General features: G+C 47.4%; 5 protein-coding genes, 1 non-coding gene and 1 pseudogene across 14 annotated transcripts in view; 4 read left to right on the top strand and 3 right to left on the bottom strand.

Annotated features, from left to right (window-relative positions):
• Positions 1–16348: 16348 nt before the first annotated feature.
• Positions 16349–16459, top strand: LOC130890307 (U6 spliceosomal RNA). Its single transcript, XR_009058742.1, has one exon. It is a non-coding gene; the product is annotated as a U6 spliceosomal RNA (small nuclear RNA).
• An 8156-nt stretch (positions 16460–24615) lies between these two features.
• Positions 24616–25212, top strand: LOC130889887 (tubulin epsilon and delta complex protein 2-like; annotated as a pseudogene).
• A 5630-nt stretch (positions 25213–30842) lies between these two features.
• S100a16 (S100 calcium binding protein A16) lies at positions 30843–36511 on the bottom strand. Of its 3 annotated transcripts, none has more exons than XM_057793732.1 (3): positions 36355–36511; positions 31775–31943; positions 30843–31589 (listed from the first exon to the last, which is right to left on the bottom strand). In XM_057793732.1, exons 2-3 carry the CDS (start codon positions 31925–31927, stop codon positions 31413–31415), a joined length of 330 nt encoding a protein of 109 aa, XP_057649715.1. In that variant the 5' UTR covers positions 31928–31943; positions 36355–36511; the 3' UTR covers positions 30843–31412. The 3 variants fall into 3 exon arrangements, with proteins under 3 accessions (XP_057649715.1, XP_057649717.1, XP_057649716.1); XM_057793734.1 differs by lacking the exon at positions 36355–36511 and adding an exon at positions 36001–36036; XM_057793733.1 differs by lacking the exon at positions 36355–36511 and adding an exon at positions 32568–32692.
• A 5110-nt stretch (positions 36512–41621) lies between these two features.
• On the bottom strand, positions 41622–43253 carry S100a14 (S100 calcium binding protein A14). Its single transcript, XM_057793621.1, has 3 exons — positions 43143–43253; positions 42567–42713; positions 41622–42358 (listed from the first exon to the last, which is right to left on the bottom strand). The coding sequence occupies exons 1-3, from the start codon at positions 43170–43172 to the stop codon at positions 42221–42223; spliced, it is 315 nt and encodes a 104-aa protein (XP_057649604.1). The 5' UTR covers positions 43173–43253; the 3' UTR covers positions 41622–42220.
• Positions 43254–45727: 2474 nt separating this feature from the next.
• Positions 45728–54710, bottom strand: S100a13 (S100 calcium binding protein A13). 3 transcript variants are annotated; one of them, XM_057793623.1, is made up of 4 exons: positions 54184–54710; positions 53161–53353; positions 45958–46120; positions 45728–45858 (listed from the first exon to the last, which is right to left on the bottom strand). In XM_057793623.1, exons 2-3 carry the CDS (start codon positions 53311–53313, stop codon positions 45977–45979), a joined length of 297 nt encoding a protein of 98 aa, XP_057649606.1. In that variant the 5' UTR covers positions 53314–53353; positions 54184–54710; the 3' UTR covers positions 45728–45858; positions 45958–45976. The 3 variants fall into 3 exon arrangements, with proteins under 3 accessions (XP_057649606.1, XP_057649607.1, XP_057649605.1); XM_057793624.1 differs by having other exon boundaries at positions 45768–45877; XM_057793622.1 differs by lacking the exon at positions 45728–45858 and having other exon boundaries at positions 45884–46120.
• Positions 54711–54853: 143 nt separating this feature from the next.
• Positions 54854–58766, top strand: S100a1 (S100 calcium binding protein A1). The gene is made up of 3 exons (XM_057793625.1): positions 54854–54995; positions 57072–57225; positions 58444–58766. Exons 2-3 carry the CDS (start codon positions 57085–57087, stop codon positions 58585–58587), a joined length of 285 nt encoding a protein of 94 aa, XP_057649608.1. The 5' UTR covers positions 54854–54995; positions 57072–57084; the 3' UTR covers positions 58588–58766.
• Positions 58767–60344: 1578 nt separating this feature from the next.
• Chtop (chromatin target of PRMT1) overlaps positions 60345–68986 on the top strand; it is a 10662-nt gene continuing 2020 nt past the window's right edge. The window contains exons 1-5 of one of the 5 annotated variants that reach the window (XM_057793275.1): positions 60345–60623; positions 62310–62391; positions 63658–63811; positions 66820–67006; positions 67844–67981. In XM_057793275.1, coding sequence (XP_057649258.1) covers positions 62327–62391; positions 63658–63811; positions 66820–67006; positions 67844–67981 — 544 coding nt within the window. In that variant the 5' untranslated portion in view covers positions 60345–60623; positions 62310–62326. The other 4 variants (XM_057793274.1, XM_057793277.1, XM_057793276.1 and 1 more) reach the window with 4 other exon arrangements.

Raw genomic sequence — 68986 nt, 5'->3', positions numbered from 1 at the left:
AGAGAAAATAAAATAAAATTACAGTTGGCATAAAGAACACTACTGGGGTTAGGCAGTGGTGGCGCACGCCTTTAATCCCAGCACTCAGGAGGCAGAGGAAGACGAATCTCTGTCAGTTCAAGGTCAGCCTGGTCTACAAAGTGTGCTCCAGGATAGCCAGGGCTACACGGAGAAACCCTCCCTCAAAAAACAAACAAATAAAAAAGAACATAACTGGGAAGAACCTAAGGGGTTATACACAGAGAACACAAAAAGAAATTATAAAAAGGTTGATTATTTCTTTTCAAGATGGGATTCTCATGGTGCTCAGGCTGGCTTTGAACTTTCTGTGCAAAAAATGACTCTGAGCTCCTGAGAAGACTGGCATGGGATACGATGCCTGGCAGACTGAATTCATTTGTTTTGTTTTGTTTTCCAAGACAGGGTTTCTCTGTGTAGCCCTGGCTCTCCTGGAACTTACTCTGTAGATCTGGCTGGCCTTGAACTCACAGAGATCCACCTGTTGGGATTAAAGGCCTGTGCCCCCAACACCCAGCTAGACTCATTATACTCAAACTGAAGAACATAAAGACAGATCAAACTCTAAAGCAGCAAAGGTCCTACAAAGGAGCCCTAAAGCAGGCTCACTGCGCATCAGCTTGTCTGGGTGAGCTGGAGCACTCAAACACAGGCTACGTAAGTGTGCACGAGAGAGGCCAAGGAGGGCAAAGCCTGAGGTTCGTGATAAACCCATTCCCCACAGCTCCAGAGGCTGCGGGGGACACACGGAAACGGCTGAGGTTCGTGAGAAACCCATTCCCCCGCTCCAGAGGCTGCGGGGGACACACGGAAACGGCTGAGGTTCGTGAGAAACCCATTCCCCCGCTCCAGAGGCTGCGGGGGACACACGGAAACGGCTGGGGTTCGTGAGAAACCCATTCCCCACAGCTCCAGAGGCTGCGGGGGACACACGGAAACGGCTGGGGTTCGTGAGAAACCCATTCCCCCGCTCCAGAGGCTGCGGGGGACACACGGAAACGGCTGGGGTTCGTGAGAAACCCATTCCCCCGCTCCAGAGGCTGCGGGGGACACACGGAAACGGCTGAATTGAGCAACTCCAGCTGAGAAACCCCAGAAAGTATCCAGCCTTGGTTTTGCGCAACACCTTGGCACTTACAGAGTTTCCCTCTTGTAGGCACTGAGCCACAGGGAATTACAAGGCATGTGGAAGTTAAAGTCACACTTCCTGTAGCAGGGCTCCTCGCCGCTGCAGTTTGGTGGTCCATGCCTCTGTGAGAGCAAACAGATTGGGAGTGTAACCAGAAGTGGGGAAACATTACACCCTGAGAGGACCTAAGACAGGACAGACTTGCAAACGCATTTGTCTAATTGAGTTCAAGAGAAGTATGTAGAAAATGGGCTCTTGTGTTTCAATAATATTAACAAAAAATAATAGTGCTGCCGGGCGGTGGTGGCGCACGCCTTTAAGCCCAGCACTCGGGAGGCAAAGGCAGGCGGATCTCTGTGGGTTCGTGGCCAGCCTGGTCTACAAAGTGAGTTCCAGCATAGGCTCCAAAGCTACAAAAAAGCTTGTCTCAAAAAAGCCAGAAAAATAAATAAATAAATAGTGCAAGTATCGACTCTAAAGCCCCCTGCCAACCGTTGCCTTCTTGCTTCCCAGGAGCCGTGGGACAGGGTAGTCGTACCACACAGGAGTACATTGAGATGGTGTAAAACAACGTTTGTTTTGTAGCAGTCTCATCCCAGGCTATCCTTGAACTCACTGCTTAGCTAAGGATGGCCTTGAACTTCTGACCCCTGTCTCCACCTCTCAAGTGCTGGAGTTGTTAGCATGTACCACCACACTGATTTAATGATAGACCATTAGTGGAAAGTACAAAGAAATGCAATGTAAAATAATATGTTGCTTAGGAATACGTATGTGTGTGATCCAATCATCTTTTTAGACATAAAGCTGCCTTATATGTTCAAGTTCTAACCCCTGAATTACAATAATTTTTTTCAATAGTGGAAACAAGCATACATTCTAATTCAGGAGGATGGTCACAGATGTGGGGAGCGTAACTACAATATGTGGTTGTACACACAAAAGCTTTCAGCTGGACCTGTGAGCTTTAGCTATTTAGTTATCTACTTTAAAAGATTGGAGGTAAATACAGAAAAGCATTCAAATTCAACAAAACTTATTTGAATTTTTTTTTTTGCTTTTTGATACAATTAAAATATTTACTCACTAAAATAGTAGAAAAGGGGGGAGAATTTAAGAAAAGAGAGAGGATCAGTAGAAAGAAAGACAGCTGCTTACAGGAAAGGAAATGGGGTTAGAGGGAGCCTTTCCCAGGAACCGCCCGAGGGCCGCAGACAGTGCGGCTGTGTGTCCCAGGCAGAGAGAAGAATGAGTGAGCAAGAGCTGTATTCCCTGCCAAGCAGCAATGGCCTCAAGCTGAAAGAAGGCTGAACCGCATGAGCCAAGAGCCTTTGAAATCCAACCCACCAAATAATGGACCAAATAAAGGGTGCAGGGATGAAGAGGCCAAGCTAAGAGGTCTGCTTGTGAACCCCGAATTCAGAGAACCGAGGCTCAGCATGCATGCACATCACCATGGCAAACAGGATGCAACTGGTGTGTGCACCAGCGTTCTGACGTAAGGATGTGCAGGAGTGAGAGTCAATTGACTATTTTCTCAGCTTCCTAAATGAGTCCATAGGTACCTGCCGCTGAAGAGTTGTTCTCTCTGCTGGATTTTTGAGAAACTAATGTTTCTCGATCTCTGAAGTTCAGATATTTGTTCACTTTTCTCTCTGGGTAAAGTACAGGTAATATTTCAATGGAACGTTTAATAATGAATAGTGTGGACCACAATCGCATGTTTGTGTCTTCTGTTGTGTGGATGCATCTCAGAGCGTATTTAACTGGACTCTTGGCATTCTCTCAGTACCCTCAGATTCTTAGGCCTTGGCGAATACCAAAACCCACAGTCATCTAGTCCTTTATGTGAAATGAGGTAGTGCTTGCCTGTAACCCACATGCATGTTCACAGATGCTGTAGGTTAACACTAGAGTCTTTATCATACTTGGTACATATAAATTCTATGTGAATAGCCATTATACAGTATATTTGGGGAATAATAGTAAGGAAAATTTGATATTCAATACAGAAAAAACTGCTTAACATTTCAACCTACAGTTTGTTGAATCTGAGGATATGGAACTGTCTATTATAGAGAGTATGTCTACTCAGAGAGAAAACTCAAATGATGTCCATCAAATGATGTTTGTTTCTGGGGGCTGGGACAGTGAGTTAGGTGTCTTAGTCAGTGTTCAATTGCTTTGAAGAGACACCATGACCACAGCAACTCTTATAAAGGAAGGCATTTAATTGGAACTGGTTTACAGTTCAGAGGTTTAGTCCATTATCCTCAAGACAGGGAGCATCAGTCAGACATGGTCGGAAAGATATGGTGCTGGAGAAGGAGCCAAATGTTCTACACCCTGAGCAGCAGGCAGCAGGAAGAAACCTGTAACACCCCCAGTAACACCCACACAACAAGGATCTCTCTCCGAATAGTGCCACTCCCTGGTGACCAAGAATTCCAATCTATGAGCCTAGGGGGGATATTCTTATTCGAACCACCACATTCCACTTCCTGGCCCCCAGAGGCTTATAGCCATATCAGAATGCATCAATGTTGTATGGGGTATGGGTTCAAGTGGTCCTGTAGAAAAAAGACAGAGGGTTTGCAAAAGGTACTGGACCTAAAAGGTAGCGGACACAAAAGGTAGATCAAAGCTAGGTGCTAACTCTCGGGAATCAAACCAGCTGCAGCTCTCCCTACCGAAAACACACTCAGTCCAACTTCAAATGTCCCCATGATCTGCAAGTCTCAACATGGTTTCAAAGTCCTAAGCCTCTTCTGAGATGCATGGCAATCTCTTAACTGGAACCCCTGTAAAATCAAAATTAAAAAGCAGATCACATACTTCCAACATAACATGGCACAGAATACATAGTACCATTCCAAAGGGGAACAAAGGGGGCATAACACCAGACCAAAGCCAGACCAAAAACCACGTGGGTAAACCCCACACTCTGTATCTCCATGTCTGATGTCAAAATGCTTTTCAGCTCTCCAGCTCCTTTCAGCTTTGGTGACTGCAACACACTTCTCTCTCTCTCTCTTGGACTGGTTCCACTCCCTGTTAGCAGCTTTCCTTAGCAGGTATCCCATGGCTCTGGATCTCCAAAATCTTGGGGTCTCCAAGGCAATCCAGGTTTTACCTTCATGCAAAGGACTCTCTGGGCCTCCTTGCAGGGACACCCCACCACACACCTGGCCTCAGCAGCTTTCCTTACCCCCACAGAGCGAGATTTCACAACCCCTTTCTTGTATCCTTGACTCTAGAGCCGGAACGATGTGGCCGAAGTTGTCAAATTCTTCTGTTTGCTGGAGCTAGAACATGGCGTCCTCTTTCAATGATGTTTTCACCAGCTTTCTGTTTTCAATAATTCTTCACTGCCTAAGCTTAGGTGTCCTGGAACTCACTCTATAAACCAGGCTGGCCATGAACTCAGAGATCCTCCTGCCTCTGCCTCCCAAGTACTGGGATTAAAGTTGAGTGCCACCAGAACTCACCCTGGTGGAGAAGACAGGAGAGAGCTGGCCAGCTGACCAGCCATGCAACTACCCAGGCCCAGAACCAGGATTAAGTTGGCCCACCCCAACATATGCCCCATCAGTGATCTGCTGGAGCACTGGGGGAGGGGGTTCCTGTGGACCCAGGGTTACAGGATCTCCATTACCCAGGGCAGCAACGAGATGTCCAGGAAGAGTCCCAGTGAGGGCCTAGTGTCGACAGTGTAGCGGAGAACAGGGATTTTTGAACCAAACCTTTCAGTGAACACCTGCATGTAAAGATGTATGGATAAAGGGGTTTACTGTGTGACTCGCTGTGTCACACACCGCTTCTATGACGAGATTTTCCCTTCCTTCCTCCTTTTTTCCTTAATTTTTATTTTGTTTTATATTGGAGGGAGGTTGCAGAAGCAAAGGGTGGATGCAAGGAGACAGGAGATGGGTAGGATCAGGACATATGATGTGAAAGATTTATTAACTTATTATAAATAAAATAAAAAATAAATAAGGGTGTGTTCCACCACACCGGACCTTAAGCTTTTGTTTTGTTTTGGTTTGGTTTGGTTTGGTTTTGGTTTTGGTTTTTCCATACAAGATTTCTCTGTGTAGCTCTGACTGTCCTGGAATTTGCTCCGTAGACCAGGCTGGCCTCGAACTCAGACATCTGCCTGCCACTGCCTCCTAAGTGCTGAGATTAAAGACGTGTGTCACCACCACCCGGCTCCTGGAGCTTTCTTCACTTCCTTTTCACAGGTTGGAAGTCCTGCTCTGAGCCCACCAGTCCCCGTTTCTATTTAGTGTCAGGCTTTTCTTTAAACATTTTATCTCTGTGCACTGGACTCAGCTCCATAACACTTCTACGTGTCTCTTTTCTCCTCAAACTGTACATTTTGTATTTTTTTTTCTTGCTCAGCTTGCTCCTTTTCATTATAAAAACTGGCCCCGCGACCCAGTCAATCTAGACTGCTTTGAAATCTCTGCCAACACCATTAGTCCAAAATCCTTCAATTCTGCCTCGGGCAGACTTTTCAGACTAGGGCAAAAGACAGTCACATTCTTCATCAAAATAACGTGAAAATAATCTCTAGGCCACAACACATTCTCCCCTCTGACCCTGTGGAGCTGCGCCTTCACATCCACACCGCTCTCAGCACCACTGTCTCCCATGTTTCTACTGGGATGGCGCAGTAAACCCCAGTTAAAGTGTTCAGCCGCCTCCCTAATCCGAAGCACCAATGTTCGTATTCCAGCAACAAGAAGCATGGCCAAGCCTGTCACAGCTACCAACTTGTCTTAGCCTTCTATTGCTGTGCAGAGACACCACGACCATGGCAACTCTTATAAAGGAAAGCATTTAATTGGAGCTGGTTTATGGTATTTCAGAGATTTAGTCCACTATCCTCAAAGCAAGGAGCAGGGTGGCATAACTCCACCTCCTCCAAACTGACAAGCTTCCTCCAACAAGACCACACCTCCTAATAGGGTCCCTCCCTGGTGACCAAGTAATTCAAATCTATAAGCCTTAGCGGGGAGCATTCCTATTTAAACCACCATAGCAGGGTTCTTGGTGGGTTTTTTTGTTTTGTTTTGTTTCTTTTGGTGTTTTGTTTTTGTTCCTGCCTTTGCTTCTTCTTCTTCTGTTGCTGCTAAAGGCGTGGTCAGAGTTCTGAGTGTTGCACAAAAGAAGCAGAAAAGGTAGCACATGCCTTTAATCCCAGCATACTGCAAAGGCAAAATCTGGCAGATAACTGTAATTCAATTATCAGCCTATTCTACATTTGAGTTCCAGGACAGTGAGACCCACTCACTGTGTAGCTCAGGCTAGCCTTGATTTTCTCATCCTCCTGCCTCAGCCTCTCAAGTGCTGAGTTAACAGCATGCATCACACATTGAGCCTGTCAGCTACTTCTGCAAGAGTGCAGCAAGGCTGGAGAGATGTTTTGGTGGGTATGAGCACCTAGTGTTCTTGCAGAGAACCAGGGTTCAGTTTCCAGCACCCACGTGGTGGTTCACAGCAATCTATAACTCCAATACCAGAGCATTCGACTCTCTCCTCTGGTCTCCACAGGCACCAGGCATGTATATAGTGCACAGACATTTGTGCAAGCAAAACACTCGGGCGCATAAAATAAACCTAAAGAAAAACTTAAGAAATCAAAGTACATAATGTTGGCAGCACTATGGTGTCCTGGAGATAGTGGTTTAAGATAGAGTTGGGGGCAGTCAAGATGGGAAAATGCAGACATCTGTAGCCCAGGCTAGCCTCAACTCACAGCAATCCTCTTGCCCCACCTCCAAGTCCTTGAATTGTAAGCAGTGTCACCACGCCTGGTGGAGATTTGCTTTTCGTTGGGTCCCAGGGATGAGCAAGTAAGGGGAACAGACCACCAAAGTCTATCAACCAGAAGCAAACTTTAGTCCAGACACCGCGGGGCAAGAAGACCTTCAGCTCACTTGGTCACAGCGCTTCCGGCTTCTGACTCTGACAGTGGGAGGAGGCTTCGAGCTTCTTACAGTGAAAACCAGGCACGGGGGAGTGGGCCAAAAGACAGTTTACAATAGTGAGGTTAGGCTTGGGGAAATTAGAGGAATTTTTACAATCTTGAGTTTAAGACTAGGGTCACATTACATTTTAAGATTTACAGTTTTTGATATAGGGTGTTAGTGCAAGATATTAAAGATATAATAATAGATATTAATACTACATATATGCTTTATATATAAAGATATATACTTAATATGAAGCATATATATAGTATATATCTTTACATATATAGTAGATAGATAGATAGATAGATAGATAGATAGATAGATAGATAGATAGATAGATAGACTCTATGTGTGTGTGTCTATCTTAATAGCTGAGAAGAGCACAAGGCAGGGAGTCATGCAGAGGCAGCAGCTGAAGGAATGTAAGGCAAGGGTCATGTCGCGGCAGCTGTCAAAGGTTAACCTTTGTCAGCAGTGTCGGCTATAAGGCATGGAGCAATTGTTAAAAATTACCCTCTGTCCACAGTGGCTGCCAGCTCCAGTTCCCCCAGATTATGAGCATAGGCTTACAATGTTTATATTTCTGGGCTCTTCACTTTTGAGATAAAAGCATAGATCTTGTTGATCAGCTGGACATGAGAAGAAAGGGGTAAGGAAGAACCTGGGAAGACTCCTGGGACTTTGGAGGGGCTAGGTTTATGTCAACTTGACACAAACCAGAGTTATGTTGGAAGAGGGACCCCCCAACTGAGAAAATATCCCCACAAGACTGGTTTGTGTGCATTTTCTTGATTGAAGAGGCAAGGCCCAGCTTATTGTGGGCAGTGCCCCCCTGGGCTGGTAGTTCTGGAGTCTATAAAAAAAGCCGGCTAAGCAAGCCAGTAGACAGCACCCTACATGGCCTCTGCATCAGCTCCTGCCTCCAGGTTCCTCCAGCAGAGGACTAGGATGTGGAAGCATAAAAGAAATAACCCTTTCCTCCCCATGCTGCTCTTGTTCGTGGTGTTTCATCACAGCAATAGAAACCACAACACAGAGGGAAGGAAGGGAGCAATTGTTCAAAGTTAGCCTTTGTCCACAGTAAGACATCCAAGAACATGAAGGACAAAGTATGGATTTGAGGTAAAATTCAGATACTTCCATGTGGGAATCCATTTATCCTCCAAATATTAAGCACTGACTATACGCCAGGTACTGGGAACAACACAGTAAACAAGACAGGAGGAAATCTTCCCTGGTGGGAATTGCGCTGTAATACAGAAATCAATAAATAAGCAAAATATGTAACATTTTAAAGATTGATAAATGCCGTGTCAAAAAACAAAGCAGAATGATTGCAAGCGCTATCATGGAGGCTGAGGCTAGCCAGGCGGTGATGGCACACTCCTTTAATCCCAGCATTCGGGAGGCAGAGGCAGGCGGATCTCTGTGAGTTCAAGGCCAGCCTGGTCTAGTTCCAGCTAGTTCCAGGACAGGAATCAAAAGCTACGGAGAAACCCTGTCTCGAAAAAATCCAAAAAAAAAAAAAAAAAAAAAGGAGGCTGAGGCTGGAGCATCACGAGTTCAAGGCCGACCAGGGGAGCCTCAAAAGAGCCTGCCTCAAGTAAAACTGAAGATGAAGAGTCAGAATGCAGCTCAGTGGGAAGATATTTGCCGAGCGTTTGTAAGGCCCTGGGTTCAATAGCCAGGCATAGGGACACGTGCTCCAAGTGAGCAGAGCATGCATGATAAGACAAGTAGGGGCTTCTCAGGGGTGAGTCACCATTGTGTTCCTGTGCAGATGGTATTTATGGGATCTTGGTCGCCCTCGAGTACATCTCTAAAGGTTGCTAAGAAACCACTTCCTTTCTCTCCGACTTGAACTAAGGAGTATAATTTGTATGGAGGTTAAAAGTTAAAAGGTTTTCTCAGTAAACAGAGTGGTAAGGTGGATTGGAGGGCAGCAGCACATAGGTCTAAGAGGAAGAAGAGCCAGGACAAGAAGGTCATGCATCACTTTAGCCCTAAGTAAGCCTTGTACTAGTTACTGCCATTGCTATCTTTGATGGTGGGACCTTGACAAATGCATCATCTGGCCCTTTATGGAAGCAACTTATTTATTGCCTTCAAACAAATGTCTTTTGGAAAACACAGATTGTCTGTGGTCGTTAGGTCCTTCAGTGGAGTCTGAAGTCCCCGCCGTTCTCAGCATTAACACAGATGAGGAGCCTCCTTCCTCCCCCAGCCTGTTCTCCGTATGTCACCATCAATCCCTGCCTTTCTCTCCTGCCTCAGTTTCTCCCTAGGGAAACTGGGAAGCACTAAGGTTTTGAGTAGAGGAAGGACATGATCTATACTTGGGTCTGGGTGTGGAAGAGCATACCTGTGATCCCTGTGTTTGGGATTGCTGCAAATTCAAAGGCCAGGCCAGTGAGACCTGGAAGGCGAACTGTCTACAAGTCAGGCTCACTCCTGCTGCTGTGTGGCCATAAGGGGAGTGCGTAGCCTCTGGCCTCCCTGAGAAGTGACCGTGATCTGACAGTGATAATGATCGAAATGGTGGAAATAAGGGGCTGACTCTGCAGCGCGTGATGTCTCACTGGCAAGACCTGAAGACAGACTCGCAGGGACACGAGACAGGAAAAGGAGCCAGGGGCACTCAAGCAGTGGGGAGAAGGGAGTTGGTGCTGAAGTGGAGGGCCTTCCAGAGCGTGGATTTACACGTGTTCACTTTGAAATGCCTTTAGACAAGACCCTCTTTGCTGCTTGCTCTGTGTTCTAGTCCCTTGGCAAACCCATCCATGTTCAACACCTAGGTTACCATCTTCTTGATTGTCCCCTTGTTTGGATCTGGAGTCGACTAAGACATACGCCTCTGGATGAGGCTGAGGGTAATTTCTAGAATGAGTGTCTGCGAAGGGAAGGTTCTCAGCAGATCAGGCAGCACCTTCCAGAAGTAACCCAGATAGAAAGAGGTCCAAAGGAGAAGCAGTGCTGCCTTTGCCTTCTGGCCTTTACTCCTCACTGGTGAGTGCATCTACTCTGTAGCTGCTGTTCTTACTGTTATCCTTCGCTGACATCAGAGCCCAGCTTCTGGGTCTGGAAAAGTAGCTCAGAGGTTAAGAGCATTGACTGCTCTTCCAGAGGATCTAGGTTTGATTGATTCCCAGAACGCACATGGTGGCTCATCACTATCTGTGACTCCACTTCAGGAGTAAGAGGGCAGTGGTAGTCTGAATGTAATTGGCCACCATAAACTCATAGTGAGTGGCACTATTGGTAGGCGTGGCCTTGTTGAGTTAGGCGTGGCCTTGTTGAAGGAAGTGTGTCACTGTGGGGAAGGTTTTGAGGGCTCATATATGCCCAAGCCATGCCCAGTGCCTCAGTCCACTTCCTGCTGCCTTCTGATCAAAATGTAGCCAGCACTATGTCTGCCTGCAGGCCATGATGATAATGGATTGAACCTCAGAAATTACAAGATGCCACCTCAATTAAATGTTTTCCTTTATAAGAGTTGCCATGGCCATGGTGTCTCTTCACAGCCATAGAAACCGTAACTAAGACAAGGACTGACAAATGGTCTTCCCTCCCAGGACATTGCACTCGGTAGTACACAGACACACGTGTAGGCAAAGCACTCATACACATAAAATGTTTAAAAAGCAAAACAGACTCAGCTTCCAGCTTCTTTGGGGGAGAGAGGGAGGTTGACACAGGCTGCAACGCAGTCCTGGATGTTCTAGAGCTTGCTATGTAAACAACACTGGCCTTGAACTCACTCTGCCTTACTCCGCCTCCCAAGTGGTGGAATTAAAGACGTGGGTCACCATGCACCACTGTTCCAGCTTATTTAAAAAAAAAAAAAGTGTATGTATGTGTCTGCATTTTGGTGAGTGCATGTACATGCTGATGTCTGAGGAAAATATATGCATTGAGGCCCCTGGAGCTAGAATTATAAGCAATTGTAAGTCACCCAATATGGGCAATTGGAAACTGAAGTCAGGCCCTCTGGAAGAGCAAGCAGTTCCTGCTCTCAACCACTGAGCCATCTCTCCAGCCTACATCCAACTCCTGCAGGCTTCAGTGTGGACTGAAGACCAGTAGCTCTCTAGCAACCTCTGGCCCTTCTCACCGGAAAGGGACTGCAGAGACATCAGCCCTGTGACTGAGCAGCTAGTGGGTTCTAAGCCTCTCCAGCACACAGACAACCATCGCTGGACTAGCCAGCCCATAGCAGGGAAGACATCTACTAAGTCCTCTTTGGGATAAATATCCATTCTGTCCCTTCCACTCCTCTGCAGACCCTAATACGCCATCTAAACATTTCTGACTCCTGAACTACCAATCCAGCCCGTCCCTCTGAACTCCAGGTGTAAATGAACATCACCATGTGTCCGAACTAGACTTCCAATATTCACATACCCTCCTCTCCACCAAAAGAAAACATCTGGGCCTCTTCCAAGTTGTCTGTCGGCACACAGCACCACCATTCTGGTTCCCAAACGACTTTCCCTCCCTGTCCCGTTGGACCCATCCCATCTTCAAGGTCACTTCACGTGTGTCACTGGCAAATCTGTCCCTTCTTTTTTTGTTGTTTTTTTGGTTTGTTTTGTTTCGTTTTGTTTTTTGTTGTTTTTCGAGACAGGGTTTCTCTGTGGCTCTGGAGCCTGTCCTGGAACTAGCTCTGTAGACCAGGCTAGCCTCGAACTCACAGAGATCCGCTTGCCTCTGCCTCCCAAGTGCTGGGATTAAAGGCGTGCGCCACCACCGCCCGGCTAAATCTGTCCCTTCTTACATCATCCACCTGCCCCACTTCTGCAAGGACACTCTCCACATCAAGGCTACTCCAGACTACTTTGTTAGGAACGCCCTCAGGATTTATCTCAGTGTGTAACCCCCAGGTGTGTTATGAGCATGTGTCTCCTTTCTGTCTTCTTCACTGGAGCTGTGAGTCCCATAAAAACAGACAATGCCTCCATATGCTCTTTTCTGGGGGACCCTCCGTAAACCTGGGACAAAATAGATACCATATTCTTTTTTTTTGCTTTTGGCTTGTACACATATGACTTGTATCTATGTGTATGTACACCCTGGTTGTGTGTATGCACGCACATGTGCCAGAGATTGGTGCTGGGTGTCATCCACAATCCCGCAATCACTCTTCTTTTTTTTTTTTTTTTTTTTTTTTTTTGAGGTCTCTTCTGCACCTGCACCTCACCAAATCAACTGGACAGCCTAGAAGGCAAGCACTCGGCACCCCGCTGTCTGCTTCCCCAGCACTGGGATTACATGCACACACCACCGTCCCTGTTTGAATTCATTTGTTGTTATATTCATGGGTATTGGGGATGGAATCTCCATCCTCCTGCTCCTGCAGCAGACACTGAGCTGTCTCCTCAGCTCCGGTCACCCCTTCTCACCAGCCTGCAGAGAACCACCTGTAGAGAACACGCTTGGTTCTCCACTGTATTGACATCAAACTATAGTCAATTGTCCCTGGCCTCTGCTCAACCCACGGAGTTAGTGAAAGAAGGAACCTGAGCGGCAGATCTTTTGGCCATGAGCAGCACATCCTTGGGAAGTCACATCGTGTCCTGAGCTCCGTGTCTTCTACCGTGAAAGGTAGGCACTGATTCCTGCCTCACGGGGCTACCAGACGGAGCAAACTTTTGATGCTGGGCAAGAGAAAGGGTTGTAGTTTTTCAAAGGGGATTTTTCTAGGAATCGAAACGGCAACCAAAAACTGATGTAAGAAGCTAGGGAGATGGCTCGGCTATTAAGCACACTCACTTGCTGTCTTGCAGAGGATCCAGGTTAGGTTGCCAGCAGCAGGTGCTAGCTCACAGCCATCTGTAACTCTAGTTCCAGGGCATCCGACATCCTCTTCTGGCCTCCACGGCACTGGGCACACATATGGTGCACATATACAGAGGTAGGCAAAGCACTCATACACATCCAAGTAAACAAATAAACTTGATTTTTAAGGCTGGCGTAAGGTTTTTAGGTATTTTGCCTCATGCCACACAATACTCTAGGTTTTAAAGAATGACAAGTCAAGCCCCTGATGACTTCAACAGACATAATTCATAATTCTCCAACTTCAGTCCTAGGTGGAGCAGCGGCAAACTCTGGACAGAGGGGCTGAGGAAGTCAGCTCTCCAAGGCTTGCTGCTAGTCCTCTGGCCTGCTCAGATTACATTAGTAGCTCTTTCTCACCCCACACGTTCCAAGGAGCCCTAAGTCCTGCCAAGTGGCCTGACCTTGTCTTAGCTGTATTTGCCCCTCTGGGATCTCTCTCTCTTTTTTTTTTTTTTTTTTTTTTTTTGGTTTTTTTTTTTTTTTTTCGAGACAGGGTTTCTCTGTGGCTTTGGAGCCTGTCCTGGAACTAGCTCCGTAGACCAGGCTGGTCTCGAACTCACAGAGATCCGCCTGCCTCGGCCTCCCGAGTGCTGGGATTAAAGGCGTGCGCCACCATCGCCCGGCCTAATATTTATTTATTATGTATACAATATTCTGTCTGTGTGTATGTCTGCAGGCCAGAAGAGGGCACCAGACCTCATTACAGATGGTTGTGAGCCACCATGTGGTTGCCGGGAATTGAACTCAGGACCTTTGGAAGAGCAGGCAATGCTCTTAACCTCTGAGCCATCTCTCCAGCCCCCTGGGATCTCTCTTGTTCAAGCCCTAAGGCAAAACCCAGACAGCCACTGAAGTTTCTGACCTCTACAAAAATTCAGCATCCGCCCGTAACTCTAGATTTGAACTTAGACCCTCTAACTATGGGCTTCGAAAGGCTTGGTAATTGTGAGCACGATAACCCATACTTACAGCCCCAACCCTCAAGAGTCTGAGGATTTAAGGCCAGCCTGAGCTGGAATGAGATCCTATGTCAAAAAAGACATCAAAACAGGAACAGAGGAGGGGCTTGATGCCACAAAAATTAAAAGGACTGTAGATGTCTTTGAATAATTATATGCCAAAAAAATGTGCTAGTGTAGCCAAAATGGCTGAATTATATAGAAATCAGAGAAACTGAGGGAGGGGGAGCCCAGCCCTGGGCTGGAGTTTAGGGTAGGCGCCCAGGCAGGCGTGCCAACCAGAATGACTGACAGGAGCACCTGGTGGACAGTATCGGCTTGGATATGTTAATAGGCACTTCAGCCATTTGTCCCGGGTTTGAGACTTCACATTAAAAAAACTGAATATCCTTTAAGAAATAGATAAATTTCTAGGAACATATTGATCATAATAAAGACTGAATTGTAATAAAACAGAAAATTTCTATGGGTATGTTTGCCACACCTGTAATCCATGCACTTAGAGGTGGAGGCAGAAAACTTGGGGGTTCAGGATCATCCTCAGCCACTTAGTAAATTTGAAGCCAAACTCACTTACATGAAACTCTAATCAGAGAATGGGGGAAGGAAGCAAGAGAAGGAGAGGGGAGAGGAGAAGAGAGGAGATGGAAGGGAAAGAGAGGGAAAGGAAGAGGAGAGAGGAGAGGAGAGGAGAGGAGAGGAGAGGAGAGGAGAGGAGAGGAGAGGAGAGGAGAGGAGAGGAGAGGAGAGGAGAGGAGAGGAAGTGTTGGTACACACCTAGACACCCAGCACTTGGAGGTAGAGGCAAGAAGACCAGGAGTTCAAGCCACACTTGCAAAGAAAGATCCTACCTCAAGAACAAACAAAACAACTAATATTTTTCCAAAGCTTTCTAAAAACTGAAGTAAAGGAAAGGTTCTGGGTCATTGTATGAAGCCATCGCCAACTCTGGTTCATAACCAGATAAAGACACTGCAAGGGAACAGACTGAAACCCCTAATAGACACAAACACAATCAACAAGCCCTAGCAAATTAAATTCAGCAGTACATCAAGACAGCTATAAACCATAACCAAGTCAATTTGTCCCTAGGATGCAAGAATTCAGTATATAAAAATTAATAAATGAAATGGACCATATAAACAGACCGAAGGACAGAAACCACATGGTTATCTCAGTTGATAAAGAAAAAGCATTGATATGAATTTAATACCTTTTCATGATTAAAAAAACATATCACAACGCTCAAAACTAGGGATAGGAGAAAAGAGTTTCCACATAATATAGGCCCATATATGCAAAGCCCACAGCTGCCGTTCTACGGTGAAAGCCCATACTTTCCTCTAAGACCGGGGACAAGACAGGAAAGCTATCTCCCCGCCATTCCTTTTTGTTGTTGTTGTTTTGGTTTGGTTTTATTTTTAGTTTCCAAGACAGGGTTTCCCTGTGTAGTAGCCCTGGCTGTCCTGAAACTCACTCTGTAGGCCAGGCTGGCCTTGAACTCACAGAGACCTGCTTGCTTCTGCCTCCTGAATGCCAGGATTAAAGGTATGCACCACCACCCAGCTACTCTGACCATTTCTGTTTAGCAAATTACTGGAAGTCTTAGAGAAATGAGACTAGGTGAAAAAAAATAGAGTATATTCATACTGAAAAGGGAAAAGTAAAATTAGCAGGGGGTGGGGAGTGACACACTCCTATAATCCCAAGACTTGGGCAGCTGAGGTGAGAGCATCCCGATGTTGATCAGGGGCTAGCAGAGTGACGCCCTAGGGTCAGTGCCCAGGGAGAGTGAAGTGTTCAAACAGACACACTGAATTACAGCTTCTTCTGGTCAATTCAGGAGGATTCTGGCAGCCATCTGGTCCTGGTGATTCAGAAGGGGAGCCCATTAGAGAAACCCAGGCTCCTGGTTGGAGACAGGTTATCAGGATCAACCCACTTAAAAATATATATCTATCTTTTAATTTCTACTTTAAGTGTATATATGAGTATTTTTCCTTCTTGTATATAAGTTCACTGTGAACATTCCTGATGCCTGTGGGGGCCAGAAGAAAATACCAGATCCCCAGACCTGGAGTTAGAGACAGTTACAAGTCCCCATGTGGGTGCTGGGAACAGAACCCAGGACCTCTGCAAGAGCAGCAAGTGCTCTTAATGGTTGAGCCATCTCTACCCCAACAAACCGCTTTTTTTTTTCTAATGAGAAAAAGAATCTGAATAGACATTTCTCTAGAGGGTACACACAACTGGTCACCAGGCACAAGGGAAGACACTCAGCACCATCATCCATGGGGAAATGGAGTCAGATGTGTAAGGAAGGATGGGGACAGGGACAGGTAGAAGATCTGCTTTGTGGCTTCAAAATACACTTAAGCAGGAGAAAGTTGTAGTGCTTGTATGCATTGCAAAATGTCTTAGGGCTACGCTCGCTTCAGCAGCAGAATACCAAAACTGCAATAATACAGAGAAGGTCAGCATGGCCGCTACACATGGATGACATGTGAATTCATGAAATGGTCAATCAGTACTTTTTTAAATGTCCTACTGTAGCACCAATAATAAAAACTCAGAGATAGATATTGGGGTTCGACCTGAAGATCAGAAAAGCAAAGTAACCAGGCATTGGCTCTTACCTCTACCTCAGACCGAAAACAGGCGAGATCCTGACTCCCCGAATCCCAAAGACTCCACACCCCACACTCACGCGAGTTCCTGTCTCTTCCGCTTTCTGTTCCTCTTCCCACAAAGCCGTACCATCCCTGTCTCCACCTCCCTAGGGCTGGGATTAAAGGTGTGTGATACCAAGTTCTGGGGTCAGATTGGTGTGAGCTGTTTCTCTTTTAGACAGATTCAATCTTGTGTAGCCCAGGGTGGCCTTGAATTCACAGAGATCATCTGAGTCTGTCTCCAGAGTCCTGGGATTAGTGTGCACCACCACTCCCTAGTCTGTATGGCTGACTAGTGTGGCTGCTGGGATTACAGATGTGTGCCCCCACCACTCCCTGCTCTGTATGGCTGACTAGTGTGGCTGCTTTGCCCTCTGATCTTCAGTCAAACTTTATTTATTAAAACACAAATAATGCACCACTGTATCTTACCATTGCTTTGATTCTGAGACAGTCTTGTATGTAACCTCACCTGACCTGCTCTTGATCTATAGTTCTGGATGGTCTCTCAGACTCACAGCAGTCCCTCGGCCTCCAATTTTCCTGCCTTGGCCTGAGGAATTCTGCGAGTATGGATGAGCAATGAGCGTCACCACGTGCAGCTGCTGCCACTGCTTCCTCCTCCTCCTTCCCTTCCTCCTCATCCTCCTCCTCCCCTTCCTCCTCCTCCCCTTTCTTCTTTTCATTTTTTGAAACAGGGTCTCATTATTATTCCAGGCTGACCTCAAACTTGTAGCAATCCTCCTGTCTCGATCTCCCAAATGCTGGGATTATACACGCCATTAAATTTAGCTTGAAAATATGTAGAGGAGAGATTTTTATTTTTCAATATTTCCAACAAAGAAATGATTAGGGAATATTGGGTGTCTTTGAGAACAATTCAGCCTTTATCTACTTGGAGAACTAGGGCTACTAAAGACACCCCTAACCATTAGCTTTTGGGTTCTTGTCTTGCAAATTTACAGACCACAGGAGGTAAATTGTGTGTGTGTGTGTGTGTGTGTGTGTGTGTGTGTGTGTGTGTGTGTGTGTGTGTGTAAATCTGGTTTATTTGACTTAACACAATGAGTTTCAGTTTCTGCAAATAACACAATGTCATTTTTCTTTTTTTTCTTTGTTTATTGTTGTTATTGAACTATACATTTTTCTTCGCTCCCTGGAGAGATGGCTCAGTCATGAAAGGCTAGGCTCACAACCAAAAATAAAGCAGAAGGTAAATATTTTTGAGAGAAATATTTACTGGTAGAAGCTCAAGAGGAAGATAACAAAACGGATAGAAACCAATAGACAGAGATGAAGTGCATATAGCAGGAGGGGTCTCAGGAAACAGGACAGCATCAAGATGCTAGTCTGAGGTTTTATTTATTTGTTTACTCGTATGTTCGTATATTCCAGGACAGGCTCCAAAGCTACAGAGAAACCCTGTCTCAAAACACACAAAAAAAGCAAACAAACAAAAATAAAAACAAAAACACAAAAACAAATGTGATAAATAAACAGAGGAGGGAGCTAAGGGAAGAAAGGGAACCAGGTAGGTGGGATGTGACGTGGGAGAGCAGAGAACCTGCCTCATAAGGTTAAAAAAAGACACAAACTGGAGACGATGGTTCTGTCGGACGGCACTTGTGTGGCACAGTTGAGACTGTAGGTTCAAATCCCAGTACTACAGAAGGAGGAAGAGGAGGAGAAGTGTTGATAAAGGTGCAGAGCCGCAGGTGGTAGTGCGCGCCTTTAATCCCAGGAGGCAGAGGCAAGCAGATCTCTGCGTTTGAGGTCAGCCTGGTCTACAGAGTGAGTTCCAGGACAGCCAGGACTGTTACACAGAGAAACCCTGTCTCGAACCACCTCACTCCAATAAAAATAAAAATAAAACAGGGTTGCTGATCAATGGATACAGGCTCATAGCCAGGCAAGATGAAATAGCTCTAGAGACCTGTCATACCACAATGCATATACATACATGGCAAGGTGGGACACACCTGGAGTCCCAGACACTTAGGACACTGAGGGAGGAGGATCACTTGAAGCCAGGAGTTCAAAACCAGCCTGGACAACAAATTGAAAGTGTTCTCTGTCTACCTACATACCTATCTCTCTATCTCTCCTCTCAAGGACCTCTATAGTAGCCTTGAACTTGTGACAATCCTCCCACATCAACCTTCCTACTACTAAGAGAACATGTATACAGCACTAAACTTATAAAACACTGTCTCAGATCTTATGTGAGGCTGAAAAGGAGGCTCAGTGGTTAAGAGCACTGTCTGCTCTTTATTTTTGTTTGTTTTGTTTCATTTTTGTTTGTTTTTCAAAACAAGATTTCTCTGCAGCTTTCTCTCGGAGCCTGTCCTAGAACTCGCTCTGTAGACCAGGCTGGCCTCAAACTCACAGAGATCCACCTGCCTCTGCCTCCCAAGTGCTGGGTTTAAAAATGTGCGCCACCATCGTCAGGCAGGCGCTGGCTGCTCTTGTAAAGGACCCATTTTACTTCCCAGCACTCACAGCAGCTCAACCATCGTGAGTCCAGTTCCAATGGATCCAACGTCCTCTTCGGCCTCTAAGGGCCCCAAGCATGCACATGGTACACAGACACACATGTAGGCAACAGACGTATTGACATAAAAAGGGTTTGGGCAGTGAATCCCAGTACCTGGAAGGCAGAGGCAAGCAGATCTCTGTGAGTTCAAAGCCAACCTGGTCTACAGAGTGAGTTCCTGGACAACCAGGGCTACACAGAGAAACCCTAGCTTGAAAAATCAAAAAAAAATGTACATAGCATTAATAATAATATATTGTGTTATGTATACTAAAAAGTAGAGGACGTTGATTTAAAAAATAGTAAACACACCTTCAGTACTACCACTTGAGAGGTAGAGACAGCTGGATCATTGTGAGTTCGAGCTCAGCCTAGTCTACATAGTGAGTTCTGGACCAGTCAGAAATACATAGAGAGACCGTATAGCAATAACAAGCAAATAAAAAAACCCTATGCTGTGTGTTGTCATGGTTGATAGTAGATGGTAGATGGATGGACTGTGTAAGATTGACGCCAAAAAATGGACGAGCAAGTTCTTTGCCATTCAGTTAGGCAGAGTGTTACTGGAGGAGGCACAGGTGTTGCCTCGCCTTTGGTTTTGACTGAAAAAGGACTACTGTGGCTCTCTGTTCCCCGAACAGACCAGTCTCTCAGGCAACAGAACACCAGCTGCAGCCCCCCATCCCCCATGTCCACGCCTCCTGTGGATACCACAAACCATCCCTTCATAACTTGCTCCCCCACTCATTGCTGCATCCCAGCCTCCAAAACTCACAGGCCTTCCCTGTGAACACACCAGCTGAGCAGGCCAGCAACACAGACAAAAGACAGCCATCACTCTGAAAATCCAGAGAGGGAACAGAACACCCACCCAACAAGACAAACCCAGGAATCAGCGCCTACACCTATAGTTATCCAAACCAGATGCCAGGGTAAGAACACAATCAATAACAACCAGGACAATATGTCTCCACCAGAGCCTAGCTAGCCTACCACAGCAGGCCCTGAATATTCCAACGTAGCTGAAGTACAAGAAAAATATCTTAAACACAACCTTATGAAGCTGATAGAAGCTCCTAAAGAGAAAATAATAAACCCCTTAAGGAAAACACAAGCAATTGGAGGAAATTAATACATCCCTTAAAGAAAGCCAAGAAAAAACAAACAGTTGAAGAGAATGAATAAAACTGTTCAAGACCCGAAAATGGAAATAGAAGCAATAAAGAAAACACAAACTGAAGGAATTTTGGATATAAAAAAATTAGGAATCTAAAGAGAAACTACAGAGACAAGCTTCACCAACAGAATACAAAAGATGATGGGCCCGGAGGTGGTGGCGCATGCCTTTAATCCCAGCACTCAGATTATCGGACACAATGAAAGTGGTGCTAAGAGGAAAGTTCACAGCACTGTCTACATAAAAAACCTGGAGAGATCTCATACTAGGCACTTAACAGCACACCTGAAAGTTTTTGAAAAAGAAGCAAGCACACAGAAGAGGAGTAGATAGCAAGAAATAATCAAACTGTGGGCTGAAACCAATAAAACAGAAACAAAGAGAACAATATCAAAGAATCAATGGAACAGAGAATTGGCTCTTGGAGATAGATGGACTAACTAAAAGATGAAGAAAGACTATCCAAAATAACAAATCAGAAGTTAAAAGGGCATATAATAACAGACATTGAAGAAATTCAGAGAATCATAAAATGTCTTAGTTACGGTTTCTATTGATGTGAGGAGACATCACGACCACGGCAACTCTTATAAAGGAAAACATTTAACTGGGGTGACTTACAGTTCAGAGGTTCAATCCATTATCATCATGGTGGGACATGGCAACATGCAGACAGATGTGGTGCTGGAGAAGCAGCTGGGAGTCCTACATCCTGCAGGCAACAGGAAGAGGTTTGAGATGCTGGGTGGTATCTTGAGCACCTGTGAGGCCTAAAAGCCACCTCCACAGTGACACAGTTCCTCCAGGGAGACCACACCTATCCCTACAAGGCCACACCTCCTAATAGTGCCACTCCGTTTTCCTTCAGTCCACCACGTAAGGACATGCTTTAGAAACCTGTACTCCACCAATCTGGGAAATCTAAGAAATGGATAACTTTCTCGATAGGTACTGCTTACCAAAGTGTAAACAATTTAAATAGACCTATAAGCCCTAGTGAAGTAGAAGCAGTTGTTAAAAGTCTCCCAATGCAAAAAAGAAAGAAAGAAAGAAAAAAAAAGGTTTTTAGTGCAGAATTCTCCCACACTTTCAAAGAAGAGTAAAGCCAATACTGCTCAAATTATTCCACAAAATAGGGACAGAAAGAATATTGCCTAGTTCATTTTATGAGACCACAGATACCCTGATTTTGGAAACATATAAAGACTCAACAACAAAAATTACAAACCAATTTCCTTTATGAACATACATGTAAAAACACTCATTTTTTTTCTTATTGGTTTTTAAGACAGGGTTTCTCTGTGTAGCCCCAGCTATCCTGGGACTCACTTTGTAGACCAGACTGGCCTAAAACTCACGAAGAAGCACTTGCCTCTGCCTCCTGAGAGCTGGGACTTAAGGTGTATGCCGCCACAGCCTGACTTAGGCATGAATATCTGTTCAGCAGATATTTCCTTTCTTTTCTTTTCTTTCCATTTTTTTGAGACAGGGTTTCTCTGTGTAGCCTTGGCTGTTCTGGAACTAGCTTTGTAGACCAGGCTGGCCTTGAACTCACAGAGATCTACCTGCCTCTGCCTCTCAAGTGCTGGGATTAAAGGTGTGTACGATCACTGCCCAGCAAAAATACTTAATAAATGCTTGCAAATTGCATCCAAGAACTCATCAAAAAAATCATCCACTATGGTCAAGTTAGGCTTCAACCCAGAGATTCTGGGATGGTTCAACATACAAAAATCAGTAAACGGTATTCACCATATAAGCACTGAAAGAAGCAAACTTCATGATCATCTCGTTAGATGCAGAAAAGGTCTTTTTTTTGGGGGGGGGGATTTTCGAGACAGGGTTTCTCTGTAGCTTTGGTGCCCATCCTGGAACTAGCTCTTGTAGACCAGGCTGGCCTCGAACTCCCAGAGATCCACCTGCCTTTGCCTCCCCAGTGTTGGGATTAAAGGCGTGCGCCACCACCGCCCGGCCAGGTCTTTGACAAAATCTAACACTCCTTCATGATAAAAGTCCTGGAGAGATTAAGGATACAAGTGACTAATAGATTTTCTGCCCCCTCATAATAGGCATCTCCGCCAATACAGTAAAGCAGATTAAGCTAAACTGGAAAATGTAACAACAGGTTTATTTGAGCAAAGCAACTCCTGGGTGGCTTCTCCAGTCCCAGAGACAGAGAAGCCGAACACCCAAACTAAAGCAGGGTGATTACATAGCTTGTATGCAAGCGATGAAGTATGAGCAAAAGATAAATGCTTTAGAAGAGGACTTCGGCTGCTGGCAACTTCAGGGGAGGAGCTGCCAGCAGCCACCAAGAATTCAGAACTGGGTTTCTTGGTGCCATTCCTTTGTTCAGACATTCTCTGAAGATGGGGTATGGAAAGAGAGAAAGTAGGGGGGAGGAGAGTCAGGCTTTCCAGATGAAGCAGGAGTGAGCTGAAATTTCCAACCCGACAGTGACATACCTAAACATAATAGAGACAGTTCACAGCAAGTCTACAGCCAGCATCAAACTAAATGGAGAGAAACTCGGCCATTCCACTAACATCAAGAACAAGACAAGGCTTTCCTCTCCATATCTTTTCGACATAGTACTTGAAGTTTTAGCTACAGTTGAAAGAGAACTCACTCATATTTGGTTTCTAGCCATGAATAGGGGACGTTGAGCCTATTATGCGTGATCCTAGAGAAGCTAATTAAGAAGGTGAACCCAAAGAAAAACATTTAGGGGATGAAAGGAGACAGAGACAAAGACCCACATTGGAGCACCGGACTGAAATCTCAAGGTCCAAATCAAGAGCAGGAGACAGAGCACGAGCAAGGAACTCAGGACCGCGAGGGGTGCACCCACACACTGAGACAATGGGGATGTTCTATCAGGAACTCACCAAGGCCAGCTGGACTGGGTCTGAAAAAGCATGGGATAAAACCGGACTTGCTGAACATAATGGACAATGAGGACTACTGAGAAGTCAAGAACAATGGCACTAGGTTTTGATCCTACTGCACGTACTGGCTTTGTGGGAGCCTAGGCAGTTTGGATGCTCACCTTACTAGACCTGGATGGAGGTGGGTGGTCCTTGGACTTCCCACAGGGCAGGGAACCTGGATTACTCTTAGGGATGATGAGGGAGGGGGACTTGATGGGGGAGGGGGAGGGAAATGGGAGGTGGTGGTGGGGAGAAGGCAGAAATCTGAAAGAAAGAAAGAAAGAAAGAAAGAAAGAAAGAAAGAAAGAAAGAAAGAAAGGAAGGAAGGAAGGAAGGAAGGAAGGAAGGAAGGAAGGAAGGAAGGAAGGAAGGAAGGAAAGAAAGACAACTAAAGGAAATCAAGGGGATACAAATTGAAACGGAAGAAATCAAAGTATCATTATTCACAGATTGTATGATAATTATAAATGACCCTAAAAATTCCACGAGGGAACTCCTACAGCTTATAAACTCAAGGAAGTGGCTAGATAAAAGATTAACTGAAAAAAAAAAGTCAGTAGCCCTCCTATATACAAATGACAAATGGGGCTGTGGTCGATTGGGTAGTCTAACCAGAAGTGGGCGACCTTCTACTCGGAAGTTGCAGGACTCCATAGCAGCGGCAAAGCAAACTACAGTCTATCCACCGACTGCCCGCAGGATAGTGGCACAGGTACAGAGTGCTCTGGGCTTCCGCATCTGCAGGTCTGGGAACCATCCAGAACCCCAAATCCAGAGCCAGAAACCAAGGAAGAGGCTCCAACACCTGTATGCACACCGAGTGCTGAAGACCTCAAGGAACTGGAGTTTCTGACCCAGGTACTGGAAAAGGCTGTACAGGTGAGGAAAGGCCCGTCTAAGCCTGGATAAAGAGACAGTACCCCCAGCCTGACTTATGCATCTAATGCAGTCACTTCTGATGCCACTGCCCCTACCCATTCTCAGGCTTCCATCCAGACTGGCAGCCGTGCATCAGGTGCAAGATCCACCAAGGAACGTACAACTGGCCACACTCCCTGCCAAGGATTGCTCCAAGTGCAGACTTCTGTCAAGGGAAGATAGGACCCATATGAGAACAGGAGCCCAGTCAGGTGGTGGTGGCGCACGCCTTTAATCCCAGCACTCGGAAGGCAGAGGCGGGCGGATCTCTGTGAGTTCGAGGCCAGCCTGGTCTACAAGAGCTAGTTCCAGGACAGGCTCCAAAGCCACAGAGAAACCCTGTCTCGAAAAACCGAAAGGGAGGGAGGGAGGGAGGGAGGGAGGGAGGGAGGGAGGGAGGGAGGAAGGAAAGAAGGAGGGAGGGAGGGAGGGAAGAGAGAGAGAGAGGGAGAGAGAGAATCAACAAATGATCCCATCAGCTGTTCCTCATGCCCCAGAAGTCTTCACACTGAAAGAAAAGGGAACCCTCAGGAAAGCAGCTTCCCAGAATTCCCGCCTATGAGCCCAGCTCAGCACTGTACGATGATGTCACTCCATAGATGACACCAGAGATGCCAAAATCAGTTCCTCGACAAACTCCAGATGCCTTCTGGCTGGGTCCAGATGCTGCAGAAGTGGAGGCTCATGCCCAGAGCCTGGAGAAGGCCCGTACACTGCTGAGATCGCACGTACTGGAAGGGCTGCAGACCACTGCTGGACAGTGTCTCCACGGGATGCAGCGCGCCAGCAGCTGTGACAGAACTACCAGGACTACACCTCGTGGAGAAGCCCACGCAGGCCTCGGCACTCTTCCTGGAGCCCTGATCTCCTTCTCTACTCTAGCACCAAGGAGCTGCAGACCTTGGCTACCTTGAGGCTTCATGTGGCCATGCTAGCCCAGTAGATCCATCTAGAAAAGGTTCTGATGGTTGAACTCCTCCCTCTGATAAACACCCAGGAGCCAGGAGGGCCACCTTGGCTGAAGGTGAGCGCTTCCTCACAGTCCTTGGAGATGACCATGTAGGCTGGGCAGAAGCCTCCTCTCTGGGAGAGTCTCCCTCTTCTCAGCTGGTTTTGAGCAGGGATTAAGGGGGTTTTCCTGTTTGGAAGAAGCTAAGAGCACAGAGACAGCTGTGACTTCCATGAGAAAAGCTGGTGGTCAGGAAGTGTGTGTGTTTATATTGTATCAAAGTCGGGCTTGGTAAGGAGCTTTTCATAGTCCTGCTTCTTCTTAGTGGTTTTAAGGATTTTATTAATTAAGGGCTTGGGCACACCTATAATCTCACCGCTGGGGAAACTGAGGCAAGGGGATTCTAAGTCTAAGGACAGCCTGAAACCCTGTCTAATTTTAATATTAATATTTAATCTAAAATAAATACAGGAAAGAATATATCAAGCAAAAAAACAAAACAAAACAACAAAAAAAATGGCAATAGACTGAGAAAAAAAAAATCAGGGAAACAACACCCTTCACGACTTAGGGTAACTCTAACCCAGCAAGTGGAACACAAAAACTTCTTTCTTTGAAGAAAGAAGTTGAGGAAGATAACAGAAGATAGAAAGATCTCCCATGCTCATGGATTGAGCAATCTACAGATTCAATGCAATCCCCATCAAAATTCTAACACAATTCTTTATGAAAAAGACCTTGAAAGGCCAATTCTCAACTTCATACGGAAAAACAGAAACCCAGAATCGATAAAACAATCCTGAGCTGGGCAGTGGTGGCGCACGCCTTTAATCCCAGCACTCGGGAGGCAGAGGCAGGCGGATCTCTGTGAGTTCGAGGCCAGCCTGGTCTAGAAGAACTAGTTCCAGGACAGGAACCAAAAACCTATGGAGAAACCCTGTCTCGAAAAATTAAAAAAAAAAAATCCTGAATAATAAAGGAACTGCTAGAGGCATCACCATCCCTGATTTCAAGCTGTACCACAGAGCTATAGTAATAAAAACTGTGTGGTATTGGCATAAAATCAGACATGTGAATCAATAGAATCAGACTGAAGACCCAGACAAATCCACACACCTACAGACACCTGATTTTTGATAAAGAAGCCAAAAACACACAATAGAAAAAAGACAACATCGCTGTCAGAAATCACCTTCCAGCCACTTTCTCCCTTCCCCAAAATAAGTGCTATCAGGCCTGGCTTGATCAGCTAGGTTCGCTGTTGTGAGCTTTCCATAAGTGTGACTGTATGGTGTACACTGTATCTTACTTGATTTCTTTGCCCTAGAAGAGAATACAAGGGCTCTCTGGTGCTGATTACATAGGTCATTCATTTTATGAATATTTACCAACCTGTACCAACAATCATGCTTTGTGCATTGTCCTATGTATGTAAATACAATTCAATAAAAATGTTTAGTTATAAAAAAAATAAAAAGACAGCATCTTCAACAAATGGCGCTGGTCAAAATGAATATATGCATGTGGAAGAATGCAAATCAATTCATATTTATCACTTTACAGAAACTCAAGTCCATGCAGATCAAAGACCTCAACATAAAACAGGATCCACTGAATCAGATAGAAGAGAAAGTGGGGATACTTTTGAACTCATTGACACGGGAGAGAACTTCCTGAACAGAACACCAATAGCACAAGCACTAAGATCAACAACCAATAAATGGGACCTTATGCTATGAGATGTCCTTTTGTGCATTGTGAATATGTGTTGCTCTCACTGGTTGATAATATAAGCTGATTTGGCCTATAGCCAGGCAGAATAAGACTGGGCAGGAAAGCCAAACAGAGATACATGGAGAACGAAGGGCATAGTCAGAGAGACATGTGAGCCAGTCTCCCAAGAAGCAAGATGTCAGAGGACTGGTAAAGCCACAGCCACGCGACTGTAAATAGATTAATAGAAATGGGTTAATGTCAATGTAAGAGCTAGTTAGTAATAAGCCTGAGTTATCAGACAAACATTCTGTAGTTAACAGTAAACCTCTGAGTGATTATTTAAAAGCAACTCTGGGTTGGGGTGGGACAGAAAAACCTGTTTACAGCCTCATGAAACTGAATAGTTTCTGTAAGGCAAAGGACACCATAAATAGGACAAAGCAGTAGCCTACAGCATGGGAAAAGATTATTACCAACTCTATGTCTGATAGAAGGCTAATATCCAAATATATAAAGAACTGAAGAAACTGGATATCAAATACCAAGTGATGCAATTTAAAAATGGGGTACAGATCTAAACAGAGAATTCTCAACGGAGGAATTTCAAATGGCCACGAGATAGTTTTAAAAAGTTTAACATCCTTAGCCATCAGGAAAATGCAAATTACATCAAAACTACTTTGAGCTTCTATTTTACACCTGTCAGAATGGCCAAGATCAGTAATACAAGTGACAGTTCATACTGGCGAGGCTGTGGAGCAAAGGGAACACTCCTCCATTGCTAGTAGAAGTGCAAACTTGTACACTATGGAAATCAATATGGCAGTTTCTAAAAAAAAATTGGGAATCAATCTACCTCAAGACCCAGATATATGGGGGTTGAAGAGATGGCTCAGTGGTTAAGAGCACTGACTGCTCTTTCAGAGGACCCAGGTTTAATTCCCAGCACCCACGTGACAGCTCACAACTGTCTGTAACTCCAAGATTTGACACCAGTGCAAAACACCAGTGCACATAAAATAAAAATAAATAATTTTTTTAAAAGACCCAGCTATACAACTCTTGGGCATATACCCAAAGGACACTCCATCCTACTACAAGGATGCTCGCTCAGCTATACTCATTGTGGCTTTATTCATAATAGCCAGAAACTGGAAGCAACCTAGATGCCCCTCAACCAAAGAATGGATAAAGAAAAAGTGGTACACTTACAAAATGGACTATTATCCATCTGCTAAAAAAAATGACATCATGAAACTTTCAAACAAATAGATGGAACTAGAAAAAAGAATCATCCTGAGTAAGGTAATCCAGACCCAGAAAGACAAATATGTCATGTATTCACTTATAAGTGGATATTAGTCGATATTAGTCACTATGTAAATGATAATCAAGCTACAATTCATAGACCTAGGGATGCTAGGTAAAGAGGAGGGCTGGGGGGGGTATATGGATATCTCTGGGAAGGGGAAATAGAATAGAATTTGAAGGTGAATTGGGGTGGGAGGGAATGGGAGAGAGAGGGGCTGGGATAGAGAAAGAGTGCAGGGAGAAACAGCTGGAGTTGGGCTGCATCTGCGGGATGGTGTGGAACCTGCCCAGTGGAAGCTATGAAGACGGTCCTCATGAGGACTTCTAGTAATGGGGAATACAGAGTCTGAACTGGCCGTCTTCTGGAGCCAAGCAGGCCTCCCAATGGCGGGACTAGGCTGCATTTGTTTGACTTGTTGGCCAAGTCGGCCTGTGGAGATCCCCAAACAACCAAGGCTGATGCTAGGACAGAGCGATGCTGACTGCAAACTGACAGTGGGACCCCATTGCTGAGGACAACAGCCACACAGCTCACTGAATGTGGGGAGGTCAAGTGGGTGCCTGCAGGGAGCCTTCATCCTACGCTCTAGTCTCTTTGGTGTGGAAGATACTCGGCAGGCCCCAGAGTACCTTCTCACCAAAAGAGAAACCTGGACACCCATCCAACCATGAAACCTTTGGCCTGTATCCTGCCTACAAGATGTCCTGGAGCAACGGCACTGCAGAACTTGTGGAAGTGGCCAACCATGTCTGATTTAACCTGAGACCCATTCAGTGAGAGGGAGTCCATGCCAGACATTGGTTGGTTGGCCGGGAACCAGAAACTGGGTAGTTCAGAGACCTAAGGTAGAACTAAACAGAACTGGTCTTTTAAAAAAAAAAAATCAATTAAATAATTCCTAATGACATTCTGCTATGCTCATAGATCAGTACCTTTGTCCAGTGGCCTTGTCCAGTGGTCAAAAGAGAGACTTTCTCTGGCAGGAACAGATGCAGAGATCCACAGCCAGGCATCATGTGACAAGAGAGTCTATATTTGAAGTCTCCATCTGATTCGTCCCATCAGAGCTCAGAGAACCACGAGACAGATTGTAGGACTCAGAGGGGATGGAGTGCACCAGGAGAACATGGCCCACTGAATCAACTAAGCAAGGCTCACATGGGCTCACAGAGACGGAAGCAGCAAGCTTGGGCCTGCATGTGTCTGCGCCAGGTCCTCTGCATACATGTTGTTACTGTTAGCTTGGTGTTTTTGAGGAACTCGTGACTGTGGGAGCAGGTGTGTCTCTGACTCTTTTGTCTGCTCTTGGGATTCTTCTCCTATCAGGTTGCTTTGTCCAGCTTCAGTGTAAGGGTTCTCGTCTTGTCTTTTTGTGTTTTGTTTTGTTGTGTTTGGTTGTTGTCTCTTTGAGGCTTGCTCTTTTCTTAAGGGAAAGTGAAGCAGAGTGGATCCAGGAGAGAGGAGAGATGGGGGAGCTGGGAGGAATGGAGGGAGGAGAAACTGGAGTCAGGATGTATTGATGAGAGAAGTATCTACTTTCAATAAAAGGATAGATAGGTAGATAGATAGATAGATAGATAGATGATAGATAGATAGATAGATAGATAGATAGATAGATAATAGATAGATGATAGATAGATAGATAGATAGATAGATAGATAGATAGATAGATAGATAATAGATAGATAGATGATAGATAGATGATAGATAGATAGATAGATAGATAGATAGATAGATAGATAGATAGATGATAGATAGATACATAGATAGATAGATAGATAGATAGATAGATAGATAGATAGATAGACAGACAGACAGACAGACAGAGAAGGGAGGCCAGCAGTGCCTTGACACCAGCCGCTCAGAGGCACACCAGTTTCACAAAGTTGAAAATCCTTACATGGACTCTAATAAAAAGTCTCCGCACCTGGGCCTGGTGGTAGCCCATGCCCTTAATTCCAGCAGTTCAGAGGCACAGACACTTGGATCTCTGTGAGTTCAAGGCCAGTCTGGTTTTCATAGTGAGACCCTGTCTAAAAGAAATAAACAAAAGCAATGCGGGGGGGGGGGAGCAAAACACTCTGCCCCTGTGCTTCTCTGGGGCAACCTTCAACTGTGGGGACAGGCTGGGTTTCCTGCCATGTGCGTATTGAGGGCTCCTCAGTGCAGGAACAGAGGGAGATGGAAAATCTGGCATTGCTCCCAGCAGCTAAAAACTGTGGTTCCTTTCTGTCTCTGGCTTCCCACACCTTTACACCGTTCCTCACCCAACGTCTCTGCACATTAGAATCATCCTCTGAGGAGAATCTCAGCCTTCCATGCAACTCATAGCTCAAGACTGAGGTTCCTAGCCCTCTCATTTAACTGCAGTGGGACTAAGTGACATCTACTATTCACCAAGATGTTGAAATTGAGTCTGAGAATAGGTTAGAGGGCCTTTGGGGATTGCAGGCAAACCACGCCTTGCTGAGCTGCATACCCCAGACTGTCCTTGAACTCCAGACCCTTGTGTTTCAGCCTGGATTCTAGGGTTACCTGTATGTGCCATCGAGGCCATTTTAACTTCTGGCTTTCTTTTTTTCCCTTGCTTTGTTTGCAAATGAGGTTTGCTTGTGAGATTCCCTGAAGCCTCAGAGTCTAGGACAAAGACCACCGACATGGGATAAAAACTCAAGGAGCGTGGAAAAGTTAAAAAAACATCACAAAGGAACCAGCCAAGAGTTACAAATTCCAATTCCAGCCTTTATTTCAATGGCAGAGCAGAGAGGAGGCTCAACCCAGGTTAGGTCATTCCCAGACAGAGATAGCTGGACAGGAGCCCCTGGGAATGCCTCTCCACCCGGCTAAGAGGTTGGGGAGGAAGAGAAGAAGATAATACTGGTGCTGCCGCTTCCACAGCTACCACAGCCAGGAGCTGGGACACCTCAAGCAGCAAGCTGACCTCCAGAGGTCAAGGCAGAACCAGAATCAGGCAAGGATCAGACAGAAACAGCAGACATTGCAAGAGTGTACAGACTCAACAAATGAGGAAACTCTTGGGGGCCCCCAAATAGCATTGATATTTCACAAAGGGGACTCCCAGGGCCTGCAGGCTCCAGGGACTGAATGCTCAGGGAAGCTTGACCACAGTGAGACACTCACAAAGAAACTTCGATAGCCACCCCCCAACCCCCGTGTGTTGTTCTGTAAGGGTAGGAACAGGTCTGGAGGGAGGAGGGCGAAAAGAGTCAACGAAAAGCACGGGAAGAACGCTGGCGGGACATGAAAAGGGACCCGAGAGGGGCCTCTAGCTGCTGCCCTGCCCCTGCTGCTCCTGCTGGCACTCCTGTTGGCGGATGAGGTTGGCCATGGGGCTGGTGATACCACCTATCATGGTCCAGTATTCATCAAAACTGATGCGCCCGTCATGGTTGGCGTCCAGGTTCTGGATGAGCTTGTCAGCTGCCTTTCGGTTCCCTGTGTCCTGTAGAAGAACTGGAGTCAGTAAAACTTGAGATAACCCAGACAGGACCCTAGGCAGAGTCCAGGAAGCAGCCCTGACAGCTGCTGCCTTGACCAGGCAAGCAGGGCATGGACGGGGGGGGGGGGGGGGGGTTGCTGAGAGGCCTGTGAGGAGCAGAGGAGACAGGGAGAGCAGAAGCGGGGTACCGTCAGCATGTGGTTCAGTTCTCTCTGGAGCATCTTGCGGAAGCCACTCTTGCTGATCTTGTTCTTGACCAGGCTGTGCTTGGATACGTATTTATAGAAGTTCTCCACCAGGACAACAACTGCCTTCTCCAGCTCCGTGTAGCACTCAGCCATCTCAGTGCCTCAGCTCCTAGGAACCAGAAAGAGGGGAGATGAGGAGAGACATCACCACACACAGCTCCCAGCACCCCTCAAGACTGCTTATCTCCTGAGCAGGGAGAGGAGCAGGCATGGAAGAGCAAAGGGAGGGCATGGGCGGCCCTGGAAGGAGAGCTAAGCTCTCCTCTAATCCAGGTGTTCCCCAGCCAGGCTGCCAACTGCCAAAACAGGTTCTCCAGGTCCTACCGTGCCCTAGGCAGCCATGCTGCCTGTCAGAGCACTCTGAGAGTTGGAGGCTCCTGTGGGAAGTGGAGGCAGGTAACTGTTCCCCTACACACACCAGGGTCGCCTGTTCTAGGGAACCACAGCTGGGAAGAGTTGAGAGAGAAAAGGCCAAAGACTTTTATCTTCCATCCCAAGAACTGGCTGAGACCCCAGCCCTAGGCCACAAAGCAGGACTAGAAGCCCTTGGCCCACTTCAACCCCTTGCACGGGCTCTAAGACAGTGAGTTCAGGGGCTCAGGCCACCACTGTCCCTCTCCATCAGAATAGATTTTGTGTGGCTCCCCTCCTGGCCACACCCTGTCAGCCTCTCCTCCCTCATAACCATTCCTAAGTAGACATCATGACCCAACAACACCCTTCACCCCATTACCTAAGAAGATGCAGGCCCAGTTCTGCCCTGGCTGGAGACAGACTCTGGGCCTCTGGACGCAGCGGCTGCCTGGCAGAGGCCAGATGCATCACCCCCTCACCCCAGAACAAAAGGCACTCTCAGTCCAAGCGGATACAGCCTTTCGAATAACAGGATATGAGGGGAGCAGGCGGATCCACTCTGCTAGTAGCCGCCCATGCCCAGAGCCCCTCCAAGTCAGCCTGGCAAATCAGACTTCCCTCCCACCCTCAAGCATAAGAATGAAGTCCTGCTACCCTCCCCCAGCTGGCCCCAGGAAGGGAAAGTGGACACAAAAGGACACAGCCACTTGGGCAGACCTGTGCACCCACAATCAGATTCACAAAGGTGGTCTCCCTTCACCAGGCCCCACCAGGCCCTCTGTCCTTACCACCTGCTTTCTATCCTTGGCAGCGCATGGTCCTCTCAGCTGCAGGCCTGACACTCTGGCCCTCCCCAAACTGTACCTGCAGGAAAACTCGCCTTGACCTCTGTCGTTGCTACACTCTTTCTGGACTCCCACAGCCTTGTCTGTCTTCACCACATCAACACCAGCTGGGATCATTAGCTAGTTTGGTTAGTCTCCGGCTCTTATCTCTCCATCTATGGAGCCAGCATAGTGTTTCTTACATTCAGCTGCTGTTCTCTGATCCAAATAGGAGACTATGTAGATGTGAGGGCGAGGTTTTCTAATCCTGAATACACCACTACCGTCTTCTTAATCTCTGAAACTTGCCTGGCCAAGTGCCCTGCTCAGAGGAGATGTTCCAGTATTCCACCTCCTTCCAGCCCTAATGCCCAGCATCCAAGGTCCCTCCTACCCTTCTACACTTTTATGCATCTTTTTCTTAAGGAATGATCAGAACAGGAGGAAGGAGGCCAGGATGCAGGAAGGAAGGAGAGTTGAGAGGGTCAGGCTGTGGCATCTCTGATGGGAAATCCTCCCCTACTGACCACTCTGGTCTGTGGCTAGAAGGATGACACACGGTGCCAGACCCACAGAAACGATATTCTTCCCCATACTCTGTTTGTGAAGGGTGTAACAGTGTGGTTTAATGTTTGAAAGACACTCAGACAAATTCTCTAACATACACAAATAAGGAAGAAAAAAGATTTTGTGCCCTAATGCCCTCAGGTGGGGTGAGGATGGCCTGTGGCCAGTGTTCCTGGAGGTTCTAGAACCTGAGCCGGGATCAGAGAGGGTGGCTTTCCCCCACCCAAGCCTTGAGAGCAAGAGAGGAAATGGGTAACCCCCCCCCACACACACACACCCCACAGGGAAGAGTTCTGTAGGAAACAATCAAAGAAAAGATAGGGAATGAGTAGATAATTGGGTTGCTGTGCCTCTGTTGCTGTCCCCAAAGGCCAGTCCAGCTCTCCCTCTGTCTGCCTTAAGTCATGTTCTTCCACCGAGGTAGCTTCCTCCTGCCCCCTTAGCTCTATGCCAAATCCCTACCTGGCCTCTTGCAGCAGTTAAGCAAGCAAATGACAGAGGAACACCCAACAGATGAAGCAGACAACTGTCCCAGGAGCACGGGGCCAACAGGAGATGCAGCCTTGGTGTGCTGACTCTTTCCCAGGCCGTCCTCCCCTAGATCTGCCTCCTCCCCAGGTTCTTATAAAATGGACAGCTCTGAGATAACCATCAGGACAAGTGATTTTCTGGAGCTTTGTCTGAAGACAGAGCCTCAGAGTGAGGCAGTCAGGTGTCATTACTCTCCTCCTCCACCCTCCCCTGGGGGGCAGAAGACAGGCTCAGCTGCCCCACCCATTCACAGCCACCTGCTCCTCAGCCGTCCCATCCTTCAACCAGTCAGGCCTGAGAACCTCCAGGCATGGGGGGTGATACTCTTCCCTTCCTGGGCAGATCTATCCAGGAGGCAATTTCGTCACAAGCAAGTCTTGGAAAGAGAGTTGGGGGTCATATGGGGGTTTGCCAGTGTACACTAAAGCTTTCCAAAAAAAAAAAAAAAAAGCAGAAATCAGGAAAACACCTGCCCTCAAAAGGGCCCTTCCCTAAAGGGGCCATTCATCTTGGGCCACACCCTTCCCCCAATGTTCTCTTAGTCTCCTGGACTGATTCATCATTGAGCAACCAGAAAGCTCCCATCCCCCTCCCCCCTCTCCGCCCACCTGAGCCCAGCTTGCTGACTTTTCCAAAAGCCCAAATTGCCCTGACTCCATGCCCCTGGATCTCAGCCACTCTAGCACCACCCTCCCACCCCCAAGTCCTGGGCCCCACCCCTTTGGAAGAGCCTGCTCACCGCCATCCCTTAGTCCACCTGGTCTGGACCTCCGGAAGCCTGCCACACCCACCAAGGTTCACCTCACATACACTTAATTCGCAGCTTATTTCCAGATGTTGAATATGTCCCTACTCTTACCTTTCCTACTCAGGATCCTCACCAAAGCCTACAAGAGTTTCACTTTTAGCTCTGGCATGCTCCGTGTCCCCCTCAGCTGCCTCAGACTGACCCCCTGCTTCACCATTTGTCTGGGTACTCATTTGCCAATGGCCTCATTGGCTCACTTCCATTCATTCGCGTTTACATTCAGCCAGACACTCGTGCACTCATTCATTCAGCCATTCCCTCCCAACGGCTATCAATATGCAGGGATAGTAAAATAACGAACGGGCTAGGAGTCTGTTCTCAAGGCTCTATGGTGACTCCCTCCAGCCTCCCAGGCCCAGTCTCTGTCCCTCGTGCTTCTCCCATGTTGGAAGATAATGGCACCGAGGTGCTCCTACCTCCGCTCTCTCACAAGACTCATGACATCACACCCACATATGAACATCCTTGGACAGAGCAGAGAACTCTGCCGGTCCTCATCTGCTTGGGGACCCCATTTATCCCCAGACAACTTCTGCTGAAGCAAGAACCCCTTTGCATTTTTCCACCTCGTAAAGTTGTAAGTGAGGGGTGTGCACGCACACACCTCTACCCCAGGCCTCCCCAACCTTCAGAGGGCTCCTCTCCTGGGGGAAGCTGAGCCCACCTTCCCATCACCCCTGTCCTTGCCCCCACCTCAACTGGGCTGGGCAGGCAAACACTCCTACAGTGCAGGTGGCTCTGCCAGGCAAATCCAGTCAAGCTGGGACCTGCCTAGGACCTAGGGAGGAAAAGCTGCCAGTTTGAAACTCCACTCCTCTCTCTTTCCCTCTCCCCATCCAGGGGACCTCCCAGGCTTCCCCAGGCGCCTCCCAAGGAACATTACCCAGCGCAAATGAGGCCTGCATTCGGACCCTGCCTGTGCCTCAGGTGAAGGAGAAGCCACCTCAGCCCCTGCCTCTCTTTCCAGGCTTCTTGCTCTGGACCCTCTCTAGTTCCTCCTGGACCCCATTTTCTCTCCTAGGTCACAGTTACCATAGTTCAGTGAGGCCTGTGTCTACAGTCCAACCACCCCCAACACCCACCAAGAAACACTCGCTCTGTTCCCGTTCAGAGAGGATAAGGACGCAACAGCTGTGGGCAAGGCCCTGGAATGTTCTGCCCAGAGTCCCAGCCCCTGGAGACAAGCCAGGTCAGCTGCTTGGCCAGGGAGAGGGGCTTACTATCCTGCCTAGTCCTCTAAAGCTTTCACAAAGCCACTAGGGTTCCTCTTTCCCTAACTAGCCTTTGGGGAGAGTTCATTACCAAAATCTTCTGCCCTGCGTCTGCCAGGCACCTCTCTCCCCAGGCTCACTTCCGTGACCCTTCTTCTGATCCGCCAAGCCTTCAGGATCCCCCCAGCCACCCCAGACCTCCCCAGCTGGGGCTGGAGTGCTTACCTGCCTCCCCGTTGTCCACCTCCTCCAGCAGGGCTCTGAGGCCTGGGCTCTGGCACTGACAGCCAGGCAGCTCCTGCTCAGCCGAGCCAGGACTCCTCCCCACGGCACTCCAGAATCTGTCCCACTCCCTTTGCCTGGCTGAGCTGGCTGTGGGAAGGTAGTGACTGAACTCTTGACTTGGCCCTGGGGTTGGGCCCTTGTTAAAGGGGTACACACCTTTTTTTTTAAACACCCCTCTACCCTCACCCTAGAGGGAGTGGTAGAAGCTGGCACACCTCCAACCCCACCCTCCTAACCCCACAGGCTCTGAGCAGAGCCCAACAGGATAGAGGAGAGAAAGGGAAGGCTCATCACCTGCCCTTCTCACCTCGGTCACTGAAAGTCAGGTTTCAGGGCAGCCTCCACCAAAGACGAGTTCAATTAGATTCCCCAGGAAGCCTACCTGGCCACAGGACTTCTTTGCTGTTGGGATTTAAGGGATCTATCGCCCGATTTCTGTTGGTTAGGGTAAGAGGGCAGACAGCAGCTCTTTCTGGTCTTGCCTCTCCAGCTCAGCCACCCTGAGTTCGAAGTCATGTCAGGTGCCTCCTCTGCACATCCTAACCCTGTCCACACCTTTCCTGCAGGTACCCAAAGAAACTGTCCAACTCGACCTCCTTCTAGAGGACGGCAGCCAAAACAGAGAGGACCCTTTAGCCAACTACCATGATGACTTCTGTCAGGTCCCAAAGAGCACCCCAAAATAAATAAATAAATAAATAAATAAATAAATAAATAAATAAATAAATAGAAGAGTGGCTAACTGAGCTGCCTTTGAGCATATCAAAGTGCATGCTGGGTTCTCTCAGCACCTGTTACAGAGTCCCGGCTCCTCTCAGTATCTCTTACCTCACACCCTACCCTAAACCTCTCCAGCTTCCCTTCCCTTCCCTTCCCTTCCCTTCCCTTCCCTTCCCTTCCCTTCCCTTCCCTTCCCTTCCCTTCCCTTCCCTTCCCTTCCCCAGCTTCTGATTCCGATATAACCTAGCCATTTTGGTCACCCGCTGTCTGAGGTTTCTTTGTCCTTTTGGCTTCTCTCTTGGTCCTCCATTCGCAGCTCCTGGTCCCCTTTCCCTTCTCTCCCTCTTGCTATCCCCCCCTCACCCCCAGCCTCCTCTCAAGTCTTTGTTTTTATCCTTGTCTGCTCTGCTGCCACGCTCGGTCTGGACTCTTCCAGTTGCTTCTGGCTGTGTTCTCCCTCCCATCTACAATAAAACCCTTCTCCTCAGTCTACCTAGGAGTAGTCAGTGTCCTCATTTTCATTCACGTGGTGCTCGAGACCCAGGAGGGTCGCATAGGAGCCTCCTTCCAAGGGACTCAGCCTCTCTCTTAACAGAAGCAATCTGCTGATTTGACTCTACTAGAGTGTGTAAGAATCATTTGTTTCTGCTAGCTTCTGCCACCCACCAAATTTGACTCCCATTTCTACAGTCTGCCTCTCCAGCCGTTTCTTCCCTCCACCCGCTTCAAGCTTTCATCTCTCCTCATCTGCTGTCTCTCTGACTCCTGGACCTGTTGTGCCCTCCAGGGCGTCCCCACATGAGCATCCCTCTCTCCCTCTGTTGTAGCAGTTCTCAACCCATGGGTCGAACAACCCCTTCATGGGGATCACCTAAGACCATCAGAAAACACAGACTTTTACATTATGATTCATAACAAGAGTAAAATTACAGTTATGAAGTAGCAATGAAAATAATTTTATGACTGAGGGATCAGCACAACATGAGGAACTGTTAAAGGTGGCAGCACTGGCAAGCTGGCAACCACTGCTCTATCGGAACCTTCCCCTCTCCCAGAAGCCCCTCCCAGTCCACCTCCGGGGCTGTTTTCTTCCCTCCCTGCTCTGACCACGCTCTCTCCTCCTCCTCTACTGAGTAAGCGTCATCATAATTTGTCTGTTATTACTACAAAAGCCACATTGGTGTACCAGAAAACTCCATCATGCTCACGTGGGAAATGTGATTTGGGTCATTGCTCTCTGATAAGACCCTCAGTCCCTTAGGGATGCTCCAGGCTGAAATCCTGGTCACCTTGCTTCTGTCCTGCTCCCTTTTCTCTCAGTTCTTCCTGGAATTTCCTCACCTCTCCCTAGGAGCTGCTGTCCCAGGGTTTCCTTTCCCTCCTGGGCCTCTGGATATTGGAATCCTCCCTCAGGCAGAGTTCCTGTCTGTGACCCTGGTCCCTTCTGTCTCTCAGCTCCCTCCTGGAAGGACCACTGCTTCCTATGCCCTGGGCCTCTGGCTTCCTTACACCCACCCAGGCCTTAGAGGACCCTTTCTCTCTTCTTCCTCACACTCAGATTTCTGTGTAGCATACTTTTAAACCCAGCCCTGGGGAGGCAGAAGCAGGCAGACGGCAGATCTTTGTGAGTTCAAGGGCAGACTCGTCCTCAGAGTGAGTTCCAGTCAGAGTTACACAGAGAACTCCAGCCTCAAAAAACAAAAACAAACAAGAAATAAACAAAAAAGGTCAAGAAAACAAGGATCCCAGCCCCTCTGTCGGTTGTATTTATGGTTTTGTCAAGTCCTCAGTCTCTCTGTGGACTTTATTTATGGTTTAAAGTTTATTTGATGCTAAAGAATCTTAAGCTCCAATTTTGAAGACTCAAACTACTAACTTGTAACCTTTTAGATAGTTAAGACATGTAAGTTAACATTCAGCCACCTTTTTTTCTGGTTTTTGGAGACAGGGTTTCTCTATAGCTAGTTCTGTGGAACTAGCTTTGTAGACCAGACTGGCCTCAAACTCACAGAGATCCAACTGCCTCTGCCTCCTGAGTGCTACGATAAAAGGCGTGCGTCACCACTGCCTGGCTACAAATTCTTTAATGTACTCAAAACTATTCTCATAAGCTACATTAAGTACAAATGTAATTTGTTTACAGAGACAAGTTTTATTTAGCCTCCTGTATGTTTTTCAAGGTTAAGCCCAAAGCAAGTAACTAAAAACAAGTAAAGTTTTCTTAACTCGGGTTTACTTAATAGATGATGGTCCTCAAACTCCTCAGAGATCTGTTGAATATGCCATTTAAAATGTTTAATGGAAAGAGCTTCCTGTGATGGAGAGAACCGCTACTCCTAGCGGTGGCCCTAAGGTCAAACTGACCCATGCCTCACCCACCACCAGGGTTCTGCCCAAACTGTGGTCACTGCTGAGTCGGCTGTGACCCCTCGAGGCACACAGTTTCCCCAAGTTCCCTCTTCCACAGAAAAGCCCTTCAGATCTCTGGGGCTGGCAGCCGAAGGCCAATGCTGTCTTGTATGGAAGCTGAAGAGTTTTTGGTTTTGTTTTTTGAGACAAGGTTTCTCTATGTGTCTTGGCTGTCCTGAAACTCACTCTGTAGACCAGGCTGGCCTCAAATTCAAATCCTTCTGCCTCTGCCTCCAGAGTGTTGGGATTAAAGGTGTGCGCCACCACCGCCCAGCTGGCTGTTTTCTAAGTGTGGACTTAAAAGTGCTTCTCATTGTGTTAAAGACATCTGTCCAGTCTCTATACACCCGAGGAAAGTGTGGTCATGTTTTTAACTCAAAATCATTGTTTTGGGTCCCCAAGCTTTTACTATGGCTCGAAGGCACGAGTCAACTGCTTTTTCTTCAATGTGGATTTCAGTACAGATTACAAAGAGTGATAATGCTAATATATTTAAAACTCTTATCTATTTTTGTAAACTTAAAAAATTCTTGTAAGCTTCAGGATGTCGTGAGACTTGAATCCACTTCTCACAGGTCAAACAGACTTCAGATTTTAGATAAGTAGACCTGTCAATCAACAGCCTAAATTTCCCCACCTGCCTATTCCTGAGGGTGGGATTTCTTTCTCTCTCCTGGTCTTGGGACACCTCTTCCCCACCTGTCCCCTACTGCCACAGCGGCTACCAGGACCCTTGGCCCAAAAGTTTCAAATATATACCCAAGATAAAGAAAAAAATTCCACTAAGCTCCTTAACTTTACCTTCGGTCCCTAGTCTATCCTTGCCCCAGCAGATTTCCAATCAGCTGAAGAGTCAGACAGCTCCAAAAAGACCTGCAAAGCTCCAGCCCCAGATGTTCCTTCGAACCTGCATCCTAGACTGTTCCAAAGCAGCCTGCACATCACGAGCCCCAGATGGTCCCTCGGAACCTGGGCAGTGAGCGAAACGGATGTCCTGCAGCTTATGTCCTTCTCTCTTCCAGCCTTTGACCAATCTTCCAGCCTTCTTGGGCCCCCAGTGAGGTTCCAACTTCAACTAAGAAGCAGTTACAGCAGAGATTACATCACCCATGATCATCAACAAAAAAGCTGGAACGTCAGATCCCAAAGAAAGCCCAGGCAGATGGCTAACTGTGGTGCCTATTTAGCCTACCAAAGCCAGATTCTCCATTGCAAGAACCTGATACAGAAGCCTGGCTCTTCTCAACACTTCTCACCCCCACACCCTACCCCAAACCTCTCCAACCCCTGAGCGTTGATTCCCTTCACCTAGCTTGATCCCTATATAACCAGCCACTTTTACCACATGCTCTCTTGGTTTTTCTTTGTCCTTGGTGCCTTTCCTAGTCCCATTTCTTGCCTCTCCTCTCCCTCCCTCTCTCCTGTCATGGCCCGGTCTAGTCTGCTGTCCATGTTCAGTCTGGACTCTTCCAGATGCCTCTGGCTATTCTCTCCCTCATATCTACCTCTCCCCAGCCATACCAATGTCCTCATTTTTATTCAGCTTCCACTTCCTGGGCACTCACTGTGCCGGGCTTTCTGGTAGGTACTTCCTGTGAGGGGTCACATCCTCCTCCTATGAGAGGACCATTCACACCCCTATGAGGAAACCCACTGCAGGAGAATGCCCAGAGTTCAAAGCCATAAGTTACGATCCAAACTCCAGTCACTCAACCTGTTTCTCAGTGCCTATTTCCCTTGACATTAGTCAGCTGTGCCCCAGGACACGTGGTTCCTCCCTTCCCCCAGGTAAGAACACATGCTTTCATCTCCTAGCAGAGGACCAGCCCAAGCAAGGAGGAGCCTGTCTCTGAGAGCAATATTTCTCTAGTTTTTAGGCCTGGGACCACCCTCAACCCAAGTCCACGGAGGGAAGCAAACCCCTAATCTCTCCCACAGCCAACCACTCCATCCTCATACCTCCTACCCACCAATGATCCCGCCATTTGCCCCAAAGACCCCCTTATCCCTGGACCCTGAATACTGGGCAGAGGAGAGGAACAGTCAAGACAACATATTTTATTTTTTCCAATATTTTTATTAATCAAATATTATAAAATAACTATCATCCACAAATGCCCAAGCACCTAGCTAGTCCTCTCACCCCGAAGTCCTGAAGCCATGGCCTCCTTCGCCCCTTTTGCCGCTCTGCCCCTGTTTGCCCCTGATCCTACTGGGAGGAGAATGGGGCAGAGCTGGAAGCAGCAAGGACGGCACTAGGCAGACAGCTACAGCTTCACTGGACAACACTGGAAGGGGTCGGCTCTCAGTCGCCCGGCCAGCTTCCCCGCCCACTCTTCAGATCACTTCCCATAGTTCATTCTGCCCTTCCCCTACTACCAAGGGCTTGACCCTTCCCCCACCAGGATCCCTGCATACCTTTCTAGCCCCAGCCCACCCCCTGAGCTCCCCTGGGATGAGGACTTTGGACCCAGGAGCTCCTCAGAGCACCCTAGAGGAGGGCACAGAGCCCATAGGGAAGGTGGTCCTGAGCCTGAACCTCACATCAATGAGGAGAGGTGCAGGCTGGCGAGTGGGGGGTAGGGGTAGAGAGAAGTTTTATTTCCATGCCCAGGACCTCTAAAATCCCCTACCTCCAATACCCCCAAAATCCCCAACAAGTTCCAAGCAGAAGCTCTCAGCTCCGAGCAACAGGGCTCTCCATCTTCACACTCTTGGCTGCTTCTCCAATCAGCTCCCAGAAGCTTCCAAACTCCAGTTTCGAGTCATTACAGTTGCCCAGGTTTGCAATTTTCTCTTCCAGTCCACAGTTGCTCTGAGAACAGGAAAGACACCACAACTCAGCAAGACAGCAGCTCCAGATCCTGCCCCACCCTGGCCTAGGGCGAATAGGAGGACCGGAACCTACCGGGGCGCTGGCAAAGAGAAAGGCAGGGGGTAACCAGGGCCAGGTGGGTGGGGTCCTGGAGCACCAGCTTGGGAAGTCAGGGGTCTGGGTGGGGTGGGGTCCACTCCCTCAGTACCGGCATGAGGTGAGGCAGCTGCTGGGTAACCAGGTCTCGGAGTTCAGTAGGGGTCAGCGTCTCCTTTCCGCCCTCCACCGAGTACTGATGGAAGTTCTTGATGAGAGTCTCGATGGCCCTCTCTACATCACTGAATTCTTGGGCATCCTTAAGATAGGAGACACAGGCTGTGTCAGGAGGACCCACCCACCCTGCAGAACCCTTCTCAGGAGTCTTGGAAAATCACCAGGATAGGAAGCAGCTAGAAGACGCTCTTGAGTCCAGAATCCTGCCCCCACTCCTTCTTTACCTACCCAGCCCCCAGGCCACAGTGACCTCTGCCCTAAGCCACAGATTAGGTAAGCCTCACCACCCCAAATCCTAGGCAGGGCAGGCCCCAGCATGTGCCTAGACATCCTATTTCCAAAAGAACTGCATTTGCATCACCCTGTGGAACCCTAGGGAGGAGATTTGGGGTTTTCTGGCAGTATCTCCAGGGCAAGGCCTAGAAAAGAAGCAGAAGTCATGGGGGGCATGAATCCCCATAAGAAGAGAAGAGCATAGGAACAAAAAGACCTGCCAGATGAATGGGCCCACCTCAGCGTTGGCTGACCGACACTGTCCCATGGTGTCTGGTACACTGGTCCTCCGGTGAGTTACTTTTGTCGTCTGTTCTATAGCCTGCCCCACAGGAGCTGATGGCTCATGATCTGCCTAGAGCAGGGAGGACTGAAGTGAGGGGAAAGAGAGCTCATCGTTCTCTTTCTCGTGCCCATTTTTGGCTTCACCCAACATATACATTCACCTAAGCCATTGGAGTCTACACCCCAACTCCAGCAGCTAAGGGCACAGCCCCCAGGCCAAGCCACTCAGAGGGAACCCCCTGGGCCTCACCTCAGCCTCATTCTTCCCAGCTCCAGCCAACCCTGAGAAACTTGGGCAAGAGAGGCATGGAGAACTCCCTGAGGAGAGGCAGCCCATCTAGGTTGAAGGAGCTGGGCTTTCTTACCTGCTGGCAGCTGCAGAGACAGGATGGAGGAGCCAGCTCACCTGAGCTCAGCTCTTATACCTGGGGGAAGGGAGGGGCAGGCAGGGGCAGGGCCAAGGCCAGGGCCTTATCCCTCAGCCACCCCAACTATTGCAGCCTCCTGGGCTGGGAGCCAGCTTTGTGTGCCCCACCCTCCCTCTAAAGTTCTAGATTCAGTCACCACCCAGACAGTGAGGAGGAAGCCATGGAGGACTGGGTATGGGATAGCCCTGGCACAAGATCGCCTTGCAGGGTCACGGGGAGGGGAGAGAAGAGAATGAAGACAAGGGGTACAGAAGGAATCACACCTGGGAGGGAGGGAACCTAGCAGCCAGGAGGCAGGGAAGAAGGGGGAGTCTACAGGGAGGGTTGCTCAGGGTGGGTTTGCGGGATGAGGAGCCTGGAAGAGATCCCCAGGGTCTCTGTGCTTTGACTCTTCTCTCCTCTCCCTCCCAACCAGAGCTAATTTGGCTAGGAACGCTGGGCCTACTGAAGCCCAGAGCCAAGCCAGTCCTGACAGCATACAGATGAAAGGGCTGGAAGGAAGGCCAGAGCAGTGCACTCTGGGACTGGGAACCAACTGCTCTGAGCCTTCACCTGATGTCCTGCCAGTGCCTTGCAGCAGCCCAGGGTACACATGTGCAAGGCTCAAAGGCGTTCCCTGGCAGGTAACAACCTCTCCAAACTGGTTGGGCTGCTACCTCCTCCCTCCCTCAAAAATCCTACCCCCCTTCCCTGAATAGCATGTCAACACCAGCCCTCTAATCTACTACCCAGGAACCCCAGGGGAGTCTACTGTTCTTCATGGGACTATGACCAACCCAGCTTCCCTCCTCACCTGCCCAGGACCTAGGACCTGTAGTCATGGGGAAGGACTGGGGGTCAATAGAAGGAATGTATGGGCCCAGAGTCAAAATTCCCTGCTAAGGCTGACAGCAGAGCACATATCCAGCCTCTCTTCTGTGTCACCTGCTGGAGGTCCCCTGTATTTCTGGTCTCAATCGGGGACTCTTCCACAACAGTGGCATTTGGAGAGCTCCTCTGAAGGGCTTCTCTGGAGACTCTACAAGGATCTCGCCATCAGAGGGCTTCTCAGAGGCCCTCAGCCTGGGTTCCCACTGGAAACCTCTCAAATTCTCTGCCAACGTCCCCTGGAGAGCCCAGAGATGCCTTCGGAGGTCCCTCTGAGGCCTCTTTCCTGGTACATGATGACTAATTTGTCTCTGCTGATCTTCCTCTGGCTGACTAGCTGCCCCAAGTGGACACCCACAGGTACAGCAGTGGCAACCCAAGAGGCATACACCATTGCCACACCCCTACCCTCTCTAGCGGTGAGTTGTACAAACCACTTGCCCCTCAAGTCAGAAAGCAGGGTGGGGACAACTTAAGTGCTCTCTCTCCCTGTCATATTTGAGCAGCATTTCTCCAGGCCAGCTCTAGCTTTGTTACCTTAACCTCCCTAAAAATGTTTCCTCAAAGCCAGGAGAGGTAGCACACCTGCTATCGACCCCAGTGCCTGTGAGGCTGAGGAAGGAAGATTGCTGAAGACATTGAGACTCTATCTCAAAACAATGACAAGGGGGCTGGAGAGATGGCTCAGCAGTCAGGAGCACCAACTGCTTGTCTTCCAGAGCACTCACACGGCAGCTCATAATTGTCTGTAACTCCAAGATCTGACAGCCTCACACAGATACACATGTGTGCAAATCACCAATGCACAGAAAATGAAAATAAATATTAAAACAATAACAACACAAGAAGAAAGAAAAAAGGTAAAAGAGGGCTGGGGGTATGACTCCTCCCAATTGCCTAACATGTGCAAGATCTTAAGTTAATCCTCAACACTCAAAAGTTAATTGAATTGATTAACCTTAACTGCCATTAGTTAACTAGGGTAATATGGGTAAAAGGTTTAGCAGGTATTCGTATTATCATTATCAAGCAAAGAACAAACTCCAGGAATTATATGGGGAAAACTGGGAGCTGAAGCCACGGAGCTGAGCCCTAGGAGCTGCCTGCCTCAAATCTCTGTATTTATTGAGCACCTACTTAATACAAGGCCTACGCCACCCATGCTCAAGAACCTGAGTTCTGTCCTTAACCCCAAAGGGATGAAAACCATCACAGTCGGCAGGATGCTAGATGCTGTGGGGTATGAGAGGATGAATCTCATTCCTTGCCTTCAAAGTGTCTTTGATTTTCATGTTTTCACCTCAGGTAAAGACAGAGCTTTCCCACTTCCTGGTGTCCAGAAAAGGAATCTGGATAGAGTATAAGAACGTGCACCTGTGTTTCAAGAAGGAAGCTTTATTAGGGGGAGTGAAGTTCTGCCCGGCCCTGCCCAGCAGGCCCTGCTGGGCCCCCATCCCAACAAGCAGGCTTTACTTCTTCTGACAAGCAGGCTTTATTTCTTCCGGATCTCCAGGGCTTTCTCCTTCCTGATTTCCTTTGCCAGCTCCCCAATCAGTCTCCAGTACTCACTGAACTTCAGCTCCGAGTCCTGGTTCACATCCAAGCTCTTCATCTTCTCATCCAGAGAGCCCACATCCTAAGATGTAAAAGGGTTAGAAACTAGCAGGGAGAGAGAAAAGTACCATCAGGCACTTCCCTCAAACAGCACCAACACCCGCACGAAGGGTGGGGCTATGGACCCAGGACTGCACTGCTGGAGGTCCCATAGCGAGGGACACAGGCAGACAGTGCAGCTGATCATAAACTACCCTCGTCCTCCACAATACACTCCTGCTCATCTGCATCATCCTAATATCTCCTCAATTTTGTCATCACCTGGCAGGTCAGAGGAATAGCAAAAATGCTAGGTTATCTGGTTTACTAGGGTGTTCTTGACAAAACATCTTACGGCTATAAGAGCAATGACTTCTTTAAGCCTGACTTCATGATAAAAGGATTCGTTGCCAGATAAACAATTACAACCATAAATGTCATTGCTGAATAACTCACGGATGTCTAATGGAAAGATGTCTCACGTAGAGCTTGATTCTCAAGACTGAGGTTTTGGGGGGCTAGATTCATTCATTTTATTTTGTATGTGTGAGCATTTTGCCAACATGTGGTATGCATGTATTCCACATATATGCCTGGTGCCCACAGAGGTCAGAAAAGAATTATCTTAGTTAGGGTCTAAATTGCTGTGAAGAGACACCATGACCACGGAACTCTTATAAAGGAAAACATTTAATTGAGGTGGCAGCTTACAGTTCAGAGGTTCAGTCTATTATCATCATATCAGGGAGCATAGTGTCATGCAGGCAAACATGGTACTGGCTACATCTTGATTAGAAGGCAACAGGAAGCAGACAGTCTCACTGGGCATGGCTTGAGCATATATGAACCCTCAAAGTCCCCCTCCACAGTGACATATTTCCTCCAACAAGACCACAGCTACTCCAACAAAGCCACACCTCCAAATAGTGCCACTCCCTTTGGGAGCCATTTTCTTTCAAACCACCCAAGGATGCTATCTGAAGAGAAGTTACAGATGGATTTGAGCTACCATTTGGGTGCTGGGAACTGAATCTAGGTCCTTTGCAAGAGCAGTGTGCCTTGCCACTGAGCTATCTCTCCAGCACCCATGCTCAACATTTGGGTCAACATCTTGACAAAGATCTGCCAAACAAATCTCTAGATGACACATAGCAAATTCATAGAGGCCTTTAGTTTTGTTTGGTTTGGGGAGTGTTTTGATTTCTTTTGTTTTTTAGCAGAGTCGTAAGCTCACTCATTCATTGCACAGCGCCTCTACTACCAGTGGAAGGAAAGGTGGCAGGGCCATCCCTTACGTCCTGGACTCCAGGCATTGTGATATTATACTATCTTTTATTTCATTTGATCCTCGTGATCCACTAGAATGACGGCTTCTGTGGCACAAGGACCTTGTCTGCCTTGTTCAACACTATACTTTTAATCCCAACACTCGAGAGGCAGAGGTAGGCAGATCTCTGTGAGTTCGAAGCCAGCCTGGTCTACAAGAGCTAGTTCTAGGACAGACACCAAAGCTACAGAGTAAACCCTGTCTCAAAAACCAAAAAGAAAGAAAGAAAGAAAGAGAGAGAGGGAGGGAGGGAGGGAGGGAGGAAGGAAGAAAGGAAGGAAGCTAAACCCCAGAGAGGCCAGGTACTGACACCAAGCACAGACGAACAGCTAGAACCTGTATTTGAGTCCAGGTTGCTTTTTCTTTTTTATTTTATCTTAAATGTATGTGTGCTTTGTACCATGCGTGTGCCTGGAGCCTGCTGAGGTCGAAAGAGGGTGTGGACCCCCGGAACTGGAGAGTGAACAGTGATGAGCCACCATGCTGACAGTGGAACAGAAACCTGGTCCTCTGGATGGGAAGTCAGTGCTCTTAACCATTAAGCCAACGATCCAGCACAAACCCAGATTTTCTAAATCAGGGCTCCATTTTTAGCTACTGCTCTGTGTCTTTCTCCCCTGCCTGCACCTGCCCCCACCGCAAAAAAAAAAAAAATAATAGAAATGATGCAGGCCTGTTGGTGCTAGACAGTAACCACAGCTACCCAGGAGACTCAGTTCAAGGCTGCAGGATCCTCAGTTCAAGGGTTATTTAATGAGTTTGTGTTTCCAAAACAAAAGGGGAGGGAGCTAAAGAGACATCTCAGTTCTTGGGAGTTTACCTAACATGCAAGAGGCCCTGGCTTTCAATCTCTAGTGCCATACACACAAAAACTATTACTAATAGGTAAACTTGGCGTAGTGGCTTGTAATTTTAGCATTTGGAAGGTGGAAGCAGGAAAATCAGAAATTCAAGATTGTTCATAGCTACATAGCAAGTTTGAGGCGAGCCTGGGCTACATATTAAGCCCATGTTTCAAAACTAATTTTAATAGCTTTTAGTTATAAGACCAGAGGGCTGGAGAGATGGTTCAGTGGTTAAGAGCACTTTCTAAGGGTCAGCGTTCAGTACCTAGCACCCATATGATGCTAACAACAGTCTATAACTCTAGTTCCAGGGGATATGATGCCCTCTTCCAGCCCCCACCAACACTGTACACACGGGGCACAGACATGCATGCTGGCAAAGCACCCATACACATCAAACAAAGGCAGTAAGTATTAAAAATACAGAAGCAGAAGCTTTCTGTGCTGGTGGCACTTCCAAGAACATCTTGAAGTTTCTAAGACCTGTCTGACTTTCACAAGAAATATGGCAAGCATGAACCCAGCTGTAGTGGGATATCTTGATCGCCCTCTGACTCCCCCCAGACTGCTTAATAAAGTTATACCTTGGAACAGGGGGTGAAGCCAGTGACTAGCTGACCAGAATTGGCCATAGGAAAGCCAGACAGAGAGAGTGCAAGATGGAAGAGAGGTAGTGTCAAAAGGTTCATTAAAATAAATGAGTTAATTTAAGTTTTAAGAGCTAGTGGGGGGCTGGAGAGATGGCTCAAAGGTTAAGAGCACTGGCTGCTCTTCCAGAGGTCCTGAGTTCAATTCCCAGCAACCACATGGTGGCTCACAGCTATCTGTAATGAGATCAGGTGCCCTCTTCTGGTCAGCAAGCATACAGACAGATTGTATACATAATAAATAAATAAAAAGAAGAAGAAGAAGGAGGAGGAGGAGGGGGGGGGGAAGGAAGGAAGGAAGGAAGGAAGGAAGGAAGGAAGGAAGGAAGGAAGGAAGGAAGGAAGGAAGGAAGGAAGAAAAAGCGAGCTAGTGGGACCAGCCTAAGCTAATGGCCAAGTTTTTATAATTAATAAGACTCCATGTAATCACTTCGGAGCTGGCTGACAGGACAGAAAAAAACTCACTACACCCCACAAAGAGACACAGTACAGAAAAGCAAGGATTCTCCGTGTGCCCCGGGAAAATGGCTCTATGACGGGCTACGGTGGGCAGACTAAGCACACTTTCCTCAAAAATGTTAAAACTACCAAGAAGATTTCACTGCCAGTGCTTGGTGTTGAGTCTGTTATGGATCTAAGAGGATGCTGGCTCTTAACATATAAAAGCATTTTGAGTTGGGAGGTAAAAAGAGGAGAAAGGTCCAAGTAATGGAGTTCTTAGCTGGTTCTGTCATGAATTCCAGCACACTGTACTAATACAGATGACCCAGAGGAAGGAAACTGACAGTGCAGGGGAGAAAGGAATCGCTGCAGGAACGAGCATTCTAAGTAGGTGAGAGGGGATGGGATCCAGGACACCAGCAGAGAGCTGACCTTAGCCGCACGGACAGCTCATTTGTGAGCACCGCAAGGAAGGCACAGTGTACGCTGACCCAGGAGAAGATCTGGGGATGGGCGAAGCACATAAAACCTTCTTGGTTGCTTATTTTCTTTTTTTTTTTTTTTTTTTTTTAGTTTTTCGAGACAGGGTTTCTCTGTAGCTTTTGGTGCCTGTCCTGGAACTAGCTCTTGTAGACCAGGCTAGCCTCGAACTCACAGAGATCCGCCTGCCTCTGCCTCCCAAGTGCTGGGATTAAAGGCATGCGCCACCACCGCCCGGCTTGGTTGCTTATTTTCAAAGCGAGTCGATTTCTTGGTGGCAGGGAGAATGTGGAAAGAGGAACTGGACTCCGAGGAAGGAAAAGTTCTGGCCTGACCATCCACAGGAGATGCAGAATTGCTCATCATGGCCAAGGGCGCTTTGGAATTTGGAGTTACAACTCCGGTGAAACAAGCCGACCTGGCTGTGTGTGCTCCCCTAGGTAGAGTCAGCGCCCAAGTGCAGACACGGGGGAGGATTGAGGCAGAAATGGAGGCCTGTGGGGGTCCTGTTGTGTGTGCTCCCCTAGGTAGAGTCAGCTCTCCAAGCGCAGAAAGGGGTGGGGTGGAATTGAGGCAGAAATGGAGGCCTGTGGGGGTCCTGACTGACAAAACAGAGACAGGATCAAGGGGCTCGCAAGCATGATTGGAATGATGTCATGTTATTATAGAACATGAACCAATCAAGAAGAGCCACGAGGAGCTGAGTGGACGGGAGGAAATGAAAATGGAGCAGTCAAGAGACTGCAGGTCCTGATGAAGTCAAGACACTCACGAATGCATCCTACCTGACACTGCCCAGGCCAAAACCAGAGAGCTTCAAAGGACTTCAAGGCTACCTTGAACTACACAATTTTTTTTTTTTTTTCTGGTTTTACGAGGCAGGGTTTCTCTGTGGTTTTGGAGCCTGTCCTGGAACTAGCTCTTGTAGACCAGGCTGGTCTCGAACTCACAGAGATCCACCTGCCTCTGCCTCCCAAGTGCTGGGATTAAAGGCGTGCGCCACCACCGCCCGGCCACAATTTTTTTTTAACCCTGTCCCAAAAACACAAAAAGGAGAGCTGGAGAGATGGCTCACCAGTTAAGAGCACTTGCTGCCCTTGTAAAGAACATGGGTTTTTTCCCCAGCACCTGCGTGGCAGTTTACAGCATCTGTAACTCCAGTTCCAGGGGTCCAAAGCCCTCCTCTGGCCTCCTTGGGCACCAGGCACACACATGTTGCACATACATACATATAGGCAATCCTATACATAAAATTAAAAGAATAATAAATCTTTAAACACACACACACACATTAACCAAGAAGAAGAAGAGGAGAAGGAAGAGGCTGGACAGTAGTGCATGACTTTGATCCCAGAACTTGGGAGGCAGAGACAGGCAGATCTCTGTGAGTTTAAGGCCAGCCTGGTCTACAAAGTGAACTCTAGGACAGCCAGGGCTATACAAAGAAACCCTGTCTCAAAAAACCAAAATAAGTAAGTAAATAGTAAAAAGGAAAAAAATCCCACAAATATGTGGCTTCAAATGGTGGTATATTCCTTTAACCCTAGCATTCACTGTGATTCCAGTCCCCGGGGATCTGTCGCCCTTTTCTGACCCTGCAGGCACCAGGATATGTGCACTGCATGTGCATACAAAATCTGTTTAAAAAATGAACACAAAAGCAAGAAGTGGAATAACAGAGGGTGATCAGACAAACGGAGGCTGGAGGAGGTTTTGAAAGCCTCCAGGAGCTGGAGGATCGGCACGTTTTCTGGCTAATGACGCACATACATTTGAATCGAATACTGAAATGGTTACTGGAGTAAGGACTGTTGAGTGGAACACTGAGGTGCACACAGATCTTTAGAAGAGAGAAATGTAACGAACTGATTTTGCTTTGTTTTGGTTCCGGTTTCCCCGCGTAGCCCTGGCTGTCCTGTAACTTGTGCTATGGGCCAGACTGGACTGGAATACAGAAGTCTGCCTGCTTCTGAGGGCTGGGATTAACAATGTGTGCCCAGCAGGTCTCTGTTTCAGTTCCCAGCACCCACATGGCAGTTCACAACCACCTGTAACTCCAGTTTCAGATGACCTGGTGATACCCTCTGCTGGTTTCTATAGGCACCAAGCACACAAATGTACACTGATATAACTGCAGGCAAAACACCCATACATGTAAAGTAAAAACGGAGAAAATGTAAATCCATAATCATGTTGGGACTGGTGGCACACACCTGTAATCTCAGCACTTGTGAAGTAGAGACAGGAGAATCAAGAGTTTGAGGCCACCCTTAGCTACTACAAGAAACCATCTTTAAAAAAGAGTTCAAAAGCTCAGCAAGCCAGTATAATCACAATCCCAGACCTGGAGAAGCTGAGGCAGGCTAGGCCAGCCCAGACTACATAGCAAGTTCCAGGTTTTCAGACCCTGTCTCAAAAAAACAAAAAAAAAAAAACAAAAAAAAAAAAACAAAAACAAAAAACTCCATATTCACATACTCTTTTTCGTTATTGTGTTTTAAGACAGGGTTTCTCTGTGTAGCCCTGGCTGTCCTGGAACTTGCTCTGTAGACCAGCCTGACCTCAAAGTCAAAGATTCTGCCTGCTTCCATCTCCCGAGTGCTGGAACCACAGCAATCTCCACATACTTTGATGTGCCTGTGGATTTTCATAAAGGATTAAAATAAACTGTTAACAGACTAGAGTAGCAAACAAACTCAGAGTCGATAAATCAGAAGCCCCAGTCAATTCTGTAGAATGAGCCTAACTAAGGAAACCCTCATAGGCAGTTGAAGTAATCAAAGACGCTCCTCATAGACCCAGGTACACTGAGAGTATAGCTCCCTATGACGTTATGTCTTGTTTGTTGAGAACGGGTCTCCCTGACCTGGTTTCAGCCTCCTGAGTGCTGGGCTTACAGACGCACGGGCAGGCGGCACCACGTCTGGGTGCAGTTTGAATTTTTTTAAGCCTTCTTCTAGTTCTTACTGTAAATCTCTGGGAATCCACCTCTGGGTTCAGCAATATGTTGAGAAAATGAGACGAGAGAGACACAGGCAGACTCAAGCACTCAACGGCATTGTTCAACAGGAGGACAGACCCCAACAAGAACACATTCCCATTTACACATCACAGCATCTTTGCTCATCGAGCTCACATACGCGCGTGCACACACATGGGCACACACATGCACACGTGCACACACGCACATGCGCACACACACACGCACAGCGCGCACACATACGGCAGGGAAGCACAGAACCACCTACACACGCAGCACTCACAATCTTTCCCGTCACCCTATCTATTCAGTGTCATCACCTGGCATACACAGAAAGTCTCAGTCCCAGAGACCTCTACCAACCTTTAGCAAATGAGGCAACTGCTGGGTGACCAGTTCCTTAAACTCATTGAGGCTCAGGCTGCCTTTCCGTCCTTCCCGCCCTGCAAAGGTGAAGAAAGTGGTGACCACAGTCTCGATGGCCGCCTCCAGTTCACTCAGTGGCTCTGCTGCCATCAGTACTGCAAAGCAGGAGCTGACGTCCTCACAAACCAACCTGATGGGAAGAAAGAGACCAAGAGAGTTAGGGATCCAAGAACGGGTGAGGTGACTGCCTGGGTGGGTCAGCGTGGGAAAGATGAAGGGTCCAGAACAGGCAGCAGTATTTAGTTTGCATTCACTTCCAGAAGTTATTTTTCTCTGACTCTCCCGTCTGTGTGTCCTTCTTAATTGTCTGTCTTAGGGACACCTCTGTAGTGATCTCTCTATCTTTGGAGGTTTTTCTTTGGAGTCTTCTGAGTGTGGTACCACCAGGTATGGGGTCTCTGCTCTAATGGCCCTTTTTTGTTGTCATTCCCTATCTTAGGGTCAGGAAGCTGTTTGTCTCCAATGCTTATTTTTGTTGAGTCTCCACCCTCCCATAGACTAGCTGCCGCTCCTAGTAGAGCAGCCTAGGGTTGGCAAAGGCCCAGCTGAGGTCAGGTCTGCTTCAATCGGGCCAGACCCATCTTCTCTGCTCCACACCCACCTCATCTAAGGCGGTCAGAGGGTGCTCAGCCCCAGACCCCACCGACCTTCCCCACTCCTGCCCATGGTTGACAAGGTCCAGAAAGGGACTCTTCAAACTCCTCAGATCCACAGCTCACAAACTATTTGGCATGGACACTCAGTGCCCTTGGGGTTCCAGGAAGGGAAGAAATTCGTCTGCTGATCCCCTCATTTCTGTTCACCCACCCACAGACTCCTGCAAGGACCTTTGCCTGCTTTCCGAAAGTCATTTCCTGAATCTCTGCCCGAATGAATCCACTTGGAAGGAGGAACCTGAAAACTGATAAAGAAAAGAAGGTCCCCTCCAGGCTCTCCGCAGAGTCAGGCAGAGTAACTCACCCGGGGAAGTGAGGTGGGATGTGGCGAGCTGAGCTGGAGCCTCCAGGCTGAAGTTTTTAAGCACCAGGAAAGAAGAGAGCCACTCCCAAGTTCGAAGTGTCAAGTTTCCGCCTCCGCTGATTCGGAAAAGAGGGGACCGCCCCTGCTGTCACTAGCCATCCCAACACTGCGCCACGCGACCAGGACACAGCCTGATCAGGAGGGATCAGAGGGTCCCATCACACCCCATTACGGTGGCTAATTAGGAATCTTGTCAGAAGGGCTGCTACTGTTGTTGTTTAGAATAATTAAAATAAAAACAGTTGGGGAATTCAGTACTGGAAAGCCCGGTCTCAGAAACCAGAGACCCTGCAAAAGATCCTACAGTCCAAGGACACTCGGAAAGCCCCAGGCTGAGGCCCCCATAATGAAATCCCAGCTGAAATTCTTCGCTGAGCTCCGAGACAGAAGTCCCTCACGGAAGCGCATAGGCTAAGCAACCCTGGGCAGAATTTTCCCCTTTCCCTGCTCAGCCAGCACCACAGCAAACTTCCCAGGGCTTCTCTTCCACCTCCTTCCTGCTGGGCTCCGGGAGGGGGTGCAACCAAGAAAAACATAGGGCAGCCACTTGCCGCCCGGGAGACAGAGGGCGCCTCTGTCCACTCCTGGCCCCTGGCCCTTGACGGTGTCGTTTGTGAAGGGGTGGAGCCGGCGGGGAGGAGGGTCGGCAGGGAAAGACAGCAAAAGACAGGTTTCCCCTCACCGCTCCAGGTGCCACATTCGCAGCCTGCCTGTCTGTCGAGAACTTGCTGCCGCCTCAGGCCCAGTCAACCGTGAGTACCCTACCCTGACTAGGATATGTCCCTGGCTTAGCCAGTCTGGAGAAAAGGGGGCCTCAGAAAGACCCCCAAGAGTCCTGGAAAAGGATACAGCGGTGCCACGAGGGTCTGGGAGAGTCAAGAGAAAAGGCGCTTTGGGATCTAGGAGAGATAAGGTTTGGAAAGCAGGGAGAGGAGGTGAGTGAAGGTCAGAGGGCTAGGAGCTTGTGAATGAAGACACCATCCAACTCCCAGGCCACCAGACCTTCCTATACAGGACCCTGTGCTTCTTGCCAGACACCACAGTCTAGGAGTGGAGAGGGAGGAGAGGCAGCCCTGCTCCTTTAGGGTAAAAATAAAAAAGGCTGTTCCAGCCCCCTCGCCAGCCTCAGTCTCTGGCATCCCTAACCAGCCTTGTCAAGAACGGGATCCCAGGGAAGTCTGGGAGCAGCAGGGCATAGGCCATGGGACATCATGAAAAGGGGGTCTGTGGCACTGTGCCCTGTCCCATCTCTGCCTTCACAAAACCTCCTCCTTATTCCTATATTTTCAACCTTGAACCCCACTTCTCTCCCCAAATTTTTTCCTCTTCATTTCCACCCCTAGGTCCTCCCTTCATAAAATTCCAATCTGCTGGAGGGCCCTAGGCAAACCTCCAGATGCTCCCCCATAGATGAGGATGGTAACTGAGCCACCCAAATTCCTCCCTTGAGCACCCCCTTATCCCTTTCATCAGCCAGGCTTGGGTTCTATCTCCCCGTCTCTGTGACAACTGCTTCTTGTGACTGGATTCAGGTGACAGTCACAAGGGCTCCATTGAAGAGCTGGGATGTCATCTAATCGGGACCTATTGTCCAGTCTACACAGTGGTGAGGAAGGATGAGGACACCTGATCTGAGACATATGAGCTACCCCCAAGGCTGTGGGAAGCATGACCCTCCAGGAGCCAAGAGACTGAGGCCCCCTAGCCTAGCAGTCCATTCTCCTGCTCCTGCCCAGCCCCTGGAGCTCAAATGACCTCCTGCGCCCTGTCCTTTATCTCCACACAAACCAGCCCTATCCTGCTCCCACTGTAGCCACAGAAAGAGAGCCGGCCTGAGGCAGGCACCGGACAGCACCAGAGACAAAGCCTTCAGGTTAGCTCCCTCCTTAGAAGCTGTCTCCAAGGAAAAACCTCAGACATTTCCCTCTCCCTTCCTTCTGCCTACCCGATGGAAAGGGGTGGTTTTGCAGAGGAGATAAGCAGAACAGGAGGTATGGGAAGCATGCCCCAGAGAATACAAAATGACATACTGAGGAGAGAAGGAAGCCAGGCATGGTAGCTCACACCAGTAATCCCAGCACATGGAGACAGGACTGCCCACAAGTTGAGGGCCAGCCAGAGCTAGTTCCAGGATAGCCTAGGCTATAGAATATAACCCTGCTATAAATAAATAAATAAATCCCAAGTTCAAAAAAGTGGAGACATAACCAATTGACCTCCGTTTAATCATCGGTGCCTAAAGAGGAAGAGGCAGACTGCTGACAGGAAGCTGGCAAACAGTGAAACTCCCCTCTCCGACAACTCTTGAATCTCCCACCTTGACTGCCACACCCCCACACCCCTGAATCAGCTCACCAAAGATAGCAGACTTCTTCCTGGGATGGGCAGCAACCTCAGCTCACTTACAATAACAGTAAAGTTTGCCTATGACAGGCCTGGAGGGTAAAAATAGAGCTAGAAGGCTGCCCGGTCCTGTGTCCACCCATGCCTGCCCCACCCCACCCCACCCCACCCCGTCTCTGCCCAGGCAGCCAGGAGCCAGCTACTGCAGAAGTCTGTTGCATGCTCAAGACCACCAGCTTCTATTGATCGATCTCCATGCCCATCCCTGACTCCCTCTGGAGAGACCAGAATGCTAGGCTGATTTACGTGTGCTAGGTCTCTCCCACATTGCCAAATCTCAATGAAAAAGTACAAGGGAGAAGGGACCTATCCTGTACCTATTTGAGCTGTGAAACTAGGGTCAAGCCTGAGGATCCCCCTTACCCAGACCCCAGATATCCCGAACCTGGTTTACAATTCACTTCCGTCATTGTGGGGTTGGGTAGGTGTGCTGCTGAAATGGGCTCTGAGCTGGAGACTGCCATGGAGACCCTCATCAATGTGTTCCATGCCCATTCGGGCAAGGAAGGGGACAAATACAAGCTGAGCAAGAAGGAGTTGAAAGACCTGCTACAAACTGAACTCTCCGGCTTTCTGGATGTGAGCAGAGGGTTGAGGTACAGGGTGGAGGAAGGGATGGGTGCCCCTGCTATATCCCTGCCTCTCGTCAAGCTCAGCCCAACCAGCTTCCTCTTCCATTCTTTACTAGGTTTTTCCAGGCTCCCTTCACTCCTCCCTGGTAAAGCCAAAACGCCCGAGTTTACTGACCACCTGTCAATACTAGGCACTGCAGATTTATCCAGAACACAGCATAGAATGGAGTCATGGCCAGGCCGTGGTGGCACGCACCTTTAATCCCAGCACTCAAGAGGCAGAGGCAGGAGGATCTCTGTGAGTCTGGAGCCAGCCTGGTCTACAGAGTAAATTCTAGGACAGCCAAGGCTACACAGAGGAACCCTGTCTTAAAAAAAAAAAAACCAGAAAAAGTAAAACCATGAACTGAAAGAAATACAGAACCTTAGAACTGTGGAGGTTAGTTCTCTGAAGCGCATGGCACGTGAGGCACAGGTTTCCACGGGAAGACTGTAGGTAAATTAAGACTTCGTAGGAGGTGTCCGTGGGAAAAGAAGCATGGGAGGAAGGGTGGAAAGTAGGCTCAGTAGCTTCCTTTGATTGGAGGATGCAGAGAAGTAGAGACAGACTGCTAGGCTTCATGAAGCTGCGGCCCTGCTATTTTGTTGCTGTATAACTTTTGTTTATACCCCGACTGTCAATTTGTTTCTTCTTTATAATGGAAGCAGTGGAAATGTCTCCACATTATTTGCATTAGTGTTAAAGCCAGGCTTGGTGGCACATATCTACAATACTGACACTAACAAGGCAGACCCAGGAAGACCTCAGGTGCCAGGCCAGCTTGGGTCAAGTGGCAAAAACCAGGGGTTTTGGTTCTTTTGTTTTGTTTTGAGACAGGGACTCACTGTGTAGCCCCAACCGGCCCTGAACTTCAATAGATCACCTGTTTCTTTCCCCACTGAGAGCTGGGATTAAAGTCATCTGCCACCGAGCCCTAAATTATTTTGTGTATCTTTTGTTAAAACTCTGTAAGGTCTATGGTAGCACTTGTCACATTGTAAAACATCATGTACGGCAACTGGTGTTAGTATTGCCTTTGCTAGTTTCTGCAGGCAAGAGGAGCGCACCAGTCTGTAGTGTGCAGAAGACTCCCATACATAGTAGTCTCGCTTGTTCATTTCTGCCTCTCAACCACTGTGCAGGCTCTAACTTAGTGGTATAAATTTCCATCTTCTCCTTCCACAGGTCCAGAAGGATGCAGATGCTGTGGACAAGGTAATGAAGGAACTGGATGAAAACGGAGACGGGGAGGTGGACTTCCAGGAGTATGTCGTGCTGGTAGCTGCTCTCACAGTGGCTTGTAACAACTTCTTCTGGGAGAACAGTTGAGCACATGGCCCCAGTGGGCAGTGCCCTTCCTCTCCACCATGTCAGGCTTCCCCCTTTAGCCCATTTCTCCTCACCCCGCCTGTACCTCCCCACGTCTCTATCCTTACCCAGTCTCTCACCAAGGGCACAAGAGTAGTGGTCCAGGTCTGCCGCTCACTTTAATAAATAGGTTTCCCTCACCAGCTGTCAATGTCTGTCTCCTCTGGTCTGGATATGTGTCAAGTATGAGGGCTCACTCCCAACTCCTTATCTTGGAGAGTTTATCTTATTTAAGGAACACTCAAGACCCAAAAATGTAGGGGTCAAAACTTTTAGCTGAAATTGAAGTGTCAATGGCTTCTCAAGAAATTATATAAGGAACTGGCAATCCCAGCACTTGGAGGATGAGGCAGGAAGATTCTGAGTTCCAAGCCAGCCCGTACTACATAGCCAGAGCCTAGCTCCAAAAACAAAAACACACAAGCCATCAAAAACCTGAAGAAAATTCAGGGCAGTGGTGGCATACTTTTAATCCTAGCACTCAGGAGGCAGAGGTAGGCAGATCTCTGTAAATTCTAGGCCAACCTGGTCTATAGAATGAGCTTCAGGACAGCCAGGGATACACAGAGAAACCCTGGGGCAGTGGTGGAGGGAACCAAAACAAAACAAATAAAAGAAAGGAAAAAGGAAAATACATCTAAGTCAGCCTTTACAGCCATTTACAGTTCTGAACACAGGGACTGGGTGGGGGGGATTTAGTTCAATGGGTTCAAACCCAACACAGTGCATGGATTGGGGTGTGGGGGTGGCTTGAACTAGGGCTTGGTGAGGTACACCTTTGATCCCAGCCCTCTGAGGCAGAGGCAAGAGGATCTCTGAGAGTTCAAGGCCAGCCAGGGCTCCACAGTAAGACATCCTGCGTAATGGGCTAATCCTAATTGTCAACCTGACTACTTCTGGAATCAACTAAAACTAAATACTTCTGGAATAAAACTAAAACATGGCTAGGCACACCTGTGACAGATGATATGCTTTATTGGATAATTCAAGATGAGAAGACCCACCTGAAAACTAGGCACAGCTTCTAATGGCAGCCCATATAAAAGGACACAGAAGAGCTGGTTGTCCACGCCAATAATCCCAGCACTAGGAAGGCAGAAGCAGAAGGATCTTTGAGTTCAGTTCGATGTCAGCCTGATCTACATAGCTAGTTCCAGGAGCGCCAAGGCTGCACACTATGTCTAAAAACAAGAACAAAGCCGGGCGGTGGTGGCGCATGCCTTTAATCCCAGCAGTTGGGAGCCTGAGGCAGGCAGATCTTTGTGAGTTCAAAGATAGCATGGTCAAACCCTGTTTCAAAGAACTAAAACCACACACCACAAATAGGGATGAGTAGAGGGCCAGAGCAAATCACCCAGGCTCTGAGGTTCTAATAAAGACTTTTTAGAGTTACCTTTAGTTTAGGAATTGGGGATAACAATACAAACATTGCTTCCAATCAAACCTAAACTGCTCTTTGAAATCAGAAACCCCTTCAAAGTGGGGCGTAAACTCGTCCAGAAGGTAATTTATTAGGTACCCTAGAGATTAAGGCCCCCCGACCACTGCCTAACGGGCGGAGCACCACACCTAACTGCAGGGACCTTCGCCGAGGTCCCCGGGGATTCGCCTGCGATTCCTGTGCCGGCCAAAGCATCTACCACGCCTCTGCTTGCGCGCGCAATGACGCAACTGCGTCGACGCCATTTTAGCCAGTCACGCTGCACTAATGCCTGGCAGCCATTTTGTTTTGGGCACCAAGCGGGAGTTGGCGGCGCCGGCCGTGGTGGCACAAACGAAGGGAAGGAAAGGGCAGGCCTGACGAGCGGGAGGAGCGGCCGACTAGGTACCCAGCCCGCAAGGAGTGAGCCTCGCGTCATACCGTTTAAGCATCTAACCCAACCGCCCAGCTAGTTGACCCGAGCGGGCCCCATCAGCTCAGGTTCGGCCGGCCCCCGGCCCGCCCGCCGCAGCCGTGGTGGCAGCCCCGGGAGGAGCGCTGGCGTCCGTCTCCTTCGGTGAGTTTCTGCGGGGAAGCCGAGGCGGGGCGGGGTGGCGCGGGCGGCAGGTGTGGACCGAGCCGCGGGGCGCGCAGGCCGGGGAGGGGGCGGAGCCGAGAGGCGGGGGCTGAGCCGGAACCGCGGCGGGCGGGCGGGCGAGCGGGCCGGCCGGCGGCGTCGGCGGTGCTGGCCCCGCTGGTCCTGTATGGTGCCGGTGGTTTGGTTCTGGTTTTTCGGTCCCGAGCCTTGCTTATCTAGACGAGCGCCCACGCCGGAGCCTCAGCCCCCCCAGAGAGGTGGTGGTGGTGGGTAGGGGTAACAACGGAAATAAGCAACTGACCAGTGGCGTCTTGAGAGGCTTTGAGAATGGGATGGTAGGTTAAATGTAAGGACTACGGGATTTAGCGGCCGCTCTAGGTGTTTGGTTTTGCGGCACCGAAATGGAACTCAAAACCTTGCTTTGGCTAGACAACGTCCCCAACCTCTTATTTTTATTTATTTTAAAAAACATTTAGCCGGGCGGTGGTGGCGCACGCCTTTAATCCCAGCACTCGGGAGGCAGAGGCAGGCGGATCTCTGTGAGTTCGAGACCAGCCTGGTGTACAGAGCTAGTTCCAGGACAGGCTCCAAAACCACAGAGAAACCCTGTCTCGAAAAAACCAAAAAAAAAAAAAAAAACATTTAGTTTGAGGCAGGACCTCTCAATTAACCCAGGCTAACCCTGAGCTTGGCCATCAGGTCTGGCTACGGTTAAATTTTGTGGCGTGCTTTTCAGAGAGCTCTCAGGTTGAATACCCGAAGTAAACCTTTTCTGACTTTACCCTGCCGTATCTTACTAGAACACCACTTGCATTCGGAGTTGAAAATCGGCTTTGAAATCAGGCATTTGTTCCTTTTGATTTGTCTGTGTGAGAGAGAGTTCGTGCCTCAGTGTCACAGCGTAACCCACAATGACCTCCCCCCCTCCATCTCAGATGGGAATTGAATTTAGGACTTCATTAGTGCTATGCAATCCCTGTACCGCTGAGCTGTGTTAAATTCCCGGCTTCTGCACGTTTCCTGATCCATGTCTTTCAGTTTTCTATAGACACCTAAAATGCACCTAGGTAGCTCCCCCTCCAACCCCAGTTGCTGTTCCCCAGCCCTCGTGGCCAGATTGTAGTTTAATTGGTCCAAATCCAGGCATTAAGGTAAATTAAGTTCGGTGTGGGGTCCTTTTCTTTAATATTCCTTGGCTAAATCAGTCTGGGATGAAAGGAACGGTGAAAGCCAAGCTCCTAGGCCTTGGCTACATCTGATTCTGCCATTTTGGAGACTTTGGCAGACATTGTCCATACTGGGGCTTTGACATTTTAATAAATTGACAGACTTGTGATGTAAACTTAAGTTCTTAAAATGAATTTTAATATGATCTTCAAGAGTTTGTAATATAGGCCAGCCTTTCATTGGTTTATGCCTTGTTCTTCAGGAGACTGTAATCAGCTGGGCTGAGGTGGCTCAGGCCTTTTAATCACTTGGGTGCAGACGTAGGTGGATCTCGTGAGTTCAAGGCCAAGCTGGTCTTCTGGTCGAGTTCCAGGACGGCCTAGGCTACACAAAGGAGCCCGGTCTCAAAAAAAGCCAAAAGAAAAAAAAGGAAATAAAGAAAACAAGATCTTGATTATTCTGATTTAATTTACTCATTATGCATATTGTCCTTTGTAGATTCTCGGGATTTGAAGATGGCTGCTCAGTCGGCGCCGAAAGTCGTGCTAAAAAGCACCACCAAGATGTCTCTAAACGAGCGGTGAGGCAGCCAACAGCAACTTCAGCTCCTTCTAAGGAAACAGTACTTAAGTTGGCCCTGGGGTCCAGTAACAAAAACCAGTTGTAAGCTAAATAACAGAAGGCTTCAGACTTCTGTTCTTAATTGCATCTAATGTGGTACACAAAACAAATTGGGCGGTTGTTTCAAAACCCCTTATCAGTAGATAAGCTGTCTGAACTATTTACCTGGTGGGATATATTTTTTTGAAGGACTCCTCACACTCTTCTTTTTTTAAACATTGATACAGGTGGTGCAGCATGATGATACGGTATATCCTGGCTGCAGTAGGCTTGCTGCCTAGTCCAAGACCAGCAATGTTGTGTCTGGCCTGTAAGAGGCAGGTAGCAAGCCATAACTATGTCCAAAGGCCCCTGAATGTCATTCTTGGGCCTTGTAAGAGGCACTTGCTTTGCTCCATTTCACTTTCTTTCCATTCTGCTTTTTAGTTTGTTTTGTTTTGAATTCTTTTGACAGCTGTGTGTTTTCTTCCATAAAACTTAACAGAAATGATAGAATGTCTTCATAGGCTCTTAAGTGGTTGCATTAATTTAAATTTCTCAGAAGTACTGAGTTAGAAAAAGTGATTATTTGAAGACTGAGAAAAATTAATTTATTTAAAGGCAGTTTTTGTTTGTGAGAGTTTCATTTATTTGGTGTCGTTCACCATTTTATCATGCTGTTGCTAGAAGTTCCAAGGCATTTAATGTCTGTTTTTGCTTCTAAAGCAAATGTACTTCTCTGCTCATATTTTAAGATGTGATACGTTAATTACCTGTGTTCGTGTGTTACTAAGTAACATGTTAGAATGTAATAAACTTACATAATTTGTCTGTACTATTTCAGTGGACTTTAAAGGTGTTCTGGTTTTTCCTCCTGTTTGTCCTTAGAATGAGCCCTTCCCTCTCCAAAGGTGTAGGCATTTTGTTTGTCTTTGTAACTGCATCTCTGTTTCTTGTCACCATACTTGCTTAATGCGTGTTTTTCATACTTTCCACTTCTCTAAGAGCTGTTATCTGAGCCCTTGTTACCACTTTTAATTGTGCTGCACTTGACTGCATTCTCAATTTCTGGTTCTTGCAAGTTTGTGGAAACAGAGGAGTCTTTAACCCACATCCACCTTGATCCAAATGTGCCACTTTAAAGTTCGTGGGATCTGGAGCTCCTGGTCTAGCAAGCCATGAAAATGCCAATAAGTGTTTTATAATAAAGCTTTTATTTAAACACCCATTTTGTTCGACCTTGAAGCTTTACTAATATGCTGAAGAACAAACAGCCGATGCCAGTGAATATTCGGGCTTCGATGCAGCAGCAGCAGCAGCTAGCCAGTGCCAGAAACAGAAGACTGGCCCAGCAGATGGAGAATAGACCCTCTGTCCAGGCAGCATTAAAACTTAAGCAGGTGAGAGAATGGGTTTTGGCAGTCTGTCAGGCAGTCCACCAAGGCTGTCAGGATATAATGGATGATTAGAAGATGGCTCAGGCAAAAGCTGAAACTTCTCTGAACAAATGCTCAAAGAATTCCAGTTTGGGCAGGTACCAATTAAGTAACTTTTTTTGGTTTTGTTGTCTTTTCTTTTCGGGACAGGGTTTCTCTGTGTATCCCTGGCTGTCTGGTATTCACTCTGTAGATCAGGCTGGCCTTGAACTCAGAGATGCATCTGCCTCTGCTTCCTAAGTGCTGGGATTAAAGGACTGTGCCACCACCACCCGGCTTAAGTAACTTTTTAGTACTTTTTTCCCTTCGGGAGTTTGACACCTCTGTAGGTTTATCAGTGAGAATTAATTGATTATTTTCTGATCCTTGCTCTTGAAATAGAATTTTTTTTTTAATCTTTTTCTACAAAGAACTTTTGTTTAGCCTGGGAGTGTTGTTCATTGGTAGAGCACTTTCCTAGCAAGCACAAGGTCCCCCTGATTCAGTTCTCACCACTTCCCAAAAAACAGGAGAATAACTTTGTTTTAGTTGCTTAGCTATATATAAAATGATTTCCAAGCTAGAATAATCTTATTCTTCCTAGTGCAGAGTCTGAATGGCGTGGGTCTAAGGTTTTCAGTGCTAAAAACAGCCCCTAGTTTTTACATCACAGTACAGCAAGCATACAGGATAATCAAACGTTAGTTCTCTTTCACATTTCCAGTAAGAGGTAATCCTGTTCAGGCCTGAAATAAATCCTGCTCTTTATCATTCGTAGACTTTATATGCAAGTCCGGAGAGTGGCTGTGGAAGGATATGTCCAAGCTGTGGCTGGGCGTCCAGAGGGCGGTGCCATGCAACTGTAAGGACTTTAACTGGTAGCACTGCATGGCTGTGCATAGAGTCAGCACTTATAACACCCACCCCTCACTCTGAACCTTTGGGCTCACTGACTGAAAATAAGCAAGGCTTTCTGCTTTGTCTACCTTTCAGCCGTGGAGTGGTTAGATTCATCCGTGACTCAGGAGAGCAATAAGCCATAGGCCCACCGTTTTCCAAGAGTAAATAAAATTTATGACATCTCTGATAACGCTGTGCCAGGTCCTTTCAACAGGCTAATCTCTAAAGCAGCAGCAAACATCAGCTTCAGCATTGGTGGGACGCTCTGAATCTGTTCAGTAACCTGTGTCCTGTAAAGAACTTCCAGTGTGGCTCGTGCGATGGAGGGGCTTTTTTTCTTTTACTTACATTAAGGCCAGATGAAGGGTATACAGTGGTTATCTCAGAATTTAGAAGCATTATGAGTTCAAGGCCAACCCAAATTTTGTTTAGTTTTTGGTTTTTGTTATTGTTTAGTGTGCTTTTGAGGCTAATGTCTCAATATGTAGCTACTGCTAGCCTGAACTCTAGATGTAGACCAGGGTGGTCTCAGACTCACAGAAATGTAACTGCTTGTACCTCCAGAATACTGGGATTAAAGGTGTATGCCACCCACCACACCCAGATCAAAAACTAAATTTTTTTTTAATTTAAGTATATATATATGTATACATGTGTATGTGTGGTTAGTAGCTACTTTATTATGCAGCACAGCTCTGGAGTAAAAACGGAGTAGTACTATGAGTATTCTATGAGTGTCCAGGATGGGTAGCAACTAAGGATGGAGATGGACTCCCCGCTCTACTGTTCAGGAGAACCAGTATACTCAGTAATTGAATGTGAGAATGCAGTTGTGACTTCATAGTTGTGTGCTAGTGTCTGGAGGTACAGTTCAGTGGTAAAGTATATGAATTTCATGCCCAAGCACCACAAAAAATAATTACTGTGGTAATTGGGGGAGTAACAAGACAGGCCCTTGAGGTCGCTTTCGCCTGCCTGTGCTAAGTGCCTAATGATAAGAGCCTTTCTCCTCTAATTGGGAACATTTTAAGATTTTGTGTCTGAAAGCTAATGTTTCAGCATGTTTTGCAGAGCTCTTAATTGAGGGAAAGTGTATATGCACAGGCATTTGTATATGTCTGTGTCATTAGTGTGTGACAGAAGTGGATTGTGTGCAAGACCATTTTCATTAATATTGACTGGCTTTATGGAAGACCAGAATGCTAGTCTTGGTTATATTCGAGGCTGTATTGTCTCCTTTTCCTTTGAAGAAATCTATCTGAGATGTAATCTTCAGAGCCTTTGGAGAAACTAATTATTGAAAATTGATATATCTAGTATGTACTTATTCTCTGTGTGGTCCTTTGTGGTTAATAGATTACTTGTTTTAATTTTAACATGAATTTAACTTACTCTCTATGAAAATACATTTGGATTGTGTGTTCAAGGCCATTCTTCTGGCTTAAGGAAACTGTTGGCAATGGGAAATGTGGAATTTACAGATTTTTAAGAAATGTAAGGAGAGGATTGTTGATTTTGTTTGTTTGTTTATTTGCATCTTAAGGTAAAAAAATAAAATAAAAAGGATCGTTTGGAGATAGATACTCAAAGGAAAACTGGAGCACACTGGCCTCTTTGACTCAGAAGCCAATCTTGTCCTTAAGTCTCAGGAATTCAAGTGAACTTGTAATTTAAGTTTACCAGAATGTGATGCACTTCCAGTGGTGTGTGAGTAAGCCTTTCCAAACAGTGTAGTTCTTGGGCAGGTATGGATGAAGACACGTCATTGTCAACCTGTGGCTAAAAAGCATCAGGTTTGCAGCTACTGCTGTGTGACTTGAGTAGTCATTTTAGTAAGGTTGTCTGCGCTCGTGCCAGTGTTGTACACCATGCTAGAACTTCTAGAGCTTTTTTTCTGGATCAGAATTCTGCTTTATCCGTATTTTGAGGTAAATAAAGTCTTTTTTGTTTGGGATTCTATGTTACCCACAACAGGCTTCTACCCTCCACACCAGGTGCCTCACTTGCCTCTTTTGTCCCTGTACTTTAAACTGCCTAATCCCACTGAATTGCTTTTTGTGATCTCAATCCTCTAACACCTTTTTTTCCAGAAGAGCTTAAAGCAGCGCCTGGGTAAGAGTAACATCCAGGCACGTTTAGGCCGACCCATAGGTGCCCTGGCCAGGGGAGCAATTGGAGGAAGAGGCCTACCCATAATCCAAAGAGGCTTGCCCCGAGGAGGAGGACTACGTGGGGGACGTGCCACCAGAACTCTGCTTAGGGGCGGGATGTCTCTTCGAGGTCAGTGTTTGTGTGTAGCTGATAGTGATTGGATTCTATCCTCTTCCCCTTTCTCTTGAGCTGCTTATGGTCATATTTGTTTAGCATCTTTAATCCTAAATTTGTATTAATCTAATTAATAACTTTTGAAATCACATTTTTAGTACTGCTGCATGTGTTTTATCGATATCATTCCTTTTCTGATAATGTGCAATGGTGAGAGGCTATGACCTGCATAGCAACAGGTAATTCATGTCATCTCCATTCCATTTGAAAACACCTGCTGCTGCTTGAATCAAAGCACATTCAAGTTCTGGAAATAAGTCTTAAGAAATGTGTGGTTAGCATGTGCGAGGCCCTGGGTTGAATATCCTCAATACCAAGGAAAAAAGTATGGGTCTTTTGACCTGTGTCATGACTAACTGACTGCCTTCCTGAAGCGAAAAACTATTAATCTGGAAGAGAGGGGACAGTTTGATCCGTAGTGTCTACCTATCTGTATCATTCTCTTGGGACATGTTACCCTGTTCCCTTTGTAAAGTTCTTACCCCTCAAGAATATATTGAAAACAGGAATTAACATTTATTTTTAAATCTACCATAATGCCAGGCATCTGATTGTTAGCTTCTTAAATTCATGAACTTAAATCCCAGCTTTTTTTTTTCAAAGATGGCTATGATCAGAATTACTAAATTGAATAAACTGCTTAATCTGCTCACACACACTGTGCAGTTTGCCCCACCCAGACTAAACATTAACTAATTATTACTATTTAACCCTCACCGCCTTCCTTTGGTTAGAATCTACTTTGTCTCTCTTGGATTTACCTGCATATACATTGTATGCCTCCTCTCCAAGGTCAAAACCTGCTCCGAGGTGGACGAGCCGTAGCTCCCCGAATGGGCTTAAGAAGAGGTGGTGTTCGAGGTCGTGGAGGTCCTGGGAGAGGGGGCCTAGGGCGTGGAGCTATGGGTCGTGGCGGAATCGGTGGTAGAGGTTAGTCAGCTACCAACTTCAGAGAGTAGCTCCCCTTATTTTCCTCCCTTCAAAACTCAGAGCCACCTTTCTGCACAGCTTCAAGTCAGGCAGGCTTGTTTGTTTGTCTTGTTTGTTGTTTTGAAACTGGCTTGTTTTCTAAATTAACATGCTGATAATGCAAAGGTCTGTTAGGATTAACAGTCAGGTGCATTTTCCAGAGCCACATTTTAGCATTCTCCAGGTTTTTAGAAATTTAAATTGTTTATTAAAATGATACAGTGACCGGCTTGGAATTTTTCCTTTTTCTGTATCTACCTGCTGCTGCCACCACCACCATTACACACCCATTCTATAGGCCAAAGCCAGTTTAACAGAGATGGGTGAAGTGGAACTGAGGTGAAGCACAGTGAACACTTACTGGCATATGTGAGGTGCTGGGTTCAATCTTACACCCCTAGAGACAAAGTAAGAGGGAGATAAAGGTGAAGGATGTAGCTCTATGCTTAGCCTGCATGAGACTCCAGATCCAGTCCAACAGTGCTGTGAGGTAATGGAATGAGACCTGGCACCTCTTGTTAGCACTGAAACCAAGGAAATTAAATGTAGGATTTATGAAGAACTAAACACAGTTTTCCTGATCGATGCTGAAAGATGTGTTTCTACCAGTTAGCCAGCTGGCTGTTGTTAGTAATCTTACCTTGGTGCCTTGATTCTTGTCTTGTGATCTCATGGACCAAATCAGAAGAGTTTAATGATGGTGGTGTCAGTACCAAATTTCATGGGAGGTTTTCTGGCTTAAGAGCTTAACAAGAAACTCCCAACACCTACCTGTTGATGGGTTGAACAACTTACTCTAGTAAGCTCTATAGATAATTGTTCTTGTTAAAGTGTGGGATAGGTCTTCATAATCCACAACATTGATGGTGCTGAAGAATAACTTAGGACATCTGATAACAAGGGTGTATTTCTTTCTCTGCCATTCTGTGTCACTTGGCTTATTGAATGAAGTATGAGCTTGTATGG

This window comes from Chionomys nivalis, chromosome 18 (assembly GCF_950005125.1).
Source record: "Chionomys nivalis chromosome 18, mChiNiv1.1, whole genome shotgun sequence".
NCBI lineage: Eukaryota > Metazoa > Chordata > Mammalia > Rodentia > Cricetidae > Chionomys > Chionomys nivalis.
Note: the sequence above shows the minus strand (reverse complement) of the source record. Positions and strands in the feature narration are given on the sequence as shown.

Coding starts and splice junctions, on each gene's coding strand:
- S100a1 (XM_057793625.1), top strand. CDS start 57,085: ATGGGCTCTGAGCTGGAGACTGCCATGGAGACCCTCATCAATGTGTTC. Junction 57,226..58,443: donor AACTCTCCGGCTTTCTGGAT/GTGAGCAGAGGG, acceptor CTCCTTCCACAG/GTCCAGAAGGATGCAGATGC.
- S100a13 (XM_057793623.1), bottom strand. CDS start 53,313: ATGGCAGCAGAGCCACTGAGTGAACTGGAGGCGGCCATCGAGACTGTG. Junction 46,121..53,160: donor AGTTGCCTCATTTGCTAAAG/GTTGGTAGAGGT, acceptor TTTACATCTTAG/GATGTGGGCTCTCTGGATGA.
- S100a14 (XM_057793621.1), bottom strand. CDS start 43,172: ATGGGACAGTGTCGGTCAGCCAACGCTGAG. Junction 42,714..43,142: donor GTCGGTCAGCCAACGCTGAG/GTGGGCCCATTC, acceptor TCCTATCTTAAG/GATGCCCAAGAATTCAGTGA. Junction 42,359..42,566: donor AGCTGCCTCACCTCATGCCG/GTACTGAGGGAG, acceptor TCCTGTTCTCAG/AGCAACTGTGGACTGGAAGA.
- S100a16 (XM_057793732.1), bottom strand. CDS start 31,927: ATGGCTGAGTGCTACACGGAGCTGGAGAAGGCAGTTGTTGTCCTGGTG. Junction 31,590..31,774: donor AACTGAACCACATGCTGACG/GTACCCCGCTTC, acceptor GTTCTTCTACAG/GACACAGGGAACCGAAAGGC.